Source organism: Nycticebus coucang, chromosome 12, assembly GCF_027406575.1.
Source record: "Nycticebus coucang isolate mNycCou1 chromosome 12, mNycCou1.pri, whole genome shotgun sequence".
Lineage (NCBI taxonomy): Eukaryota > Metazoa > Chordata > Mammalia > Primates > Lorisidae > Nycticebus > Nycticebus coucang.
The window spans coordinates 48539838-48611926 of record NC_069791.1 but is presented as its reverse complement, the minus strand read 5'-3'; the positions used below and the strand labels follow the sequence as shown (position 1 = coordinate 48611926).

Genomic DNA, 72089 nt, shown 5'->3' with positions numbered 1-72089 from the left:
TATAAACTAAAGTAGATTTATGTTTTTTTTAATTTATTAAATCATAGCTGTGTACATTAATGCGATCATGGGGCACCATACACTGGTTTTATTGACCGTTTGACACATTTTCATCACACTGGTTAACATAGCCTTCCTGGCATTTTCTTAGTTATTGTGTTAAGACATTTATATTCTACATTTACCAAGTTTCACATGTACCCTTGTAAGATGCACCACAGGTGTAATCCCAACAATTGCCTTCCCTTCTCCCAGACTCCCCCCTCCCTCCCCTCCATCTCCCCTTTCCCCATATTCTTAGGTTATAACTGGGTTATAGCTTTCATATGAAAGCCATAAATTAGTTTCATAATAGGGTTGAGTACATTGGATACTTTTTCTTCCATTCTTAAGATACTTTACTAAGAATAATATGTTCCAGCTCCATCCAAGAGGTACAATATGTTCCAGCTCATGAAAGAGGTACAAAAACAATACCAGTACCTTTCTTTAAAGCTGCATAATATTCCATGGTGTACATATACCACAATTTATTAATCCACTCGTGGATCGATGGGCACTTAGGCTTTTTCCATGACTTAGCAATTATGAACTGGGCTGCAATAAACATTCTGGTACAAATCTCTTTGTTATAATGTGATTTTTGGTCTTCTAGGTATATACCTAGTAGAGGAATTATAGCATTGAATGGCAGATCTATTTTTAGATCTCTCAGTGTTCTCCAAACATCTTTCCACAAGGAATGTATTAATTTGCATTCCCACCAGCAGTGTAGAAGTGTTCCCTTTTCTCCACATCCAGGCCAACATCTCTGGTCTTGGGATTTTGTGATACGGGCTAATCTTACTGGAGTTAGATGATATCTCAAAGTAGTTTTGATTTGCATTTCTCTGATGATTAAGGATGATGAGCATTTTTTCATCTGTCTGTAGGCCATGCGCCTGTCTTCTTCAGAGAAGTTTCTCTTCAAGTCCCTTGCCCATCTGAGATGGGATCACTTGTTTTTTTCTTGCTAATATGTTTGAGTTCTCTGTGGATTCTGGTTATTAAACCTTTGTCGGACACATAACATGCAAATATCTTCTCCCGTTCTGAGGGCTGTCTGCTTGCTTTACTTACTGTGTTCTTGGCTGTGCAGAAGCTTTTTAGTTTGATCAGGTCCCAGTAGTGTATTTTTGAGGCTGTTTCAATTGTTCGGGGGGTCCTCCTCATAAAATACTCACCCAGACTGATTTCTTCAAGAGTTTTCCCTGCACTCTCTTCTAGTATTTTTATAGTTTCATGTCTTAAGTTTAAATCTTTAATCCAGCAAGAATCTATCTTAGTTAATGGTGAAAGGTGTGGGTCCAGTTTCAGTCTTCTACAGGTTGTCAGCCAGTTCACCAGCACCATTTGTTAAATAGGGAATCTTTTCCTCTGCTGAATGTTTTTAATTGGCTTGTCGAAGATCAAATAAAGGTAAGTAGCTGGGTTCAGCTCTTGGTTCTCTATTCTGTTCCATACATCTACCTCTCTGTTTTTGTGCCAGTACCATGCTGTTTTGATCACTATCGATTTATAGTATAGTCTGAGGTCTGGTAGCATGATTCCTCCTGCTTTGTTTTTATTTCTGAGTAATGTCTTGGCTATTTGAGGTTTTTTTATGATTCCATATAAAATGAAGTATTATTTTTTCAAGATCTTTAAAGTATGACAGTGGAGCTTTAATAGGGATTGCATTAAAATTGTATATTGCTTTTGGTAGTATGGACATTTTAACAATGTTGATTCTTCCCAGCCATGAGCATGGTATGTTTTTCCATTTGTTAATATTTTCAGCTATTCCTTTTCTTAGAGTTTCATAGTTCTTTTTATAGAGATCTTTCACATCCTTTGTTAGGTAAACTCCCAAATATTTCATCTTCTTTAGCACTACTGTGAATGGGATAGAGTCCTTAACTGTTTTTTCAGCTTTACTGTTGTTGGTATATATAAAGGCTACTGATTTATGAATGTTGATTTTGTAACCCGAGACGCTGCTGTATTCCTTGATCACTTCTAAGAGTTTTGTAGTAGAATCCCTGGTGTTTTCCAGATATTCAATCATATCATCTGCAATGAGCAAAAGTTTGATCTCTTCTGACCCTATATGTATACCCTTGATCGCCTTTTCTTCCCTAATTGTGATGGCTAAAACTTCCATTACAATAAAGAGCAGTGGAGACAATGGGCAGCCTTGTCTGGTTCCTGATCTGAGTGAAATGATTTCAATTTAACTCCATTCAATACGATATTGGCTGTGGGTTTGCTGTAGATGGCCTCTATCAGTTTAAGAAATGTCCCTTCTATACCAATTTTCTTAATTGTTCTGATCATGAAGGGATGCTGGATATTGTCAAAAGCTTTTTCTGCATCAATTGAGAGCATCGTATGGTCTTTGTTTTTAATTTGTTTATGTGCTGAATTGTATTTATATATTTACGTACATTGAACCAACCTTGAGACCCTGGGATAAAATGGACTTGATCATGATGTATAATTTGTTTGATGTGTTGCTGGATTCTGTTTGCTAGGATCTTGTTGAATATTTTGCATTTATATTCATTAGTGATATTGGTCTATAATTTTCTTTTCTTTTTGGGTCTTTTCCTAGTTTGGGGATCAGAGTGATGTTTGCTTCATAGAACGTGTTGGGTAGCCTTCTGTCTTTTTCTATATTTTGGAACAGGTTGAGTAATATAGGTACTAGTTCCTCTTTAAAGGTTTGGTAGAAGCCATCTGGTCCTGGGCTTTTCTTTTTAGGGAGATTTTGTATGGTTGATGCTATTTCAGAACTTGATATTGGCCTGTTCAACATTTCCACTTGATTCTGGCTAAGTCTTGGAAGGTGACATGTTTCCAAGTATTGGTCAATTTCCTTCAGATTTTCATGTTTCTGAGAATAAAGTTTCTTGTAATATTCATTGAGGATTTTTTGAATTTCTGAGGAAATTGTTGTTATTTTGTCTTTGTCCTTTATGATTGATGAAACTAGAGATTTTACTCTTTTTTCCTGGTTAGGTTAGCTAAAGGTTTATTTTATTTTATTCACCTTTTCAAAAAACCAACTTTTTGATCTATTGATCTGTTGTTTAATTCTTTTGTTTTCAATTTCATTTAATTCTGCTCTAATTTTGGTTATTTCTTTTCTTCTACTGGGTTTGGGGTTGGAATGCTCTTCCTTTTCCAGTTGCTTGAGATGTCCCATTAGGTTGTTAACTTCCTCTCTTTCCATTCTCTGGAGGAAGGCTTGCAGTGCTATAAATTTCCCTCTTAGGACTGCCTATGCGGTATCCCAGAGGTTCTGATAGGTTGTGTCTTCATTGTTGTTTTGTTCCAAAAGTTTAGCAATTTCCTTCTTAATCTCATCTCTGACCCAGCTATCATTCAGCATAAGGTTATTTAACTTCCATGTTTTTGTATGAGTATGCAGATTCCTCCTGTTACTGAGTTCAACTTTTATTCCATAATGGTCTGAGAAGATGCAAGGAATAATTTCTATTCCTTTAAATTTACTGAGGTTAGACTTGTGACTTAAGATGTGATCGATTTTGGAGTATGTTCCATGGGCTGATGAGAAGTATGTGTATTCAGTTTTGTTGGGATGAAATGTTCTGTAGATGTCTGCTAAATCCAAATGTTGGATAGTTAGGTTTAAATCTAAAATGTCTTTGCTCAGCTTCTTATTGGAGGATCAATCCAACACTGCCAAAGGAGTGTTGAAATCTCTAACTATTACGGAGCTGGAGGAAATCAAGTTGGTCATGTCTGTTAGAGTTTCTCTTATAAACTGAGGCGCATTCTGGTTGGATGAATAAATATTATAATTGAAATCTAATCATATTGAGTATTACCCTTAACAAATATGAAGTGACCATTCTTATCCTTCCTTACTTTTGTTGGTCTAAAGTCTATTGTGTCTGCAAATAGAATTGCAACACCTGCTTTTTTCTTATTACCATTTGCCTGAATTATAGATGACCATCCTTTCATCCTGAGTGTATATTTATCTTTTAAGTAAGATGTGATTCTTGTATGCAGCAAATATCTGGCCTGAGTTTTTGTATCCAGTCATCTAACCTGTGCCTCTTTAGAGGACAGTTTAAGCCATTCACATTAATGGAGAATATTGATCAGTCTAGTAAAATTTTGGGTATCAAGTTTTTCGAAAATCCAGTGGACATTTTTAATCCTTTCACCACTGTGGAAGTTGGAGTTTGATCAAAAGTTTCTGAGTCAGTTTACTTTTCTGGTAGAGGATTGGGCTGGTCATTATGGAGGATAGGTATGAGAATATCCTGAAGAGCTGGTTTGGTTATGGCAAATTTCCTCAACATATGAATGTCATTAAAGTATTTAATTTCTCCATCATAAATGAAACTCAGTTTAGCTGGATACAGGATCCGGGGTTGAAAGTTATTTTGTTTAAGGAGATTAAAAGTCAATGACCACTCTCTTCTGGCTTGAAAAGTTTCAGCAGAGAGATCTGCAGTCATTCTAATATTCTTCCCTTTGCAGGTAACGGCTTTCTTACGTCCGGCTGCTTTCATAATTTTCTCCTTCATATTAATTTTAGCAAAATTAATTATGATATGCCTGAGGGATGTCTTATTTGGGTTGAGTCATGCTGGGGTTCTGAAACTGTCTGCTATCTGAATTTCAGAATCTCTTGGCATTTCTGGGATATTCTCTTTCATAATTTCACGGAGAAGGGCCTCTGTGCCTTGTGAAACCAGTTCATTAGTTTCAGGGATTCCAATGAGTTGGATATTAACCTTCTTCGAATTATCCCAGAGCTCTCTGAGAGAATGATCCATTTTTGCTTTCCATTGTTCTTCCTCTTTGAGAGTTTGGGAGCATTCAAAGGCTTTGTCTTCAATGTCAGAAATCTTTTCTTCTGCTTGTTCCACTCTGTTACTGAGGGATTCTATTGTATTTTTCAGCTCTTTGAGGGCTGCAAATTCTTGCTTCAGTGTGTCAAAGTCTTTGGTAGTTTTGTCTTTAAATTCTTGAGACAAATTTTGAATTTCTCCTTGAATTTCTAATTCCAACTTTTGAATTGTTCCTCGAATTTCTAATTCCAAATTTTCCTCCATTCTATTAATCTTGTTTGCAATATAAATTCTGAATTTGATTTCTGATATCTTGGCCAGCTGTTTATGAATGGGATCTTCAGTTACATCTGCCATATCTTTCCTTGGGGGTTGATCTATTCTGGTTATTCATGTTACCAGAGTTTGTCTGTTGATTCTGCCTCACGATTATTTTACACCATTTGACTTTTTCTTTGGAGCTTTGTTGAGGACCCATACAGTGCTACGGCCTGAGAAACTGGGGACCTGTTTGTGTGGTGGAGCTAAGTGGCTCTGTCTTGTTTTCAGCTTGTCTCTGTCCTACTCTAGTGAAACAGTTACTCTGGTTTGAAGTCTCAGCTGTGGAGAAATACCAGCAATTACGTCACCCCGCCCTGGAACAGGAATATCAAACCTTCGTAGAACCACACACCTAGGGCACCACTTGGATACTCCTCGGTTGATTGACTCAGTTCAAAAGGTCCAAATCAATTGTCTTAATTAGTACCTGTCTCAGGTGGGAGAGTTTAAAAGGTCTCTGGCAACTAGATCGCAGGGGTCTGCTGAAAACTCAAATTTGACTTGCTCCAGTGCTCTGTGCAGTCAGGACAACCCACCCAACAAATAGATTAGTCTGGGAAGGTTGATGCACCTCTGTCACACCCCGCCTTACACCTCTGTCACACCCAATCACTGATAACCCTGCAGAGCTGTGACCCAGTTGCCTCCAAAGAGCAGATACTCCAGGGGTTTGCACCTGCCTGAATCACAAGGAAATCTATGTTTCCTCTGCCAGGCCGCTGTTATCCACCTCTATCCAGCAGCGGGAGGCGAGGCCTGACAACCTCGGGTGCTTGACGGAGGCTGGGGCTGTTCACTCTGTTCCAGCCCCGCCCCGATTGATGTTACTGACAGAACAGAACAACTTTGGGGGAATTTGTTTCTGTCCCTTCTGGATCACAACTCGCCTCAGCGGGATTGATGTGCATTCTTCAACCTCCTCTCTTGGTGCAGCTCTAATCCACCAGGTTACTTGCTAAATTTCTGTCCTTTAACTTCTGGATGGGAGCCTCTGAAAATAGTGTTTTTGGAGTCAAAGCTTGCCTCAGCAGGGAAGATGAGCAATTATCTATCTCATCTCTCAGCTCAGCTCTCCTCCTTCGGCTTTGTTGGGTTCTTTCTGGTCATTATCTCTCCCTTTGGAGTGGAGCTTCTATTGAGAGCTGGCTCTAGTAATTCATCGTCCCCCATTCCCCTTTGTTGTTGTTGAATGTGAAAATTGAAGTTAGGGAAAGTAGCCAACCCAAGGATTTAGCAAAACACCAAACACATTGAGACCAAATGAGAAAATAAACAGATAGAAAGGCTACCAGACACACAAGCCCACAGATGCATGAACATTCAGAAACACATAGACATACAGACAACAGCAACAAAAACTATAATAAAAATAATGATAATCATAAAATAATTGAAGAAAAGGTAAACAACAAACAACAACAAAAAAAAACCTCTAAAAATCTGATGTAATCACTCTTAAAAAACCATAAGAATGGAAGAAGAGGAAGAGAGAAGGGGGGAAAAAAAGGTGTTCATAAAAAATTTTAAAAAGGAGAAAGAAAAAATTAAAAAAAAAAAAGAAAATTAACAATAGCTCCTCCAAGAAAGTGATGAGGAAAAAAGAGAAAAAAAAAGGCACCAACCACAAAAATGTGAATCTTGTATATGTATAGAAATATACATCTAAATGTATGACATAGGGATCAACTTTCGTAGGAATATATTGATAATGCAATATACTTTCTGGACACCAGGTGGTGAGTGGTTCCCAGGCTTATACCTGATTCACAGTTTACATTGTTACCCCAATAACCACCCTACCTGGCCGATCCCCAGTTTGTAATTTCTATAAAAGTTTTTTCTAATTGTCATCCAACCTCGACTGCTCTGTTCCAGACAGCATTCCTATCTGACCTCCCAACTTGGTGCAGGAGTCCACACTTCACAAATCTTTCCACTCTGCTCCCAAGTTCTCCCGCAAACTGGCAACTGCAATTGGCTGTGGGGAAGGGGCTGGCTGCTGCCAGCTCTGGCTGCTGCTGGCTCCAGTTACTGCCGTCTCCCACCGCTGCGGTGCACGAAGACCTTTTCCTCAGTTTTTGTGACTCAGAGTCTCACTTTTGAATCTGGACTTTTGAGTCCAGCCACCTGCCATTTTGCTGGGGCCACACCAATATTCCTTGCCAGGAATGGTCCGGTCTATTTAATCACTCTTATTGTTCTGGGAGAAGACATCCGCCATGTTGAACAGTTCAAAATGTCTGTTTCCTGGGTGGGATCCCTTCCCTTCAATTTTTCATCAGGCTGCTTAGCCCCTTGTGGCTCTGAGCCATGCCCCTTTCTGGTCACCAAACTGGTCTCAGAAATAAATTTTCATCAATTGGGTTTTGCCAGGAATTGTGAATTGATGTCCTCTGAGAGGGAGGGATCGGCAACTGGCCGCTGGCCAGCATGGCCAGGTAGGCAAAATCTCTACAACAGAGTCCTATTTTGTATTACCCCTCATATACAGCAATCTGCCAATTCACTGCACATCTCCAGCTGTCTGTCCATACCAATAATCCTCGTGGGGAAAAGATCCAGACCCCTTTCCACGCACCTGATGACTTGGGAGAGGTGGGCTACATGTCCATCCCATCCGCCATCATGCTCTGCCTCCCCCATCTTCGTAATTTTTTAAGACAGTCACTTATTTATTTAGGTGGCAAGAAAAGAAGCATTGCTTTTAGGCATCAGCATATGGAAATTGATGAACCAGTTCCTTCCTCTGAAGTCAGTTCATATCCAGTTCCCCGCCAGATGATCCTTACATTGCAGATCTCCTCGATTTATGTTTTTATATTTGTTTTCTTCTACCACTGTTTTTGCCAATATTCATGTAGTTATACTGAAACATTTAGAAATTGCTTCAATTTTTACTATAAAATTACACAATTGCATAAATAACACATTTTCATTGAAACTAAAATTAGAAAACATCAAAATGTATGAAAGAAATATTGATTATGCACATTTGCAGTACTCAGCTAATCATTGCTTTTGTTGTTATTGTTGTTTGTTTGTTTTTTGAGACAGAGTCTCACTATGTCGCCCTGGATAGAGTGCCATGGCATCACAGCTCATAGCAACCTCAAACTGTTGGGCTTAAGTGATTCTCTTGCCTCAGCCTCCCAAGTAGCAGGGACTACAGGTGCCCACCACAACACCCAGCTATTTTTTAGTTGTAGTTGTCATTGTTGCTTGGCAGGCCTGGGCTGCATTTGAACCCGCCAGCTCCGGTATATATGGCTGGCCCCCAGCTGCTGAGCTACAGGTGCTGAGCCTCAACTATGTCTCTACATAGATTTTTAAGAAAGATTTCAAGATAAATAAATGAATATTATGTTTGTTGCTTAGAAGTCTGTTTTAATTTGATTTATATATAAACTTGATGAATGGGTTATCTATGGGAAGTGGGAATAAGATAATTTTTATTTCCTTTTAGTCTTCTGTAATTTTCTACACAATAACTTATGTAATCACAGATATAAAATTAAATAAAGACTAGATATGATAGAAAAGGATCTGTCTGGTTAACTTTCCTTGAGAAATAAGAGAAAGAATCTTCCCTAGTGTTTCTGTGAACTAAGCAAGTACCAACTCTGATATCTGCTGTCTTTGCAGGTCTGATCATTTACTTTGGTGTTTGTAGTGATTTTTATTGTGTTGGCACAGTCTGTGTGTATTTTTTGATTCTATATTGGACTCTGTTTCATTAAAATTTTATCTGTGATTGTTCTTTGACATCAGGTTTACAGTGTACTCAGCCAGAAACAATTTGACTTTGTTTGCAAAGGCTGACTGGGGTCACTACCACCCATGAACTTCTTTAAGCTAAAGTTTTCAGTTGGTAATTTCTTGAGTTATAATACAGAGCTTAATTTCTTAAGCTATACAGAGCACAAGTTCTGGTCCCAAATATATATGTTTGAAAAGATATTAGAAATTCTCGGAACGACAGGTCTTTACTTTCCTGTTCCATTCAGTGTTGTGATTGAGAGGTAAGTACTTATACTCATAACCTTTGGCTGGACATGTATTATTTTCTTACCTTCTCATTAATGGATTATCTTTTAGGGGTCTGGGTTTATTGATAGTATCAAATCTTACTTCTCTAACTTTGGAAAGGCCCAAGCCAGATATCTTCTCCTACATATACATGGTCCTTTAAAACTAAACCTCTTGTTTAAAAATGGGTAGAGACATACAAACACTTTTTACACACAAAAATTTAAAAAAATGGAATCCTGTTATTTACAGAAATATTAAAGGAACTGCAGGGCATTATGTTAGGTGAAATGAACTTCAAACATATAGTTAAACACTGCATCCTCTCACTCATACACACAAGTGAAGATTGTTGATCTCATAAAAGTATAAGTAGACCAGAGGATGCTAAAGATCGGAAAGGGTAGAGCAAAGGCAGGAATGGGGAGAAGTTTGTTAAATGATACAAAATTAGATCTAGATAGGAGCAATACTTTCTAATGTTTTACCATTGTAAGATGACTATAGTTAACAATAGTGTATTATGGATATTGAAGGTTCACAACACAGTGAAATGATAAAAGGTTAGAGTGATGTATATGCTAATTGTCCTGTTCTGACAACTAACATTGTATGTATGGAAACATGACTATGTATCCCATAAATACATAAAATTTATATGTACCAATGAGAGAAAATAGCTCATTTCTTGGCAAGAGTCATGCCATCTTGATGTAAAATCATGACTATGATCAATGTTTGCTGCATACCAAGGTGTTCTACAACAAGGTCATAAGACAATGCCTGTAACCTGGACAACCCCTGGAAAAGACACTTACCTACCCTAGCCAGTAGTCATAGATTCACCAAGAGAGTCTGAGGCGTGATCAGCTGCCCAAATTTTATCCTAAAACCTTGCCATACAAAAGATGCTTTTTGAAGGGCATTAGGCCAAAACATTGCTGTTGTTCATATATCTCTATTAAATATTTCTTTCTGACATGGATTTGTCAGCCTCTTTGTTCAGTGTCTCAGGTTCCTCTGCCTTTTGCAATTGTTTGGCATAGACATGCTCCCCATAGAACATCTGATGAGCCCTTTGGAAGCTGGGAGACCAAGAACTGGATAAGGGGAATGAAGTATCTAGTTTAAGAAATCTCAGGATGACCAGAAAAGTCTATATGGGGTGGGGTGGCACGTCCATTAGATACTTTTGAACCTTAACATGAGTTGAGTGCATGAATGCTCTCAAAATGTCTGCTGGCCTAGGACAGTTTTTAACTGATCGAGGGTCACAGATACTACAGCAATGAATTGATCAATTGTGAGAGCCATGTGTTTGGCAATAAAGGCCCAACTAGGAACAGAAGTAAAAACTAAACAGCCAGAGGAGGAAATACAACTAGAAAAAAAGACATGTGCCTTTTTACTTTTCTCCTTGCATCTGACTTCATGGAAACAATTGAAGACAAAAGGACAAACATCGAAATATTAATGCATAGAATTGTCTGCCTAAGGGGAAAGAAATGGAAACAACCAAAATAAGATCTGTCAAACTAAGCTCAATTGGGATGTGAAAACCCAGAATTCCCTTGGATGTTATGGAGAAAAAACTCTTAAACCTAGAAGGCATAGAGAAGAAGGGCAAATGCGATTACTGGCAAGCTCACTCTTCATGCAAAGGAAAGGGAAAGCTTAATAAGTACTACAAATGGGGTTCAAAGAAGTCAGGAGATTCACCATCAGGGAATGCACTGTGCTGACGCTTAGAGATTACAGAGCCTTTAAACAACTACTTAGGGGACTCCTGACAGCTTGGTTAGTACTGTGGGGGAACACAGACGGTGATTTATTTATTTTTTTTTAAGCTCACAATGAGGCAGAAAAATCAGTGACATCACCACCCACACAGCTGTGCAGCAACACCTTCATAACACAAGGCAAACACAGGGAATGATTGTGGGGAATAGGATTACTCTAGCAGTAAGGGAGGCTGGTATAATAAACAAGATTTACCAGGAGTGTAAATCTGACCTGACAGTCAATTGAAGAGGGCCTGTGGCTTCTTCAAGAATTAGGAATGAGGCAAATCATCTTTGGCCCAGTTTTTGCAGGAACTAATAAAGCCATTTTTACTGCTGAGATGAAAAATAAATTGCTACAGGAGACAAAGAGAGAATGGCACAGCCCTTTGCTATCTTTGTTGAGTCCTATAGTGAAAAAGGATGTATATGATGTGGGAGAGGCCGTAGCAGACTTGGGAGCAACCAGTCCCCTCGTAACCTCATAAAAGTTAATAAAAGGGAAAATGAAAACCCACAGAAGAACGGAAACAAGGAAAGGGAGCAGTAAGAGTCATGTTGAAGCAAATGTGGAATTAATTACTGGGAGCAGGAACAGCCCATGAAAAATATAGACAAGCACCATAGGGCAGTATTAGCAGACTTATGTGGGGAACCATAGCCTGAACAGCAGTTCTGTTCCTGCCCTTGTGTTTTCTGGCAAATGAGGAAGACAGCTCACCTCCTTTATCATTCTATTGTCCTGATCTATCAGGACTGGATTCTATTGCAGCCCTGAGATTAGTGGTGGGATCAAGGTCCAACCCATGTTTGAGCAATAGGGGTCAACCAGAGACCCCATATTGAGCTCAACATTTACTATTTCTCCCAAAATAAAAAGAAGACCATGGCCTTAGTAGAAATTGGCATACAATGTACTTCAATCCATTGAAATATGGAAAGACACCTTTGTCAATCATTTGCCATTAATGGTTATAAGGAACAAATGATCCAGATTGTTAGGCCTTGGCTAAAGTAGAAAAACACCAGCTAACTTCTGGCAAATTTCTGGGCCACAAACCCTCAGCAAAATGGAGTAAGTCTGGTTCACTCTCAAGATAGATGGGAAGGTATTAACTGACTTCTTGCTGTCCCTGGACTGATCTTTAAGAAATACCAGGTTGGGTAAGTACTGAAACAAAGATGTATGATTAACCACAAAATTCTGCTTCTGAACAATGCTTGCTAACCTATCCTGATCCACCTGGGCAGCCTGCATGCCAACCAGGATGCAGACCAAGCCTTAAAAACCTGACTTCTTAAGCAGTCAGTGCTGCTTTCTAAACCCCTGTGTTGGGGGTGAGGCAGTTGCCGGTGGCTCTTAAATAAAGGACTCTTCTGTTAATTCAGCTAATGTGGTGGCGTGGTCTTTGGGAATTCCTGGGCATGACAAGATGAATGGACTTTATTACATCTAGATACTGGAAAAGCTCCCCTTTTCTCCATATATGGTGTTTATTTCCTTTGTTCCAGAACACATTTCAGGCATAGATACTCTGTTAAGAATGACTTTGGAAACCAGCAGAGAACTCAGATTGAAGATGCACGTGGTAAAGATTGTTCTCAGGGAAGAGACAAAGTGGGAACCCCTACAACTTCCTATCCCTGGGTGAAATGTCAAAGTTAAACAGTACAAATTGTCTGGGGTAGGGCATGATGAAATAAGTGTGACTATTGAGAAACCAGAAAAGATACATATATTATCCACCCAGAAATATGTCCCTTTAACTATTCTCTCTGGCCTGTACACAAACCAATCAGTACCTGGCAGATGACTGTGGATGACTGGGGATTGAGCAAGGTAAGCCCAGCCATACCTGCTGTAGGTTCTGATACAAGGCCTCACCATGAAGCTCACAAACTCATCCTACAAAGGATGGTACATACCTCATTGATGAATATCATTACCTTCGAAATACTTCTCTTGGTCTTCTGTTGACCCTAATGATATTCAGCCATGAGGTATGTAACACTTTTTTCTAGGATGAGCAGGCAGACTTAATTGTCAGACCCAGTATTAATCAGGTAGTTGACCACATAAAGTCTATGCTTGGAAAACATCATGCTGTCTTAGATTTGGCTAATGCCTTTTTCAGCATTCCTCTCTTCAAACAATTACAAGACCAGGTTGCTTTCACCTGGTGAGCTCGCCAAGGATATTTTGAGTGTTGCCCCAGGGACATCTTCACAGCCCCAGAATTTGTCATGGAATGGTGGATAGAGAAGTGTCTTTGTTCTCATTCTCATCTTTTCTCCCTAGATTTTATTATATGGACAAGGTTATGTTAACCTCTGAAGATTTTTTTTATTTATTTTATTTTTATTAAATCATAACTTGGTACATCAATGCGTGCATTGGGTTCAGTGTACTGATTTGATATACAATGTGAAATGCTTACATTGAACTAAGTAACACATCCATCACTAATTTCTTTTTCTTTTGCATTTTTTTGCATTGTTTGAACCCACCACCTCTGGCATATGGGGCCAGCACCCTACCCCTTTGAGCCACAGGTGCCACCCATCATTTCTTAATAGTTCTGAAATGTACCATTGCATCATGCCCATTAGGTGAGGTCCCCCCAAATACCCTCCCTCCCACATCCTCCTCCCTTCCCCTCTCACTCCTCTTCCCTTCTACTTTCTGGACTATAGTTATGTTTTGCCATTCATATGAATGTGTAGGTGATTATATATTGATTTCATGGTAGTATTGAGTACATTGGATGATTTTTTCCTCCATTCTTGAAATACTTTACTAAGAAGAATATGTTTCAGCTCCATCCGGGTAAAAATAAAAGATGTGAATTCTCCATCGTTTTATGGCTGCATAGTACTCCATGCTGTACATATACCACAATTTGTTAATCCATTCATGGGTTGATGGGCACTTGGGCTGTTTACATGTCTTGGTTATTATGAATTGGGCTGCAATAAACATTCTGATACAAATGTCTTTGTTATACAATAATTTTTGATCATCTGGATATAGACCTACTAGAGGAATTGCAGGATCGAATGGTAGGTCTACTTTTAGTTCCTTGAGTGTTCTCCAAACTTCTTTCCTAAAAGGTCATATTAAAGTGCATTCCCACCAGCAGTGTAGAAGTGTTCCCTTCTCTCTGCATCCACACCAACATTTGTAGTTTTGGGATTTTGTAATGTAGGCTAATCTTAGATGATATCTCAAAGTGGTTTTGATTTGCATTTCTCTGATGATTAAGGATGATGAACGTTTTTTCATGTGTTTGTAGGCCATGCGCGTGTCTTCATCAGAGAAGTTTTTGTTCAAGTCTTTTACCCACATAGAAATGGGGTTATTTGTTCTTTTCTTATTGATTAGCTTGAGTTCTCTGTAGATTCTAGTTATCAGACCTTTGTCAGAAGCATAACCTGCAAAAAGCTTCTCCCATTCTGAAGGTTATCTGTTTGCTTTCCTTACTGTGCTCTTGGCTGTGCAAAAGCTTTTTCATTTCATCAGATCCAAGTAATTTATTTTTGGTGTTGCTTCAATTGTCCAGGGAGGGAGGGGTTCCTCCTCATAAAATATTCTCCAAGGCCAATTTCTTCAAGTGTTTTTCCTGCACTCTCTTCTAGTATTTTTATAGTTTCATGTCTTAAGTTTAAATCTTTTACCCAGTGAGAATCAATTTTTGTTAAAAGTGAAAGGTGGGGGGCGGCGCCTGTGGCTCAGTCGGTAAGGCGCCGGCCCCATATACCGAGGGTGGTGGGTTCAAACCCGGCCCCGGCCAAACTGCAACCAAAAAATAGCCGGGTGTTGTGGCGGGCACCTGTAGTCCCAGCTGCTTGGGAGGCTGAGGCAAGAGAATCGCTTAAGCCCAGGAGTTGGAGGTTGCTGTGAGCTGTGTGAGGCCACGGCACTCTACAGAGGGCCATAAAGTGAGACTCTGTCTCTACAAAAAAAAAAAATAATAAAATAAAAGTGAAAGGTGGGGGTCCAGTTTCAGTCTTCTATAGGTCACCAGCCAGTTCGCCCAGCACCATTTGTTAAATAGGGAGTCTTTCTCCCACTGAATATTTTTGATAGGCTGTTGAAGATCAAATTATGATAAGTAGTTAGATTCATCTCTTGGTTCTCTATTCTGTTCCATAAATCTACCACTCTGTTTTTGTGCCAGTACCATGCTGTTTTGATCACTATAGATTTATAGTATAGTCTGAAGTCTGGTAACATGATACTTTCTGATTTGTTCTTATTTCTGAGTAATGTATTTGCTATTCAAGGTTTTTTGTGATTCTATATAAAATGAAGCACTATTTTTTTCAAGCTCTTTGAAGTATGACAATGGTGCTTTAATAGGGATTGCATTAAATCTGTAGATTGCTTTGGGGAGTATGGACTTTTTTTTTTTTATTGTTGGGGATTCATTGAGGGTACAATAAGCCAGGTGGGGAGTATGGACATTTTAACAATGTTGATTCTTCCCAGCCATGAGCATGGTATGTTTTTCCATTTGTTAACATCTTTAGCTATTTCTTCTTTCAGAGTTTCATAGTTCTCTTTATAGAGATCTTTCACATCCTTTGTTAGGTAAATTCCCAGATATTTCATCTTCTTTAGCACTACTGCAAAAGAAATAGAGTCCTTGACTCTATTTTCAGCTTGACTATTGTTGGCATATATAAAAGCTACTGATTTGTAGGTATTGATTTTGCATCCTGAGATGCTGTTGTATTCCTTGATCACTTCTAAGAGTTTTGAAGTTGAGTCCCTGGGGTTTTCCAGGTAGGAATCATATCATCAGCAATGATGATATGATAAGATCATATCATCAGCAAAGAGTGAGAGTTTGATCTCCTCTGACCCTATTTGGTTACCCTTGATTGCCTTCTCTTGTCTGATTGCTATGGCTAAGACTTCTATTACTATGTTGAATAGCAGTGGAGACAGTGGGCATCCTTGCCTTGTTCCTGATCTGAGAGGAAATGTTTTCAATTTTACTCCATTCAGTATGATGGTGGCTGTGGGTTTGCTGTAAATGGCTTCTAGTAGTTTAAGAAATGTTCCTTCTATGCCTATTTTCTTAAGTGTTCTGATCATAAAAGGATGTTGGATATTATCAAAGGCTTTTTCTGCGTCAATTGAGAAAATCATATGGTCTTTGTTTTTTATTTTATTGATGTGGTGTATTATATTTATAGATTTGCATATGTTGAACCAATCCTGAAACCCTGGAATAAAACCAACTTGATCATGGTGTATAATTTTTTGATGGTTGTTGAACTCTGTTTGCTAAGATCTTATTGAATATTTTTGCACTGATATTCATTAATGATATTGGTCTATAATTTTCTTTTTTTGTTGGATCCTTTCCTGCTTTGGGGATCAGGGTGATATTTGCTTCATAGAATGTGTCGGGAAGTATTCCTTCTTTTTCTATGCTTTGGAAAAAGTTGTATAATATAGGTCCTAGTTCCTCTTGAAAGGTTTGATAGAATTTGGATGTGAAGTCATCTAGTCCTGGACTTTTCTTCTTTGGAGGATTCTGTATTGTTGATGCTATTTCAGTGATTGATATAGGTCTATTAAAGATTTCTAATTCTTTCTGGTTGAGTCTAGGAAGGTGGCAAGCTTCCAGGTATTGGTCCATTTCCTTCAGATTTTCATATTTCTGGAAATAGAGATTTTTGTAGTAATCATTGAGGAATTTTTGATTTTCTGAGGCGTCTGTTGTTATTTCTCCTTTATCATTTCTGATCGATGATATTAGAAATTTTACTTTTCTGTTTCTGGTTTGGTTGGCCAAAGGTTTATCAATTTTATTAATCTTTCCAAAAACCCAACTTTTTGTTTCATTGATCTTCTGAATGATTCTTTTTCAATTTCATTTAATTCTGCCCTAATTTTGGTTATTTCTTTTCTTCTGCTGGGTTTGGGGTTGGAATGTTCTTCCTTTTCCAGTTGCTTGAGATGATCCATTAAGTTGTTGGCTTCCTCTCTTTCTGTTTTCTTGATGAAGGCTTACAAAGCTATAAATTTCCCTCTCAATAGGTTTTGATAATTTGTATCTTCATTATCATTTTGTTCCAAAAATTTGGTAATTTCCTCCTTAATCCCTCCTCTTAATCCCTTCTTTGACCCAGCTATCATTCAGCCTAAGATTATTTAGTTTCCATGACTGTTTGAATATAAAGATTCCTGTTGCTGTTGAGTTCAACTTTTATTCCATGGTGGTCCGAGAAGATACAAGGAATAATTTCTATGCTTTTACATTTACTGGGGTTAGACTTGTGTCCCAGGATATGATCTATTTTGGAGGATGATCTGTGGGCTGATGAGAAGAATTTCTATTCAGATTTATTAGGTCTGTAGAGGTCTGTAAAGTCCATTTGTTCTAGCATCAGGTTTAAGTCTAATATTTCTTTCTTTCCTTCCTTTTTTTTTTTTTTTCTGGCTGGGGCTGGGTTTGAACCTGCCACCTCTGGCATATGGAGCTGGTGCCCTACTCCTTTGAGACACAGGTGCTGCCCTAGTCTAATATTTCTTTGTTTTGTTTCTTCTTAGAGGACCTATTCAAAACTGTCAAATGGGTCAACTATCACAGTGCGGGAAGATATCAAGTTGTTCATATCCATTAGGGCAGGCATCCTCAAACTTTTTAAGCATGGGGCCAATTCACTTTCCCTCAGACCATTGGAGGGCCAGACTATAGTTAAAAAAAAAAAAAAACTATGAACAAATTCCTATGCACACTGCACATTTCTTATTTTGAAGTAAAAAAACAAAATGGGAACAAATACAATCACACTGCCTCATGTGGCCCACGGGCTGCAGTTTGAGGACCCCTGCATTAGGGTTTGTTTTATGAATTGAGGAGCATTCTGGTAGGGTGCATAAATGTTCATTATCAAAATCACTTTATGTTGGGTGTTTCCCTGACAAATATGTAGTGACTACCCTTATCTTTCTTTATCGTTGTTTGTTTAAAGCCAATTGTATCTGCAACTAAAATTGCAACCCCTGCTTTTTTCTGGTTTCCATTTACCTGTATTATACAAGTCCATCCCTTCACCCTGAGTCTATTTTTATCCTTTGAGGTAAAGTGAGATTCTTGTATACAGCAGATATTCGGTCTGAGTTTATATATCCAGTCAGCCAGGCTGTGCCTCTTTAGAGGACAATTTAAGCCATTCACATTAATGGAAAGAACTGATAAGGCTGGTTGTATTTTGGGTGTCATGATTTTCGGATGTCCGGTGGACATTTTTAATCCTTTCACCACTGTGGAAGTTGGGTTTTGTTCAAAAATTTCTGGGTGTGTTTACTTTGGAGGTAGAGCATTGCACTGGTCATTGTGGAGGATGGGTCTGAGATTATCCTAGAGAGCTGGTTTAGTTATGGCAAATTTCTTCAACATGTGTATGTCATTGAAGTATTTGATTTCTCCATCACAAATGAAACTGAGTTTAGCTGGATACAGGATCCTGGGATGGAAGTTATTTTGTTTTAGGAGATTGAAGGTTGATGACCATCCTCTTCTGGTTTGAAACATTTCAGCAGAGAGGTCTGTATTCATTTTGATATTTCTCTCTTTGTAGGTGATGCTTTTCTTACGTCTGCTGCTTGCAGAATTTTCTCCTTCATCTTAACTTTGACAAAGTTAATCACAATGTGTGTAGGAGGTCCTTTATTTGGATTAAGTCTTGCTGGGGTTCTGAAACTGCCTGCTACCTGAAGTTCTGTATCTTTTGCAAAACTTAGGAAATTCTCCCCAAAATCTCTTGGAGTAGAGCATCTGTACTTTTAAGGTCATCCTCTTCTCCTTTGGGAATTCCTATAAGATAAATGTTTGATCTCTTGGAGTGATCCCACAACTCTCTCAGGGAATGATCAGTTTTTGCTCTCCATTTGTCAGCCTCTTTGAGTATTTGGGAATGTTCAAAAGATTTGTCTTCAGTTTCAGAGATCCTTTCTTCTGCCAGGTCAACTCTGTTACTGAGAGATTCTACTGTATTTCAGAGCTCCTCAACTAATTTTTTTGTTTCCTTGAGCTCTGCTATCTCTTTTCTCATTATGTCCATATCTTTGGTGACTTGGACTTTGAATTCATTAATTTCTTGAGACAACTTTAGAACTACTCTTTGGAATTCAATTTCTATCTTTTCCTCCATTCTACTTATCTTATTTGCAATCTATATTCTGAATTCGATTTATGACATTGCTGCCACTTGTCTATATGGCATCTTCAGTTGTATCTCCTTTGTCATTTCTTAGAGGAGGTGATCTACTCTAGTTATTCAATTTTCCAGAGTTCTTCTGTTGGGTCTGCACCATGTTTATTTTCCACTGTTTGGTTATTAGAACTGGTAGACTGAGATTGAAATGGAGTTCCCTTATAGTAGAGATAGTGCCTTACCAAAGCACTAGGCTTTGTAATTGTGGATTATTTCCTATGACCTTTCAGAGTTTTGGCTGGAGACTCTGAGGACCTACTTTGTGAGATAGTGCAGACTAGCTCTGTTTTTGATATCAGCCAACCTCTACTGTATCCTAAGAAGCCACAGTATAAGGTTTAAATCTCAACTGTGAAGTGATGCAAACAGCTGTGGCACCCAGCCCTTGCCCTTCAGTTTTTTTCCACTATAGAACTTCAAAGGTCAACCTCAGAATTTCCCCAAGTGGACAGCCCCAGACATGAGTTCCAATTAAATTGTCTCAGGCATTGCAGACCCTGCTCAACAGAGGGATTCAAGGGTCTCCAACAGCACAATTGGAGCCAGGGATCCATACCTCCACCTGCCAGACTCAATCCACATTGTTTTCCTCTTCTCTGCTCATAGGCCCAGTTGGAGCCAGGGGCCACACTGCTGCCCATCAGCCTGAGTCCACACTCCGATAACCTCTGCTTGCCAGACCAGTTGGAGTCAGAGGACCATGCCCCCACCTGCCAGTCTCAGTCCACTGCCTGGCAAGCCTCTGTTTGCAGGTTCTGTTGGAATCAGGGCACCACACCCCACCCACAGGTCTCAGTCATCACCCAGTAAGCCTCTGTTCACCACCCACTGGAGACAGGTAACCACATCCTTGTCCTAAGGTCTTGGTTAACATCCAGCAAGCCACTGCTCAAGGGTTCTGTTGGAGTCAGGGGACCATGCTCTTGCCCTCAGCTCTCAGTCCATGCCTGGAAAGTCTCTGCTTGCAGGCCCAACAGGGGCTAGGAACTAGCCCTGTCTGCTGAATTCAGTCCACTCTTCCACTGTGGGTGCCATCGGAGTGGAGGGTTCTGCACCCTGTCATGCCAGACAGCCTGAACCCAGGGTCAACACCACCACTGGCCAGGTATAGTCATAACCAGAGCCTTATCTTCCTCCCTCCAAGTGTCCCTTTCTTGCCACACCCTCTTTCTTCCCCATTAGTCTACACTATGTCCAGATCTCTCAGAAAAAGACCAAACACTCTGGGCTCTGCCCAGGGCAGAACTTCGGATCACCATGTGATGGGGGAAGGGTGGACTGGGAGTTTGGACTTGTGGGGGGAAATATCTGTTCAATTTTATGCCTGATGAGGTGGTGTCTAGGTTCATAAGTGGGACCTCCCTGGAGAAAGAGACCTGGTATTTAGTGGCTCTCTCCAGTGAGGTAAAATGAGAGCTCTTTTGTTCCCTGTGTACTTGCAGAGAGCCTGCGGTGGGCCTCCTCCTTGGGGGAGGGTTGTCCCATCCTCTAGTTGATAGGCTTTGTATTGTAATTTGTTTTCTTGAATGCTCTTCCTTAGAGTTACAGCTTGCTGAACTTCTTTCTTGACTCAGCTCCCCACCTTTGGCTTTGTAGAGTCCAATTCCATCCAGTTTTTCTCCCTCTGATCAGAAGCCTCTGCCAAGGGTTACTACCAGTTGGCCATCTTCCCAGAATTCCTCTTTGAAGATTTTAACGTGTTACAGGAAAGTCTTATAGTATTGTGTGCTCATCAGTGGGAACGGGGATGAGCAATCAACTCTCAGAAGATTTAAGATGTAGGGCCTGTAGTGGAGTTCTTAGCATCAGGTAAGACTACTTTGATACCAGGTACAGTAATTGACAAAGTTCAACATTCTCCAACTCTGAAAACAGTAAAAGAAATCCAAAGTTTTGTTAGTCTTTTCAGTTATTAGAGTTATTTTTCCCATATTTAGCCCAGTGATTAAGACCACGCTATAGACTTATTAGAAAGGGGGCACATTAGGACTGGGACACATTGCAGCAATAAGTTTCTGAATGAGCAAAAGTGCTAGTGCATCAGACCTAGGAACCCCTTTAGAGAGCATTGCTATGCCTTTGACATTATTGCCACTCCTAAGGGTATAAGTGTCACTTAAGGCAAACGAGTATGGTGAATCACTTTCTTTAGGATTTTGGTCATAATTATGAGGAGGAGACAAAGCCAGATACTCTACCATGTATCAGACTGTGCCAGTAATATACTACATATTTTGTTGTATGGCAAGTGGAATTGTTCACAAAGACCCTTCCAGTGACTGTGAGACTGTGTCTATCAATCAAAGGATAGATAGAAGGAAAATTCAAATTACCCAGTTCCGCTGCAGCTCAGACACCTACAATGAATAAATGGCATACCTATTTACAACATTGAAGTGTTCTGGTAAGTCCAGAATTACATGCTGTAATAGACTTGTTAAATCCAAAGAACACCTCTCTACCCCATTTTGCTCCAGTGTCTGACCCAGTAAGAGAATGAATGTTACCCATCCAAGATGAAGGTTGATGTACAGATGGCTCCAGCAGGGAAACCCCTCTACTTGGACCACTGGTACAGACAGATGTACATCAGAGTAGTCAGTGAGGTGAATTGTGAGCTGCTTGGTTAATAACCACATGTGAACCCTGGCACCTGGCATTTGCAGTGATAACTGGGCTATATTCAAAAGCCTAATTATGTGGCTAGTTCAATGGGAACAAAAAAAGTAAATGATTATTCACTAACTAGTATGGGGTATGAATATGTGGTAAGATATGTGGGAGACTCTTTCATGTATTCATACACAAAAAGATTCCAAAATGTCTGTCAATACTATGGAGTTGTGGAGTGTAGAATAATAGGCAATTGCATGACAAGAATGATGTCACCTTGAAACAAAACTGCCTGGTTCATTGACCTTGCATACCAAGGTATTCTCTATCAAGGTCTTAAGGTAATGCCCACAGTAAAAGTGCCCTCCATAAAATGCTTCTGTAATCTCTCCAGTGGTCACAAGTTTCAGCAGAAAGTCTGGGTGTGACAAGCTGCATATGAGCTTGTTATATAAAAAAATATTTTCTGTAGGGTGGGTGTAGGAATTTACTGTCTGATTTTTTTCTCTTAGTGCTCAAAATGTTTTCTAGATTATTTGTTGCTTAAAATTTAGAACTGTTATAACCTCTTGCTAAATTGAGCATTTTTATCATCATAAAACATGGTTCTCATTTGTCATCTAGTGCTGATTTTTAACTAAAAGTCTACTTTTCATGAAATCAATAGAACCATACCAGATTTATTTTGAGTAATGTTTGCATTGTCTATTATTCTATCATTATAATTTCAAGCTCTCTGAAGTTTTATGTTTAAATTCTATTTCTTGTAAGCAGTATATTGTTGGAGTTTTAAAATCTTTGTTGTTAAAAAAAAAATAAAAAATAAAAAAAATCTTTGTTGTTGATGCTAGTTCTTTTTTTTTTTTTTTTTTGAGACAGAGCCTCAAGCTGTCACCCTGGGTAGAGTGCTGAGGCATCACAGCTCACAGCAACCTCCAGCTCCTGGGCTCAAGTGATTCTCCTGTCTCCACCTCCCAAGTAGCTAGGACTACAGGCACCTGCCACAATGCCCGGCTATTTTTTGATTGCAGCAGTTATTGTTGTTTGGCGAGCACGGGCTGGATTTGAACTCACCAGCTCAGGTGTATGTAGCTGGTGCTTTAGCCACTTGAGCCACAGGTGCCAAGCCAATACTTGTTTTTTTACTTGAAGTATTTAGTCCATTTAGATTTAATGCAATCTTATTCTTCATTCCTACAAATATTGTCCCCAAATGTTCCCATTTTTTTCTGATAGTCTTTTATTGCTGCTCTTTTCTGAAATTGCATCCTGTTTTTTAAACAGCATGTACACAGTAAATACATCTATACATATTCTCATCTGGTCATTCCAATATGTGCAGTCCCTGTGAATTCTCTGTTTGCTGCTTGCTTTTCATTGGCTTCTCTGTTTTATTTTGCTAACTATAATTCACAGGCTGTTCTTATGCTCAATGATATTTTATTGTGAACTCATGGTATGATTTCATTTACGAGAGTTGTGCCAGCATAACTGGGAGTTAGCTGTTCTATGACATTATTAATTTTTTACATAAAGATAAATATAGTACCTATTTTAAAGGTTTGAAGTGTTATTACAAAGCTAAAACGAGAAAACTATTATAAAGCACCTAATATAGTATTGGGTACATAATAAAGAATCACTAAAGGTTGGATTTCACTTTTAATTTGGAATCAATATAATGTTTTAGCCTTTATCTGATGGTTTTCTGCCTCCTCCATTAGAACACAAATTCCAAAAATTACAAAAGATATAATATCCTGTCTACTATTATATTTATTTTCTGAAGGAGCTAAAGAGAAATTGGTATATTTAGACATTTAGTAAATACTTTTTGAATAATAAATAAAGAGGTACCATCAAAGTAAAATATGTTAATGGAAAAGATTACTCCTAAGAGCCTTTCATGTGAATAGTGGTCAATATAATCTTTTGCATTTGTGAATACAATAACTCTGAGTATAAAATCCCTGGCAACAATTTTGTGAGATAATATTTATGAAACTTAGCATATCCAGAGTTGAACTAAAATTGTAATTAAAAATAAAATTCTGCATTTAAAGTAATTGTCTACAACGGCTAAGTTCATTTCTTCTATATAGCACTTTGTATTTATATATCTAAACTTTGATTACAAGCAATATAAGTGAGGATGATTTGATACTGAAAAAGATCAAGTCAAGTTTTTATTCCTGTTGTGTTTTGTATCCTGTAGTTATTTGTTTGACTTTCATTCTCCAATTCAATGCAATGAATGCAAAATAGTCTCAGGAGAGCATGTAAAATATATGAAACAGAAACTTTCATTTGCATTTTAACAAATTGTAGGTAAGCTTTGAGGCTGGACACACATTTCTTAAATGAGTTAAGTTTCATAGATGTAATTGGAAGAGTGTCCATGAAGTTATTTCTAAATTTATCACAGGGATTACTGGGGCACTTTTATGTTTATATAATGAAGGAGAAGAAAATCACTCTTCCATCGAGCAGCCAATATATGCCCAGTCTGTGACAGGTAATCTAAAATAGAGGTAACAGAAGCTAAATTAAGGATTGAACAATATGCTAAGTGTAGTGGAAAGCATCTTTTTTGTTGTTGCAGCTATTGTGTCCATCCTGGGATTTTTAGGGAATGGGTTTATTGTGCTTATGTACTGTACTGACTGTGTCAAGAGGAAGTGCTCTATGCTTGGCTTTATTCTTACTGGCTTAGCAATTTCTAGAGCTTGTCTGATATGGATAATAATAATAGATGGATTTATATGGGTATTCCCTCCATATAGGCATTACTCTCATAATCTACTTGAATATATTAACTATATGTGGGTAATTATCAATCAATCAACTATCTGGTTTGCCACCAGCCTCAACATCTTCTATTTCCTGAAGATAGCAAACTTTTCCCACTACGTATTCCTCTGGTTGAAAATGAGAATCAATAGAATTCTTTCTCTTCTGATGGGATCTTTGCTTATTTCATGGTTAATTATGATTCCACAAGTCAAGAAGGCTTTTAATGATAATAAAATGAAGAACAGAAACACAACCTGGCAATTCAGCATGCGTAAAAAGGAATACTTAATTCAACAGGTTTTGCAAAATATAGGAGTCTTTTTCGTCTTTACACTATCCTTAATTACATGTTTCTTGTTAATCATCTCCCTTTGGAGACACAAAAGGAAGATGCAAATCAATGCCACAGGATTCAGAGACCCCAACACTGAAGCTCATGTGAAGGCAATGAAAATGTTGGTATCTTTCATCATTTTCTTTATCTTGTATTTTATAGGCTATGCTATAGAAATATCATATTTTACTTTGTCAAAAAACAAACTCACGTACATTTTTGGAATGATAAACATGTGCATCTCTTGCTGGGGTCACTCGTTTACCCTAATTCTAGGAAACAGCAAACTAAAGCAAGCTTCTTTGAGGATATTACAGCAATTAAAATGTGGTGAGAAAGGGAGAAACCTCAGAGCCACATAGACAAATTGGGAGAATAATCCATTGAAGAAATTCTTGAAAATCTGTTTCCCTTGCACAGCATTCTTCCACTGGTTTTTAACTGTGTTATTGAACATCACTGAAATCCTAAGTATATGTTAAGGAATTTTACTCTTTGATGAGATTTTAATCTTACATGCAAATTTAGCAGTTTAGTAGATTTCTTGCCCTGCAACATCTTCCCATTTGCCTTCCAGAGAAAACATCTTGAAGAGAGTATGCACAATAAAGACTGTGACAGTGAGAATAAGAAGTTTTCATTGTGTTACTCAACTTCCATGAAGGATTGTCATCCATTTCCTAACAAGGCCCAACAAAAAGTAGCCAAGAGAAAGGAAGTCATAATCGATCTTGAAATTTAGGACTTGGAAGTGAGGGACAGGCAAGTTTGTGATATATCGGGAAATAGGCTTGTAATGTGTATAAACTCATATATATTTATGTTTTTACATTTGTTTTCTTCTGCTACAATTGTTGCTAATATTAGATTAGTTTTATCGATTAGTTTTATTTGCACATTTATTTATCAATATAAAATAATGCAATTTCATTGCCCCTAAAGATAGAAAACACAGAAATGTATGTAGGAGAAATTTATTATCCGTATTTGGAATACTCAACTAATCATTGTTAACATGTGTGTACATAGATTTTAAGAAGGATTTCAAGATAGATAAATAGATAATAGTTAATAGATATGTTGCTAGAAGTCTGATTTGATTTTTATATAAGTTGGATAAAAGGCTCATCTGTGGAGAGTGGGTTTAGAGATAATTTTTATTTCCTCTCATTCGTCTGTAAATTATTAATAATTTATGTCAACAGAGTTATAAAATTAAATAAAAGTTAAAGTATGTGAAAAGTACCAGTTGTGTAACTTTCCTCGAGAAACAAGCATTTGCACGATCTATGTGAGTATTAATTCTGCTGCCTTTGCAAGTTATATTATTTATTTTGTTGTTTGTACTGATTTGGATTGTGTTGGCTCAGTCGACATGTATATTGTGATGCTATTGTGAACTCCATCTCATTAGAATTTTATCTGAAAGAATTCTTTGAGGTCAGGATTATGGGTTTCTTTTCCAGAAAATATTTGACTTTACATGCAAAGGCTGACTGTAGTCACTACAAGCTTAAGCTATACAACATACAAGGTATCATTCCTAATATATATGCATGCAAGGTTATTGTCAGAAATTCTCAGAATGATTGATCTTTATATTTCTCTTTTAATTCTGTGTTGTGAGTGAGAGTTAAAGATTTCTAGTTGTAACCTTTTGCTGGACATGTATTATTTCCTTATCTTCCATTAAGGTATTGCCTTTTAGGGGTCTGGGTTTAATGATGGTATCAAATCTCACTCTAAGCTTTGGAGAAGCCCAAGACAAGTGTTTTCTGCTATGTGTGCATGATCCTTTATACTTAAACACTGATTTACAAATGGATTAAGCAACACACTAAATACTATTCAACTGTATCAATAAAATAACGCCAAAAAACAGAAAAAGAAATACTGTTCTTTGCATCAATGTGGATGGAACTGGAGGACATTATGTTAAGTGAAACAAGCCATGAACAGAAAATCAAACGCTGCATATTCTCACTAATATAAAGAAGCTTAAAACAGTTTATCTTACAGAAGTAAAAAGGTAGAACAGAGGATACCACAGGCTGGAAAGGTTAGAGTGAAGGTAGAGAGAGGGAGAAATTTGTTAAAGAATAAAAAATTAACCTGGAGGGATGTGGAACACATTATTTTTAGTAAAGCATCACAAGAATGGAGAAACAAAAATCCTATGTACTCAATTCTGATATGAGGACAATTAAGGTCCTAGTACATGGTAGGGGGTGGGGATAGAGAGAGCTAAGAAAGGGAAGGAGGGAGGGGGTGGGGAGACAAGGGCTGTGGTACACCTTTTGGGGGTGCGACACAATTATAAGAGGGTCCTTATCTAACAAAAGCAATCAATGTAACCTGATTCTGTGTGCCCTCAATGAATCCTTAACAACAATAAAAAAAAGTATAAAAAATTACTACTGGCTAGGAGGGATAATTTCTAGTGTTTTATGCCAGTGTAGGGTGACTATAGTTAACAGTAATATATTATATAGTTTCAAATGGCTAGAAAGAAGGTATCGATGTTCCCAACACAAATGATAAAAGTTAAGATGATGAATATGCCAATGACCCTGATATGAATACTAAACATTGTATGTATGGAAACATCACTGTGTACCTGATAAATATGTATAATTATTATGTGTGTAGGAGAAGAACTCATTGCTTGGCAAGAGTAATGCTCTCTTGAAACAAAATTGCCATGATGACAAATGTTTGACTCCTGCATACCAGGGTGTTCTGCAGACAATGCCTGTAACCTGGACAAGCCCTCAAAAACATGTTGTCATGAGTTTTAGTAAAAAAAGTCTGAGACATGGAGCAGTGCATGTGGCTCAGGGATTAGGGGGCCAGCCCCATATACCAGGGGTGGTGGGTTCTAGCCCGGCCCTGGTCAAAACTGCCAAAATAATAATAATAATAATGAATAAAGAAAGAAAGTCTGAGACATGAGCAGCTTCACTCATCTTTATCCTGAAAGCTTGCTATATAAAGGATACTTTTGAAGGGCACCTGCTGGGGACATTGCTTCTTTTCACAAGTACCTATTAAATATTTCTTTCTGAGAAATTGGATTTGTCAGCCTCTTTCTTTTGTCTTTCAGCTCCTTCAACTTTGGTGGTAGCTTTGCATACATCTATTCACCATAGAACATCTGATGAGCCCTCTGGCAGCTGAGAGAGCAAGCTGGGGGAAATTCCAGGATGCTAAGATACCCTTGTGGGATGAAGTGGTGCACCGGTTAGATACTTGTGGATTTTGCATGAGTGCAGGGATGCCTTGAAAATGCAGTTTTTAATTGACTGCTGTATAGCCCACTGAAATAAGGGCTATGGGATCAACCACTTCTGTGTGCCACTCTTTTGGCAACAAAGGCCCAACTTAAAAGACATGCACACTTAAGAGCCAGGAGAGGGATTGTGACTAGATAAGGAGATGTGCCTTTCACTTTTCTCTTTGCCTCTAACTTCTAAAACAAAATTGAAGACCAAGAGTCAAAAATTGAAAAGTTTGATGTAGATATCTCTGCATCAAGGGAAAGAAATGGAAATAACCAAAACTCAGAGCTATCACTAGTGAGCCCAATTGAGATGTGAAAACCTGGTACCTTGGGGATGTTAAGAGAGAAAGACTCTGATGACCTAGAAGGCAGAGGAGGAGGGCAATTGGGATCACCAGTGAGCTCACCCCTCATGCAAAGGACAGGGAAGACTTAACATCTGCAGCAAATGGGGTCAAGGAAATGAGGAGAGTCACTATCAGGGAATACACTGTGCAGACTCTTAGAGATTGCAGAGACCTTTATCAAATACTTAGAGGACCCCTGCCAGCTTAGGTAGTCCTATGGGGGACATGGAGGGTAATGGTTTTTTTTTTTTTTAGCCTGAAATGAACCAGAAAAATCAGTGGCAGCACTACCCATGCAGCCCTACAGCAACACCTTCCTAACACAAGGCAAACACAAGGAATGATCCTTGGGGACAGGATAATTCTAGCTATTCATAATAGGAAGGCTTGGCCTAATGAGGGAAATTATCAGGACAGATGACCTGCTGAAAGTCAATTGAAGAGGCCCAGGGCTTCTCTAAGGTTTAGAAATGAGGCAAACCATCTAATGGTTGAGTTTTCACAGGACCTGGTGAAGGAATTTTCACTGCTGGGTACTGGTATGGAAAATAAATTGCTACAGGAAGAAAAGAGAGAAAGGCATAGCTCTTTGCTATCTTTGTTGAGTCCTATAGTAAAAACGGGTGTATATGATGTGGCAGAGGCCATAGCAGAATTAGGAGTAACCAAGAAAGCCAGGAGCACGGTCCATTTGTTAATATAACAAAAGCCAACAAAGGGGATAAAGAAAACCCCACAGAAGAAGCGAAATAAGGAAAGGGAGCAGTAAGAGTCATGTTGAAGCAAATGTGGCATGAATTATTGGGAGCAGGAATACCCCAAGAAAAAAAAAACAAGACAAATAACCTAATGCTGTATTAGTAGCCTAAGGGAAGGAGCCACAGCCTGATAGAGGGAGCCACAGTGTAATGAAGGGAGCCACAGCCTGAGCAGCAGTTTTGTCCCGCCATGTGCTTTCAGGCAGAAAAGGAAGGCTTAGAAGTCAGACAAAGAGACTTAACCCTTACTTGTTCTACTGACTTGGTCAATCATGTGTTGATCCCATCCCAGTCCTGAGATTAGGAGTGGGGCCTATGTCCAACCCATGTTCCAGCAAAACGGGGCAACCAGAGACCTATATTGAACTAACTCACCATTTACTATTCCTCCAAAAGTATAAAGAAGACTATTATCTTTGTAGATCCTGAGGGGCAGTGTACTTTAATTCATGGAAATATGGAAAGACACCTTTGTTAGTGGGTCGTCATTGATGGTCATAAGGAACAAATGTTCAGATGAAAGGACTTTATATATCTGAATGCTGGAACAGTTCCCTTTTCTCGACAAATGGTGTTTATTTCCCGTGTTCTAGAAAACATGTTAGGCATAGATACTCTATTAGGAAAGACTCTGCAAATTTCAATGGGAGAATTCAGGTTGAAGATGCACACAGAAAAGGTTCTTCTCAGGGAAGAGACAAAATGGGAACCCCTAGAACTCCCTATCCCTGGGGGACTATCAAAGTTAAATAATACAAATTGGCTGGGGTAGAGCATGCTGAAATAAATGCAACTATTGAGGGAATGGCAAAGGTACATATATTATCTACCCAGCAAAATGTCCCTTTAACTGTTCTCTCTGTCCTGAATACAAACAAGGCAGTATCTGGCAGATGACTGGGGATGACTAAGGATACAGCAAGGTAACCCCAGCCGTATATACTGTAGTTCCCAATTAAGTCTGACAATTAAGTTCACAAACTCATCCTAGCAAAAAGTGCTACATATCTCATTGCTGGAAATCACTAGAGTCATATTCAAAGTGCTCCCCCAGCCATCAGGTAGCCCTAGTGATATTCAGCAATGAGATATGGACCACTTTTTCTAGGATGAGCAGGCAGACTTAATAGTCAGACCAGGTATTACTCAGATAGTTGACCACATAGTGTCTGAGCTCGTGACACGTCCTGCTGTCTTAGATTTGGCTAATGCCTTTCAGCATTCCTCTCTTCAAACAATCACAAGACTAGGTTGCTTTCACCTGGCGAGGTCACCAAGGATATTTCAAGTGTTGCCCCAGGGACTTTTGCTCAGTCCCAGGATTTGTCATGGAATGGTGGATAGAGAAGTGTCTTTGTTTTCATTCTCATCTTCTCAACTCAGATTTCATTACATGGATGGCATTATGTTAATCTCTGAAGATTTTTTTGTGTTAGGAAAGTCTTATAGTACTGTGCTCATCTGGGAATGGAGATGGGCAATCAACTCACGGAAGATTCAGGACCTAGGCCTATAGTGGAGTTTTTAGGGTCAGGGAAGACTCCTTTGCTACCAGGTACAGTAATCAACAAATGCCAAAAAAACTCCAACTCTGAAAACTATAAAAGAAATCCAAAACTTTTGTCAGTCTTTTGAGTTATTGGAGAGTATTTACCACCATATTTCACCCAATGATTGAGAACGCTCCTAGACTTTATTAGAGAAAAGGTACTCTGGGATAGGGACACATCTCAGCAAGAAGATTTTGAAGAGACTAAAATGAAAGTGCAGCAGGCAGCAGCCTTAGTCATCCTTTTAAAGTGCATCTCTATTCCTTTGACGTTACTGCTTTCCTGAAGTATGAGTTGTGTCTTGTGGCAAGCAGAATATGGTAAATCACTTCCTTGAGGATTTTATTGTAATAATGCAGAGTAGAGAAAGAAAGATTCTCTACCATTGATTAACAAAGGCTAACAGTATATTGTGCTCACAGCAGTTGGAACCATTAACCAAGACCCTTGTTGTAGATATGAGAATGGGTATACCAAAAAAGGGATGAATAGAAGGAAATTCAAATGACCCACTTCCACTGTAGCCCATGAATAAATGGCATGCCTGTTTACAACATCAAAGTATTCTGGCAATGAATCCCTATAGCCCAGAATTGCATGCTGTATTATGTCCTGGTGCCTATGAGCAACCAGAGAACAATTCTCTATCCCCTCTCCTCCATTGCCTGACCCAGTAAGAGAAGGAATGTTATCCATCATAGATGATGCCTGGTATATGGATGGCTCCAGTAGGCAAACCCCTGATAGGCAAACCACTGATAGAAATAGACATACCTCAAAGTAGTCAGTGGGCTGAATTGTGAGTTGCTTGGTTAGTAATCACACATGAGCCCTGGCACCTGGTATTTGCACCTATAACTGCTTTGTATTTAAAAGCCTACTTATGAGGCTAGCCCAATGGGAACAAGAAAAGTGAATGAGTATGCTTGAGCTCATATGGGGCATGAACATGTGGCAAGACATGTGGGAGAAACTTCAACATCCTGCCACTGATTTAACTGTATTCCATGTGGTCATACACAAATCAGTCAGCTGTGTGGTAAGACTGACACCATCTTGAAGCAAAATTGCCCTGTTGACTGATTGCATACCAAGCTGTTCTGCAGCAAGGTCTTAAGACAATGCTCATAGCATAACTAGCACCCTATGAAGATGTTTATTTAAACTCCCCATGGTCATGGAGTTTCACAAAGAAGTCTGAGATGTGGCCTGTACATGCTTCCCCTAAAAGCTTGCTACATAAAAGATATTTGCTATAGGGGTAATAAGGGATCCACTGCCTCACAGCCGAACCAAGGATGACTTCTGTTCATAAGTTCCTATTAAATATTTCCTTCTGAGAAACTGGATTTGTCACCCTCTTTCATTGGCCTTTCATCTCCCTCAAGCCTTTGATGTAAGTTTACTTATACCTGCTCACTACAAAACCATCTTTAAAAAAAAATTACAATACTTAAGCACTGGTGTAAAAGAGATTGACAATCCCCCAGGGCCAAGCTTCAGCACTGTTTTATTTTCCAGGATTTGCATTTTAGTATTTTTTGTTTTTTTTTGAGACAGAGTGTAACTGTTGCCCTTGGTAGTGTGCTGTGGTATCATAGCTCACAGCAATCTTGAACTCTTGGGCTTGAGGGATCATCTTGCCTCAGCCTCCCAAGTAGCTGGGACTATAGACACCTGTCACAATAGCCAGCTAGTTTTTCTATTTTTAGTAGAGACATCTCGCTCTTGCTCAGGATGGTCCTGAACACCTGAGCTCAAGCAACTCACCTGCCTCTGCCTCCCAGAGTGCTAGAATTATAGGCATGAGCCACCATGTGCAGCCCCTTTAGCATTTTTTATACTCATTTACCTACCGCCTTCTCTCCCAAGGAAGTATTTGCCTCTATTTAATTTTTAAAGGGCCTCTATTTAATTTTTAAAGGATAGTTTTCCTGGATAAAGTATTCTCGGTTAACAGTTTTTTTCTTTTACTTTCAAAACTTGGACTAAACATGTATCATCCTATTCCCTCTGTCCTGCAAGGTTTTATCAACTTTTTTCTTTATTGCTAATGCATTTTGGTCCTGTTTAAGAACTTATTTTTCTATCCAAAAGAACAATATTAATATTTTCTTATTTCTAATTTGTAAGGAATAAGATTATATCAAGACTTATACATTCTAATGATTTTTCTCTTTGTTACACACAGACATGGCCACACCATTTGTTACTATATTTCTTCTAGGAGAAGAAAAGGTCTTATGCCTTGATTAAATCCTTAGACTCGATGAATACCATTTACCAAACTTCCATAAAAAAGGGAACACCAAATAAAGGGATTTGATCAAGTATTTTTACTGGGGTCAGATTCTTTAGCAATGCAGCAAGTAAAAGAAAAACAATTTAGAAAACTTTAAAGAAGCAAGAAATCTTTAGATATTTTAGATTTATCCAGAAAAATGGAAAATTCACTAACTTTTCTAGAAGTAGTTTATTTAATGGACTAGATCTTTTTCTTTCTCCTACCACTATCTCTCTCCCTCTCTCTTCCCTTTCTCTTTCTCTCTCTTTTTGTCTTTCTCTCCCTAATAATAATCATAGCTGACCATTCTGTAATGTTATAATCAGTATAAAATTTCTTTTCTTTCTTTCTTTTTTTTTTTTTTTTTTTTTGCTGTTTTTGGCTGGGGCAGTGTTTGAACCTGCCACCTCCAGTATATGGGGCTGGCACCCTATCATCTGAGCCACAAGAGACACCTAGTATAAAATTTCTAAAGGGAAAACTATATATGAATGTGTTAGCCTTTAAGAAGAAAAAATTGTGACTATATCTATATTTTATATAGATATTTATATAGATATTATATATTTTAAATTAGAATTCTAGGTGAACTTGGTAAACCTTCCCTTTGAGATCCAAGTATCTTTTTTTTTTGTTTGTTGCTAATGCTCAATGACTCTGACTTTTAAATTACTACATTTTCCACAAAGCTATATAATTATAAAGTAAGATTTGATTATGGATGTTTTACAATAATGTTTGCTGACCACAATAACATCAATGAATTGATGTTTCATTTTAATATTTTTATCATGCTAATAAAATAGAGAAAAGTTAGTGAGGACTCAAAAGTAGAAAGCAAATTTTGCAAGGGAAAACATACCTCTCCTTGCACATTCAGTGTTAGTAAGAATAATGACCAATTATTGTTAGTCTTTTGAGAAACATTCAAGAAAAGAGGGAATATAACGTAAATAAAAATGAAGAAAAATGGGCTTGGTGCCTGTGGTTCAGCGGCTAGGGCGCCAGCCACATACACTGGAGCTGACAGGTTCAAACTCAGCCCGAGCCTGCCAAACAACAATGACAATTATAACCAAAAAATCGTGGACGATGTGGTGGGCGCCTGTAGTCCCAGCTACTCGGGAGGCCGAGGCAAGAGAATTGCTTAAGCCCAAGAGTTTGAGGTTGCTGTGAGCTGTGATGCCATGGCACTCTACTGAGAGAGACATAGTGAGACCCTGTCTCAAAAAAACAAACAAACAAAAAAGGAGTAAAAATGAAATAAGGAATGAATAAAATCATGAACATTGTTATCATGTAGTGGTTAAAAGCATCAGTTCTATTTGGGTCAAATGGTCTTCATGTTAAAATCTAATCTCCAAAACTTATTAGACAAATATAATGTACATCTTTATTTACTTATCATATTGCTATGATAATAGCACATACTTTTCAAGGTTGTCAGGATTATATGAAATAATTGAATGGCTAAAAGGACTTTTACAATACCTTGGGCGTATAACCAAGGCTTAGTAAAATTTATTTATCATTAAATAGTGATTATGGGTCTCAAAGTTGAGCATAGGAACACTGAAACCACAGTCATGATTCTTAATACTTCTGAAGAGCAATGAGTTAAAGAAAAATTACATTTGGAAGGAAGGCCTGGATTTAAGGAATAAAGTGAAGGTCAATTATCAGGTGAAAAAGATAAATGTCATAGACTCATAGAGCCAGATGGAGTGAAGAGCTGGTACAATTTAATTATTGGGTGGTGGAAAGAAATGTGCCAAGTATTGACTGGAGCAAAAACTGTACTCGAGGTCATGGTTAAAAGGCCAAGATCTAAACCTGGTGGGAGGAAGCAGGAAGTTGAAGTGTGAGGCAAATTGTGGAGTAGTTCTTTTTGATTTTGTTAGATTGCAGCTTGCCAGAAATGATCTTCATTTTTATTAGTAGTTTTGAAATATATAAGCAATTATTATAAAAAGTTTAAATAATATAGAAAGATAAAAAGAAAAAGTTTCTGATGTCTTCCATAATTTCATTTCTAGAAAAGAAATCATTAATAAAATTTTTGTCCATGATTTCAGCTATCTTCTGAACATAAATCTCTCTTTCAAAGACAAATATATATATCTCAATGAAAATGAATGCATTATACTACACTCATAATGCTAAGTGACAGAAGCATTATCTATATGTATAAGTGTACACATATATTCCTTTTATATAGAGATGGAGTCATACTAATCTTTGTTTTCATTTAACAACATAGTTTGAATATATTTTCGTATAAATCCCAAACATTTATATCCTTGAATTCTTTTTAATGACTGAATTATATTCTGTTATATTAGTGGCCCATAAATTAATTAACCAATTTGATGAATAGTTGTATTGTTTATAATATTTTGTTATTATAAGAGTGCTGTGGTAAAATTTCTTATTCATTCATTGACTCAATTAATGCACTAATACTTGCTGGATAAATTTGGAGACAGATTTCTGGATAAAGCACCAGGTGCACTTTAAATTTTGATAATTTACACAACTCATCTTCCAAAAATTACATAAATTTGAATTTCCCAAAAGTATCAGAGAATGGCTGTTTCCTATATTCTTCTCAAAGCAGCTTAGACAACTTAATATGGTGTACACAAAGGTATATCTACTTAATAATTTTTTTTGAGACAGTTGCCCTAGGCTAGAGTAACATGGCATCAGCTGACTCGATAACAACCTCAAAATCCTGGGGCCAAGCAATCCTCTTGCCTCAGCCTCTCAAATAACTGGGACTACAGACATATGTCACCATGTCCAGGTAATTTTTCTTGCTCTTTAAGTTCCCGTGCCTGTGAAATAAGGTTTCAATGAGTCCTTTTGGTACAGGACCAGAAGGATAAGAAGGCTGAAGAGCAAGAAGGGATAGAAGAAAGAAAAGGAAAGAAAGAAAGAATGAAAAGAAAATAGAGAAAGGAGAGGGGGTGGGTAAAAGGGAATATTGACAAAAAGAAGAGACACACAGAAAGAGGGAGACAGAGCAATATAGGTGTACAGTAGGGTACTTTGACACAATCTTAAAAAAACCCCAACCTCTGGGGGTGCTGGGTTGGGTGGTTCCCTTGAGGTCAGCAGCTCTTTGCTAACCTGATCGGACACAGTACCCCACCTCTACCAAGTAGAGAGGAAAGTAAACAATGCTATAAATCAAACCAAAACAAGCAAACAGAAAACTTTACAGGAAAAAATTGGGTGAAAAACCAAATAATAGGCCTAGAAACACTAGCAAAAATGAAGTTCTAATTATTGAAAAAGGCAGCAATGGGAAATTGTATTTAAACTAGAAAAATGGAGAAAGAAAAGAAAGAAAGAAAAATCTGTATGGAAAAGGTTGAAATTAAAAAACAAAACAACAACAAAATAAACAAAAAACAAACAACAACAATAACAAAAAAAAAAAACAACGACCAAAAACAAAGCAGTGTATATATCTTGTTGAATATTGTCTGGGCATCAGGTGGCCTTCTGTGGTATGAGATGTTAATCACAATGCTGATACGACTGGAGGCCTCCACTGATTTCTCAAACCCCACAGGTTGGACACCCTAACTCTCTCTTCAGCCCTCTTAAAAGCCACTTTAAACTTCTAAACTTGGCTAAGCAGAAGCTTTCCCAGGAAAGTGCTTGTCACTGGGATCACTGCTGAAGTGGCTATCCACTTACACAGTGTGCCAAAACCTGTCTCTCTCTGCCCCTGAGGGTTAAGGCTGTAAGGCTGCTCAGTCCCCGCTTTTAGCCTGCTCAGTCACTAGGTTACTAGCTCCCGCCCAATCCTTTCTCTATAACCCTGAGGGCGGAGCTTGCCTGGGCAGTTCTCTCACAATGGCTCCCTGCGGCCCACAGCCAAACACTATTAGCTCTGTCTGGCTCAGCGGCTCAGTCTTGGGCCCTAGACAATGCCCAAAGTTCTCTGCACTCCTGCTCAAGCTCTCCCCAAGGCAGTTCAACTGAGTGCCAAGTCCAAAAACACCAAAACAGTTCACAGGTAAGGCCTTTCCAGTTTGCGGTCTTGCTGCTGCTGTACTTACAGCTGCTGGTGGGATTAGATCAATCAAACACACGCAACCACTTGCCAGTTTTCCACTGTTTTTGTCCTCTTCTTAGGGTCCAGAGTCTCTCATTGACTCTCTGTATTCTCAAAGGAATGATTATAGGCAGATCCCACCAGTCAGAGATGCCTGTAGTCTTATCTCCCCAGACTCACAGTGCCCAGTTCCAGGGAAGGTGTTACTCAGCCGCCATCCTGCTCTCACCCTCATATAGTTTTAAATTTTTAATGAGATGCAATTAGTTTGGAGTTTTATTTATACTGAGTTGTTCTCTCATTTTACACGAGAAATTTTCAGCTGAGAAAATGATTTTCTATTAATATATCTTTGATTTTTTCTTTTGTGACAAATTATCTATATGTTGGTTGGTGATTTTCTGTCCTTTTCTGCTGTTGCATCACAATTTTCATACCCTCTATTTCTCACAGTCATCATCATAATAACGAGCATTAGTTGAGCATTTACTAAATACTGGTCATGCTTCTATAAACTTTACATGACTCAATCTTCATGTTAACCTCCAAAAGTTGTATCTTTTTAGTCATTTTTAGGATCATTTTTAATTTACACCAGGGGAAACGGAGGCCAATTAGACTGAATAGTTTTCCCAGGGTTATGTGACCAGGAAGTGACAGATCCAGGATATTAACCCAAGCAGCCTGGCTTTGAATTCTTTACTTTTAAGCAACATTCTGCTATCCTGGACATTCTCATAGTCCACACAGGCTGCTATTTGATTTTCCCATGAATTTCTTTTTCTGCTTTCTGCCTGTACTGCAGATTATACTTGTCCAATTCTAGCCTTACTTATCACGAAAACCTTTATTGTTTGGTCCACTTCCACTTTTATCTCACCTCATCCTGTTCTCTTCTGAAGACTTTGTCCTATTCATTCACAATAGCTCCTATTCATTCCTAACCTTAGTTGACATTTTGACATTTTCTTCTTCTTCTGTTGATGTAACCAAGTACTTTGTGATGACTTCTCATTCTTCCCCACCCCACAGATTCTTGATTTCTCTTATATCTTAACTCTTGGTTTTCTAAGGAGAGTCTTTAGCTGTATTCCTTCCTTTCTTGTCTGACATACATGTTGGGGTTTATGTGATTCACTGCCATGGTTTTGAGCACATTTGAATCCAAAATATATATTTCATGTCATGACTAATCCTGAGCTATACCAGCATATTAATATCTGTAATGTTTATTCAGCATCTATTTTCCAGGTATATTTGAGATAGTAGACATTTCTGCCTACCTCTTATCCAGGTACTTTAAGCCTTCCTCCAAATCTACTTTTTCAATTCCTTGATTTACCTCTTGGTAAATTATAATGTTACCAGGTATACAAACAAAAGTAGTAAAATTAATCTCAGAAATGTCCTTTTACTTCTTTTTTTTTATTCTATCATTTTTATTCTAATTATAAAACATATTTTAGCATTTCTCTTTTCTCACTACAATTATCGGTGTCATAATTCACTATAAATTTCTTGTGGAATTGCAATAGAATACTCTCATCTCAACACAGTTAACAATGCCATATTTATAATGAGCATTTAATGATCTTATTTTATTATGTGGTATTTATTAATTGTCTCCCATTCCATAAATTATAATTGACATAAAACGTCCTTTTCATGGCATATATAACTTTGTCATCTGGTTTTATCATTCAGTCTCTACCTACCTACTCAGTCTTTTCTTCTATCAATTTAAATCTTTTCTCTCTTAAGACATTGCAACATGGAAATATTGGACTATGTTGAAGGTCTCAAATGTGGTATGCTGTCTCATTCTTTTCTGTCTTTGTATACTTTCTTTTTCCTCAAAGATTTGTATCATCCAAATGTCCACCTAATGTTTAACTGTTGATTTATCACTTCTTTTAAAATACCGCGTTGTTTGCAAAATCTTTCCTGATTTCCACAGTGCTTCATTTTCCATTTTTGTATGAACTTGTGTAAAAAAGGATGTGTATTATATAATTGCTCTTGAGTTGATGTTTTTAAGTGAGAGTATAATCTTCTTTTGGCAAGAAATTTCTCCTTTGGAATACAATGCTTACCATAAGCCTAGAAATAAGGCACTCAATGTTACTTAAGCCATAAGAGTTATAAGAAAAAGGTTCCTCCATGTGTTTAGGCCACTATAAAAAAATATTAGAGGCTTGATGGCTCTTAAACAACAAAACTTATTTCTTGGAGGGGCCAAGATGGTGAACTAGAAGCAGCCTGCACAAGGTAGCTCTTATGGAGAGCATAAAAATGGTGAATAGACATCTACCTGTGGGTCACTTGTCTGAGTGAGAGCACTGGTAGTCCATAGAGAGGAGCCAGGAGTGAAGTGAAAAGAGAAATGGCATGAGCTGCTTGGCAGGACTGGGGGTAATCAGTAATCACCCACATGTGGGAAATGGGGAGAGGAGAGAATTCTGGGCTCCATGCCTCCACTGAGGATGCTACAAGAGTGGTGGAGGACCCCTCCACTGCAGCAGGTCTCTGGACTAATACCGGGACATGACTGGAGACTGTACAGCTGCATTGCTCCAGAGAGAAGTGTAAGTTGGCTTGTGATCCCTGAGTCTGTGGCTGGTGCCATAGTGAAATCCCAACCCCAGAACACCACATTTGCCCGGGGGTCAGATCTATGACTTCTGCCTCCCCTTTTCCCCTGCCCAGTGGGGAGCAAGCAGAGAATTCTGGCACTCATATGTGCCCAGTGGGCAGGTGATATGCACCCCCACTGTCACTGCTTCTAGAGTCCCTGGGAAGAGCAGGAGATCATGAGCTTGGTGCTGGCTGGTGTGGCCTGGCCATCTAGTTCAAATACAATTCCCATAGGAACTGGCAGAGCACATACCAACGGCATTCTGTGCCCACTGCCCATTTTCAGGGTAGCTACACTGCTGCTGCCATTGCCATCTGAGAGGTCCTGAGTGGGACAAAAACTGGTCACCTCATTTGGATCTGCCACAGACCCACCCACCTTACTGCACAGGTGCTCTGAGCACCATGTCCTGCCCCACCTGCATGCTTTGCTCAGTGGCTACCCTGGCCCATGCATATGAGCTCTGTGCCCTGCGGATCTGCTCCATCCCATGTAAGTGCTCTGCCCTGTGAGTCCACTCTGTCCCAGAATCCTGCTGTAACCTGTTGGCCTGCTGCACACTGGGTACCCACTCCACTCAGTGCTCTGTGGGTCTACTCCTTCCTGCAGGTCTGCTATTCTCCATATCCCACTATAGGAAACTTTGCCCCATCCACACAATTGGCACCTCAGCACCCAGGATTTCACACATGCGTGCCCCACCCAGAAGACATCCTCCATCCATGCAGAGACCCTGTACTGCCAGTCAGCCCCACCTCACACGCACTCCTGACACCAGAGGCCCTGTGGCCCTACCACAGTGGCCCAGTGACAACCCAGAGGGGAAGAAGGGAGATGTGGAAAAGCACAAGTATTAAAGGCTCGCATGCATCTCCCTTCTTCTACCTGGTCTAGCTTCTGGAGTGGGGTCCAAGCACGCCATCTATCAACCTATCTATATCTTCACCAAGCAACAGAGGTTCTAGCAGCAGAGAATAGGTGTATTATATCTGTTATCTGTTTTGAGTTGATAAAAGAAGCCCCAGATGAGAAGGAATCAGCACGAAAACTTTAGCAACACGAAAAAAAAACATGCTGTTTTAACACACCCAATGGATCATATTAACTCTCCATCAATGAACTCCAACCAAAAGGAAATTATTGAAATGACAGGTATGGAATCCATATTATGGATGGAAAGTATGAGAAATGGAATTAAAGAGATGGTAGAAAACCAACTTAAAGAAACAAAGAAGTCAAGACATGAATGAAAAATTTACTAAGAGATAGATAACATTAGAAAGGAGTAGGGCGCCAGTCCCATGTGCTGGAGGTGGCGGGTTCAAACCCAGCCCCGGCCAAAAACCACAAAAAAAAAAAAAAAGAAATAACGAAGCCTGGTGTGGTGGCTCACGCCTGTAAACCTAGCACTCTGGGAAGTGGAGGAGGGTGGAATGATTGAGCTCAGGAGTTTGACACCAGCCTTAGCAAGAGTGAGACCACATCTCTACTAAAAATAGAAAAATTAGATGGTCATAGTAGCCCATGCCTGTAGTCCCACCTGCTCAGGAGGCTAAGGCAAGAGTATCACTTGAGCCCAGGAGTTTGAGATTGGTATGAGTTATGATGTCCTGGCATTCTAGCCTGGGGCAACAGAATGAGACTCTGTCAAAAAGGAAAGCAAAGGGAAGGAAAGGAAAGGAAAGAAATAATAGAATTAAAGAAACAGCCATTGTGGGAATTTCAAAATACAATACAAAGCTTTAACAATAGGCTATACTAAGCAGAAGAAAGAATTCTTGAGCTTGAAGACAAGGATTTCAGAGTCACCCAGTCAGTAAAATATGTAGGAAAAAGAAAAAGAACGAAGAAGAACAAAGAATCACTGAGAGAACTGTAAGATTATGAAAAAATCAACAGATATAAGAATTATAGGTATCCCCAAGGGAGAAGAAGAAAATACAATAGCATGGAAAACCTATTTGAGAGAATAATAAAGGAAAACTTTCCTGGTATCACTAGAGTTCAGATATCAGATAAAACATGGTCATCAAACACCTGAAAGATTCATAGGAAATAGGTATCTCGACCAAAGAAAAAGTCAAGGAGAAAATCTTACAAACTGCAAGATGAAAGCAACAAATTATTTTACAAAGGTAAACCCATAGGCCTAACAGCAGAACTCTCAGCAGAAGACTTTGAAGCCAGAAGGGATTGGGATCTCATTTTTAGATTTCTTAAAATGAATAACTTCCAGGCAGGAATTTTCTATCCTGGAAAATTCCATACATGGAAGAGAAATAAAGTATTTCTCAGAAGCACTAAGAAAATTTGTCACTACTTAATCTACCCTATAGGAAATGCTTACATAAAAGTACTCTATACATGGAACACAGCAATCAATACCCACCAATGTAAAAACACTTGAAAGTTGAAGTTTATAGGTCATATAAAACAGTAAAACAAGGGAGAAAACAAAGCCACCAGGTATCATTCAACATGATGAACAGAACAGTATCTCATCCATAAATGTTAATATTTCATGTAAACAGTCTTAATGCAGCATTTATAAGGCATAGACTGGCTCAGTGAATGAAAGACACACCTCAAGTAAATGCTGTCTTCACAAAACCCATCGATCTCATAAGGATTCTCATAATCTCAAGATAAAGGGATGGAAAAAATATTCCATGTGAATGGAAAACAAAAGCAAGCAAAAATGGCTATTTCTCATATCAGATAAAATACATTTAAATCAACAATGGTAAAAACAAAAGACAAAGATGGTCATCATAAGATGATGAAGGGAGAAATTCAGCAAAATGATACAAAAAACCTAAATACATACGTGCCCAAATGCAAGAACTCCCATTAGATATAGATAAATCAAATACTACCAGATCTAAGCAAAGAAATAAATAGTAAAATCACACTTAGTGGGAAGTTCAACACTCCACAGACAGAACTAGACAGATTATTGAAGCAGAATCTGAAAAAAAAAACACTGGACTTAATCAGACTGTAAAACAAATGGACCCAACAGACATCTACAAACATTTTATACCAAAACTTCAATGCACGTTCTTCTCATAAGCACATGTGTCATTTTCTAACATATATCATATGTTTGCCTATCAAACAAATCTCATACAATTAAAACAAACAAACTATTTCACATATTTTTCATATCATAGTGGAATACAACTAGAAATAAACTCCAAGAGGAACTCTCAAAACTATACAAATTCATGGATATTAAACAACGACCTCCAGAATGATCCTTGGGTCAAGATTAAATTACGGTAGAAATCAAAAGGTTTTTCAAACTGAATGACGATCATGACACAAGCACCAAAAATCTATAGGACACACAAAAAGAGAAAGGTTATAGTCTTACATGCATACTTTAAAAGACAGAAAGAACAGAAGCTAACAACTTAATGTCATAACTCAGAAAAACTGGAAAAAGTACAAACTAAACCCAAAGCTAGCAGAAGAAAATAAATATCATAGCTCATACCAGAACTAAATAAAATGCAAACAAAAAAGAGAAAGGATCAACTAAACAAAAAGTTAGTTCTTTGAAAGATAAATAAAATTAATAGATATCTAGCTAGATTAATGGGAGGTAGAAAAGACAGAACCCAAATAAGCTCAATAAGACATTAATTACAACAGATATATACACAGAAATATAAAATATCTTCTATGAATACTACAGAAACCTCCATACATACTAACCAGGAAATCCAGGGGAAACATAAATTTTTGGAAACACATGACCTCTTAAGATTGAAACAGAAAGAAATAGAAATCCTGCAGAGACAAATAATGAGTAGCAATATTGAAACTGTAATAAAAACTCTTCCAACAACAACAACAACAACAACAACAACAAAGCCACAGACTAGAAGGACTCACAGCTGAGTTCTACTAGACCTACAAAGAGAAATTGGTACTTATGCCATTGAAACTTTTCTTAACATCTAGAAGGAGAGAATCCTCTCTAACTCATTTTATGAAGCCAGTATCACTCTCATACCAAACCCAGGAAAGGACACAACAGAAAAAGAAAACTACAGACCAATATCACTTATGAACATGGTCGCAAAAATCCTCAACAAAATATTAGCAAACCAAATTCAACAGCATATCAAAAAGATAATTCATCATGATAAAGTGTATTTTATCCCAGGTATGCAAGGATTGTTTAACATATGCAAATCAATAAATGTGATTCACCTCATAAACAGGAACAAAAACAAAGGCCAAAAGGTCATCATAATAGATGCAGAAAATGCATTTGATAAAATCCAGCATCATTTCCTTATAAAAATCTTCGACAAACTAGGCATAGATGGAACATGCCTGAAAATCATAAGAGTCATATATGACAAAGCCACAGGTGGCATCATACTGAATGGGAAAAAGTTGAAAGCATAGTCCCTAAGGAGTAGAACAAGACAATAGTTCTCATTGTAACCACTTCTATTCAGTATAGTATTGGAAGTCCTAACCAGAGCAATCAGGCAAGAGAAGGAAATAAAGGGCACCCAAACTGAGAAAAAGGAAGTCAGGCTTTTTGTTGAAGATATGATCCTGTAGCTTGAAACCCATAAGACTCCACCAAAGCTCCTAGAATTGATAAATAAATTCAGCAAAGTCTCAGGTTACAAAAGCAATATATATATAAATCAGTAGCATTTCTATATACTAGTAACAGTCAAGCAGACAGTCAAATCAAGAACTCAATAGCATTCACAATAGTTATCAAGAAAATAAAACACCCAGGAATAATAACAAAGAATGTTAAAGACCTCTACTATGGGAACTATTAAATACTGATAAAAGAAATTACAGATGACACAAACAAATGGAAGAACATCCCTTGCACAGGATTGATGGAATCAGTTGTTTAATATCCATACCACCCAGAGTGATTTACAGGTTCAATGTAATCGCTATCAAAATACTAGTGTCATATCTCACAGATCCAGAAAAAATAATCTTAAGCTTTCTTTTAAACCAAAAAAGAGCCCTAACAGCCAAAGTAAGCTTAAGTAAAAAGAAAAAATCTGGAGACATCACATTATCTCACTTCAGATTATACTATTAGGCTATAGTAATCAAAACAGCCTGCTACTGGTATAAAAGTAGAGACATAGACCAAAGGAACAAAATAGACAACCAAGAAATAAAACCATCTACCTACAACCAACTGATCTTTGACAAAGCGGATAACCACATACACTGGGGAAAGGATGTTCTATTCAATAAATGATACTGGGAAAACTAGATAACCACATGCAGAAGAATGAAACAGGATCCCTATCTCTTGCTAAATAAAAAAAATAATAATTCAAGATGGACTAAAGACCTAAATATAAGGTATAAAAACATAAAATTTTAGAAAAGGAAGGAAAATTGTTATTTATTTATTTACTAACTGGAGATAGGGTTTCATTCTATTGCCCCAGAGGAGTGCTATAGCTCACAGCAAACTCAAACACCAGGGCTCAAGTGATCCTCCTGCCTCAGCCTCCCAATTAGCTAAGACTATAGGCACCCACCATGATACTCTGCTAGCTTTTTTTTTTTTTTAATTTTTAGTAGAGACTAGGTCTCCCTCTTGCTCAGGCTGGTCTCAAACTCCTGAGCTCAAGCAATCCACCCTCCTTGGCCTCCCAAAGTACTAGGATTACACGTGTGAGCCACTGCGCCCATAAAGACTAGGAAAAGTATTTATGACTAAGACCTCAAAAGCAAATATAACAACAACCAAAATAAATAAATGGGACTTAATTAAATTCAAAAGCTTCTGCTCAGCAAAGTCAATATTTAACAGAGTGAATGAACAACCTATGGAAGTGGAGAAAATATTCGCAAGCTACATACCTGACAAAGGACTGATAACCAGAATCTACAAAGAACTCAGACAAATCAGCAAAAAGAAAATAAGCAACTCCATCAAAGAGTGGGCAAATTACATGAACAGAAGCTTTTTTTTTTTAGACAGAGCCACAAGCTGTCAACCTGGGTCGAGTGCCATGGCATCACAGTTCACAGCAACCTCCAACTCCTGGGCTCAAGTGAGTCTCCTGCCTCCACCTCCCAAGTAGGTGGGACTATAGGCACCCACCACAACACCTGGCTATTTTTTGACTGCAGCCATCATTGTTGTTTGGCGAGGCCTGGGCTGGATTCGAATCTACCAGCTCAGGTGTATGTGGCTGGGGCCTCAGCTGCTTGAGCCACAGGCGCTGAGCCGAAGATAAGTTTTTTTTAAAGGAAAATAGACAAGTAGAGAACAATGAACAAATGCTCAACATCACTAATCATTAGGGAAATGCAAATTAAAATTACATCGGAATACCACCTTACCCCTATCAGGGCTAAAAAGTCAAGAAACAATAGATGCTGGTGTGGATGCAGAAAGAAGGAACACTTATACACTGTTGGTGGGACTGCAAATTAGTACTACTTCTACGGAAAATAGTATGAACATTCTCAAAGAAATAAATGTATATCTGCCAACAATCCTATTGCTGGGTATCTACCCAATGGAAAAGAAATCATTTTATCAAAAAGACAGCTGCACTCCCATGTTAATTGCAACACAATTTGCGGTTGCAAAAATGTGGAATCAACCTAAATTCCCTTCAATTCATGAATGGATAAAGGAAATGTGGCATATGTTACACATACAACGGAGTTCTATTCAGCCATAAACAGAAACACAATAATGTCATTTGCAGCAACATAGACTCAATTGCAGACCATTATCCTAAGTGAAGTATCACAGGAATGGAAAACCAAACACCAGATGTCCTCACTAATAAATGGAAACTAATAGATGGGTACACGTGATCTATATAATAAACATGAGAAATCAAGAAGGGGGGATAATAAGAGGCTGAGCATGGGATTAGGCACAATGAACACTGTTTGGGTGATGGGCACACTGAAAGCCCTGAGTGAAACATATAAAATATCAATGTAACAAAAACACTTGTATTTCTTTAATTAATATTTTGAAATTAAAAATTAAGTAAATTTAAAAAGAATAAACATATTCTTAGGTTATAACTGGGTTATAGCTTTCATATGAAAGCCAGAAATTAGTTTCATAGTAGGGCTGAGTATATTGGATACTTTTTCTTCCATTCTTGAGATACTTTACTGAGAAGAATATGTTCCAGCTCCATCCATGTAAACATGAAAGAGGTAAAGTCTCCATCTTTCTTTAAGGCTGCAGAATATTCCATGGTATACATATACCACAATTTATTAATCCACTCGCGAATCAGTGGGCAGGGCTTTTTCCATGACTTAGCAATTATGAATTGGGCTCCAATAAACATTATGGTACAAATATTTTTGTTATAATGTGGTATTTGGTCTTCTGGGTATATACCTAGTAGAGGAATTATAGGATTGAATGGCAGATCTATTGAGGGAGGGTGATTGGTGGAATTACACCTATGGTGCATCTTACAAGGGTACATGTGAAAGTTAATAAATGTAGAATATAAATGTCTTAACACAATAACTAAGAAAATGCCAGGAAGGCTATGTTAACCAGTGTGATGAAAATATGTCAAATGGTCTATAAAACCAGTGTATGGTGCCCCATGATCGCATTAACGTACACAGCTATGATTTAGTAATAAAATAAAAATTAAAAAAAAGAATAAACAAAAAATCTTATGTTTATCTTATGCTAAACTACTTCAAATTTAAAATTCAAAATTATACAATATAATTTAAATAATTCTAAGAAATTATTTTATGTTATCAACAATTTTTTTCTAACAGTATCTTTCTGTAACTTTCAGAATCACAGAAATAAGATTGCTTTTTATTCTATGTAACTAAGTACAACTATCATGCTTACTCTCGTTGGAAGCTGAACACCATTTAATTCACTGATGACTCTCACAGAATATTGCTTTGTAACCTACTCATTATTTTAGTTATTTCTAGTTTTAAGATTTCACAGTTCATTCAAATCATGAACTCAAGCACATTCTGAATTGACTATAGTCTTCTGAGTGTAAAGTTGATTTTAGTCTTTTTTTTTTTTTGGCAACTGCTTTCACTTTTTCAATCCATGTCAGACTTCTGTTAATCTTTCTTGATGCTTTGTTGTTCTTTCATCTTGGGATTATGTTTCTGTTGTTTTAGCCTTTCATTTTCTGATGATTCTGTTGGCTCATTCTGGACAAAAGGGATCTGGAATAATTGACATTCATACAGCTTGAACAATGTCAGATATGATCATAGAACAGAGAACCATAGTTTGGGGTAGAATACTAATAAATGGAAGATAATTATTGATGATTATAACCAATAGTGAAGAAGATGGACAATTGTCTTAAAGAACGTGACAAAATTTATGGTTTTCTCTTGAAGAACTTGACCAGCTCCTCATTTAAAACCCAACTCAGCAAGTCTGGCTAATACCCAAATGGAAAAATCAGGTACAAGTGAGAAGTATCCAATCAATGGACTTCAAAGGTAAATTGTTCTCCTTGGTCTTTTAGTATAAAGGAGTGGGTCTGATGTTCCTCCATCGTTAAGGGAGAAGGACGACATGGCATCCACCAAGATGCTGCTGGTCCTGCTTTTAATGGTCTTGCTCACCCTGAGCTCAGCTCAGCACATAGATGATGGTAAGAAGAGGAAGTGGGAACCAGACAGTGGATAATGGTGTTAAAATTTGTGAAAAAGAGCAGAGTTGGATAGACCCCTTTCAAAAATTAAATGCTTTACTTTCAGAGAATATGTCAATAAAAGAGAAGGCAACATTAATTCTATTTTTCACTGATTGCAAATATCTCTCTGAATACCTGGGCCTGTATTCTAAGTCAGCATCTTTATAATGTACCTTTTGATATTCTAACAAACTGATTTTCAGTTAATTCACTCTATGTGAAACAGAGCATCTAAATTGAATGAAAATTCTATAATTTATAGATAATTCATGTAGAAATATTGCAAATTTAGGTTAATTTTTATGTATTTAATAAAAATCTTTATGTTAAGCAAGCACTTTTAATTTCTTTGCCTTGCATTACTATTCCTTTAAAACTTTTACAGACGACCCTTGACTTATCTATGATCAGGATGAAGGTTTTACTTTGAGAAATGTTGATTCTTTGCATCTAAATCTTATATAATTTTTTTCCTTGAATTCTCTCATGCATTTTCTTAAATTCTTATATTGAAACCTAAGTGTCTTTTTATAAAGGTGTAGCTGGAGTCTTATCAAATAATGTTTTAAATTTGTCTTCCTTTTCTTCTTCTTATTTTTTTTTCTTTTAAAATCCTGAGTACAGATTCTGAAGAGCCCCTTGAAGAGCCAGGTAAATCCTTGTTTAAGGATGTGTTCATTTCTCTTTTCTTCAGGACCTATCATACATCTCTTCTCATCTTAATATTTTATATCTCGAACATTCTCAGCACTGAGTTTAGGGAATCCTAAAGGTCAAAAGAAAATGACAAATTTCATAAGTTTTAATGGTCTTCAGTAATGATCTTAGATATGGGTCATCTCCATTTTCACATTGGAATTTATTATGTTAGAGTTTTAAATAACATCTGAACATCAGCTGAACTTGGACATATAACTAACTTGAAGCAAAGAGATACAATGTACCTTACCTGAAGTACTATAGTTAGTCAATCAGTGACTTTGCCCTTATGCTTTATTTTCCTTTTCCACTCTGAATTTACAGCACTAATATTTCACTCCTTAGTTATGAAGCCCTGATATCTGCTTGCATGCTAATTTGTCTCAAAATAAGTGAAATTTAAAGCCATATACACTTCTAGGGAAATAGTTGAAATCAATTTTAATGGACTGTGTGTGTAGGAGGAAGGATGTAAGAAAGAAGAAGAGTACATGAGAGTTGGGTTACAACTTACGCTACCCCAAAAGAGGCAAAATTGAGTAAATGAACCAACCAAACATTTTGCTGCTTAAAGAAAACCAGCAGGCTTTATGATTTTTTTCCCCTTTTTCCTGACTTGCTGATGACTCTTGCATTCAGTTTATGATGCCATTTCAAACTTCATTCTTCTTTTTATTCTTTCTTTGCAGGAGTGCCTCAAGCAGTGGAAGAAGAGCCCCATCTTTCATGTGAGCTATTTTCTTAAGTTTTTAGGAATTAAATGTAAGTGAATTCTAGGAAACTCTAGTCTAATTCAAAATTTCTACAACTTTAATAATGTAGAGTTTCAAATAACTAGAAGAAAGATACTGAATGGAGTATACTGAATGTCCCCCAACATAAAGGGATGATAAATGTTTGAGATGACAGATTTACTAACAGTCAGGGTCTAATCACCGTGCATTATAGTATGGCAATACCACTACATACCACATAATTATATAAGATTATTATGTCAACCAAAATAAGTTCCCCAAAAAGAAAAATAAAGTTTACCCATTAAAACATATTTTCTTAATCATTCTACCATATAGTTTTTAGTTCCACGTTGTAGAAGAACAAAGACCAAAAATAGGAAATGTTTTACTTAGATTTAAGAGCTCTCTTGGGTCCAGTGTGAGGTCACTTTGTGACCTTGTGATTTTTTTCTTGCCTAAGCTACCTGGACTTGGCTGCCATTGTGAGGGTATATCTATTTGGAGATTCCTGAGAGAAATGTTTTGGTTATCTATACTTTGCCCCCAGCCCCACATTAATTTAATAAAATTTAATACTTAACCATTACTCTGGCAGGATCCTATTCTCCACACTGAAGATAAAAAGGAAATGAAATATTGTCACTGTCTAAGGAACTGAGAATCTAATGGAAGAATTAGCCTTGACATAACAAATAATAATGGTCACTGTCATAAAAGAGGCAAAAGAAGGTGTTAGGGAAGCTCAGAGCAGGGGAGGAAAGGGAATGTCTTATGGCTGGAGGTGCCACATGATCTGGACTTGGAGAGAGAAAGGGTGGGGGACAGGAGACTGATACACATGGCTAAATCTATGCAGAGATCATGGTATTGTCAGTGGTTTAGAAACTCTGAACCATTCTGGAAGGTTGAAGTGATAGTAAGGAAGATAAAATTGGAAATATGAGTTAGTTCCATGTTATGAGGTTGTTGTGAGTGATACAATAATTTATTTGTTATCTGACAGCAATGAAGAATAAGCAGCTTTAGGGTACAGATTGCCTCTAATCCTATTGTCTGACATGTCTGGGGCACACAATTAAATCTATGTTGAATCCACAAGAGAATAATTGTAAGTAAGAGTGATGGGCATGAAATCATAAAGAAATAACTGAAAGATGATTCAAGAGAAGGCAAGGGCTAGGATTTAATAATAGATGCTAGAAATTTACAAAAGGAGATAGTATGAGGTGAGTTTTTAATTTATGCTTTCTATTTAAGGGGCTATAGCTTTAACAGTTTGTGGAAGATGCTAGAAGGGGAAGACTGGGTCTTGTATGATTGCCCTGCTATTGAGAAGGACAGGGTGGACGATAATTTTCCCCTGTTCAATACACTTGTGTCAAGATATCATGTGTATCCATAGGTGGACACAGTGCCTCTGATGCTTTTTCACAGACAGCACAAGAAGTCTAGTGGTTTATGGAGGATTTCATGTAGTATATGGTTTCCCCTCAGTATCTGTGGGGGATTGCTTCTGCCCCTCCTGTCCAGTCCCTATACCAAAATTTGTGGATGCTCCAGTTCCTCATGCAAAATGTTGTAGTATTTGCAAAAATAGCAAAAAAAAAAAAAGTGATAGGGCAAGTGAGGGGTGCCTGACTAAATATGTGTACTCTGGAAAATCAGGAATTTTCTGCTCCTCTCTTCTAGGCTCTGGACTCTGGTCACCACTTGATATCATTAAAATAAGTAAAATATCACTTCTTACTAAATGTAGGCTATGCCAGAGACCATATTTGCCTTAGTTAAGTTTAAGGCTCATCTTTTTTTTTTTTACTGTCCTTTTTCTGGTTTTGTGTTCTCTCACCTAAGCAGATGATGAATTAGTTGAAGAAACCCCAGAAGAATTACACCTCAAACCTCAAGGGAAATTCAGAGGTCAGTGTGGCAAGAAGGGCAACACTAGGAAGAAAGTCCATGGCCTGCAGCATGGTATTGGCAGGCAGACTGTCCAGGGGAGCCAGGAGAACTTATGTGGAAAACCATATGGGGGTCAAAGAGGCCAACATCTCCAGGGTGTCCTGGGTGGCAGAGTGGCAGGGGTGGCCAGGGTAGTCAGGATGATGGCTCTTCTATTGACCAATGACCAGTGATTCCCAAGGTACAAATTGTATTTGTATTCAATAATCCAGTGAATTTAAGTGTAAATTTCCAAGTTCTTTCTTCTTGTTTCTTTTCATTTCTCATTCCTCTTCAACTCCTTGCCAAGGTATGTCCTTGCCACAGCTTTCCTCATTTCAGCCTTACACGTGGAAAAGTCTTCTTCATTTTTGTAACAGCAATTCTTATTTCTAGCTTGAGTCTTCCTCATTCTCTGTTCTTACATTAGCCTGCAGCCTCCTCAGGTTCTTCCTCCCTTCTTCCCTTTCTCCTCATCTAACCTCTTCCTTCTCCTTTTTTTCTTCCCTATCTCTTCCTTCTCCTCCTCTCTCTCACTCAGTGTGATATCTTACAGTAAGACTACTTATTACTTCTGCCTAACATCCTTCCCTTTGTTTCAGAAATTGACGAGTATCCACCGGAGACCATAGACCTGTCAGCATTGTAAACTTTTAGACCTTTTCTTTTTCCAACTTCAAAATACCAATAAAGTCTTCAGCACTAAAGCCTTGGCTCTTGTTTTCCTTCTAGGGTCATGGTGTTTAACCAAGAGGCAAGGAAGATAGGTAGGGAGATACAGGAACTCAACTGACTTCAAGTGGTCTGTATTGTGGAACTTTATTGGGTGCTCACATTATAATAATTGCATGAGGACTTAACAACCACCAGTGTTTAAAAGCAAATGATTTCATTCTTAAAACTAGCAACCAAATTACCAATACACATACACTTTTCTCAGTTTCAGCACAGAAAAACCCAGTTTGTAAACTTCCTTAGACTCTGGCAGTCTTTCAATATGTATGTGCCATTATGTTATTTATCTATATCTGGGATTCAAGAAGACCTCCAGGAGCTCAGCACTCATTGTTAGAGGCTGACTCACCATTCGGCTGTCAATAAGATGGGACTTTCCCTTAGTTCATCGATAGACAACTCATACACCATATTTAGCACATAAAGTTAGCTTACCTAATTCTTATGGATATAGGTATGTGTGAAAAGGATGGGGGTAAAATCTGGAGATGACTCCAGAATTAGGCAAAAAGGAAAGGCGAGTACAATGGGATGAATGGTATCTCCCTGAAATTTATACATCCTAACCCCAGTATCATCAGAATGTGATCTTATCTGGGAATGGGATTATTACAGATATAATCAGTTAAGATGATTTAACTAATTTAATTAGAAGCCCACAGCCACAATTCAATATGACTGGTATCTTCATAAAAAGTAGAAATTTGGACACAGACATGCACACAGGGAGACGACCATGTGAAGATGAAAACAGATTTTAGGATAATGTAGCAAAAGCCAAGGAATGTTAAAGATTGCCAGCAAATCACTGGAGGTAAGGAGAGAAGCATGGAACAGATTCCTCCCCGTAGTCCTCAGAAGGAAACAATTCTACCTATATCTCAATTTTTGACTTCTTTTTTATTATTATTATTACTATTTATTTATTTACTTTTATTATTGGGATTCATGGAGGATACAAAGAACCAGGTTACACTGATTGCATTTGTTAGATGAAGTCCCTCTTATAATTGTGCCCCATTCCCAAGAAGTTTCTGTTGTTTCAGCTTCCCTGGGTGTGGTACTTTGTTACAGAAACACTACCTAGAAAACTAATACTGTGAGAAAATTCATAAATTCATTTACCTTTTTTTTTTTTTTTAAAGAAGGAGCATTGATGAGTTACATCACATTTATTCTACTCCACCTCCAGAGCTCAGTGGAGACCAACAGAGAGAAGTGTTGCAGGCAAGCATCTCTCAGTTGGTGAGCCCAATATGACCAAGCTAGGAATTGTGTGTAATTGAGCCATTGTCTGTTTTTCTGGGTGTCACAGTATGGATAGCCTTCTGGGGACTCACATGCTTGAATGCAGGTGGCCCAAGAACAAGATTGGCTCTGAAATTAGATGAGGATAAAAACAAAGGCTCTATTGGCCATTTCCATCAAGGTTATAACTGATTTACTTTAAGTGTTAGTATTAATGAAAGATTTAGAGTTTAAGGTAACATAAAGGGAAATTAAACATCTTTAATTCTGTTAATTTCTGCATTCACTGTCACATTTGATTCTAGAGTCAGCTTTGGAACTGGCCTTTTTCTTGGAACCAGAATTAAGCTCTAGCGATTCTGTTTTTCTCTGCACCTTGACTAACCATCCATGTAGCTTCTAAAGCAATATGATCACTCTGTAGATGGACTTGGACACACTTCACAATGAAAAATGTGTAAAAACACATGAACCTGGGAGTAGATACATTTCATAATGACTTAAGTGAAGATTAAAAAAGAAATGTTTTCTCTTCATATTGGCAAGAAGGCTAGGAGCACAATTCATGAACTTTACCAAGCACTTATGGAAGGCATTAAAAAAAGTAAAAAATTAAAAATTAACAAACCTCATAATAATATTATTGATAATAATTTACTTGGGAATTCATTGCTATTATTTCAAGCAAAATATTTAACAGCAAAGATTATGTCTCATATCAAAAACAAGAGTTTTGTGCAATGTAAGCTTAGTGACTACTCAAGGACATTCATACATAAGCTAGTTAAGGTCAGGTCTTTGTTTTAGGAAAGAGATGCCATTACTAATCTTTCCTGGTTAAAGACTATATGCCTAGCAATACTTTTTTCAGCTCATGACTCTATCTTTTGCTTTTCTTCTGGTATTATCTAAAAGAGATTGTTCCCAGTCCCTCCTAGAGAAACTTTCAGTTTGCTCACGTTAAACTGAATCTCTTAGTAAAGAAGTACTCCTCCTCTTTAGGAAAAATTTCATAATACTGAACAATTTATATCCTAGTTCAAAGTATTTTCAAAGGAATGATCATCCTACTTCTTCCCCAAAACTCTCTTTGTGACCTATAGAATAAATAACAGATTCAATTTGCCATTAATAACATCTTTCACAATCTGGAACTCACCTGCATTTACAACTTTATCTTATTTATCTTTCCTTTATTAACCTTCCTGAATTGTTCATTGTTCCTGAACCACTGACGATACCATAATCTCTGCATGGATTTAGCCATGTGTATCAGTGTATTTTTCTCCACTCTTTTTTTTTTCCTCTAAGGTCCAGATCATATGCCACCTCCTGTAGGAAGTCTTCCCTTTTCTCTCTTCTGCCCCGAGCTTTCATAACACCTTTTTTTTTTTTTCCAGCAGTTTTTGTCTGGGGCTGGGTTTGAACCCACCACCTCCGGCATATGGGGCCAGCACCCTACTCCTTTGAGTCACAGGCGCTGCCCTCATAACACCTTCTTTTGCCACTTTTCCGAGAGTGATCGTCATTATGTGTTATGTCTAACCGAAATATTCCACTAGAGTTTTTTAATGCTATTGACTGATGATGTTTCATTTCCTTTATATTCCCAGTGCTGAGAATAGGGCCCAGCCAGAATGACTATTTTAAGACAAGGAAGAGGATAATGAAGTCATTGGTTTGCATATATTTGGCCATGTGAGCTTAATGATAGAATTCTAACTGGAACAGAAAAATTCTCCCCCAAATACATTTCTTCTGCCATACTTAAAAGTTGCAGGCAGAGCATTTCTCACAGCTTTAAATTTTTTTTCAACTCGACTCATGGAAAGCATTCTATTACCCAATTGAGATTGAGGATAAATGTTGGAATTCTATGTAAATTTTAAATAAATATTTTAATTTTAAATAAATAATTTTAATTTAATTTAATTTATTTTAATTTAAATAATTTTAGATAAATATTTTAAATTCTACCATACAGAATTTAAATACTAGATTATATTTATAAAATATATATAAAAATATATTATATTATATTTTTTCTCAAATCTTATTAGGACCTCTATGAGAAATCTGGGTCTTGTGAAGTTTATCTATTCTGTCATACTATCACCCTGAACTTCCTAATCCCTTCTTAATATTATGTATGTCAAGGAAGTTGCAATAACTCCAACTTATATGCCAGATCATCATTGTGTCCAGGCTTCATGGAGCCATCTGAACAGAATATTAGGTCTGAATTTATGTGTCCTTGCCAGAATATTGAGTCTCAAGTCATAATTGAGGGTCCCCAAGTCAATGAATTCTCCATGAACAAGCTAAAGAAAGAGGAGCACTTGGGGAAAGGTCTTTAGGGTGATCCATTTCCAGCATGTTCCTTTATTTTTGCTAAGATGTTAACACTATGTGACAGTTTGGTGTGAAGCTAATTCTTTCAGAACAGAAACTACTTAACTGGCCAGTGCTGAAACCTTGGCCTGAAATAATGAGGAGTGGTAGGGCAGGTTTCAAAAACAAAAAAAGTTAACTTGTCTTGAGTTGAGTTAGTTGAACAGTATCCAGGAGTAGAGGGTTGTTCTCTTCTTGCAAGAGAAAGGAACCTGCTTCTGGTGGCTCTAAAGCTTCAGGAAATTGAGGGCTTTGATACTTTCAGACTTATCGGCATAAACACCTTTATCTCAAGTCTGGCGATTCACCTTTTTAGGTCAAGACCATGATTTTAATATAATTGCTCCAGCAATTATTGGCCCTTTCCTATATTATTAATATTGCCCTCTCAAATCATTTCAATTTGTTTCCATTCACTATATCATACAATATAAAAACAAAACAAATGAAAATATTGAAAGTTTGACTTATTTCCATACTCTATTCTTTATTCTCCTTAATAACAAAACTTAATAAAAATATTACAGGTCTACTACCCTGTTTCCCCGAAAATAAGACATCCTCCGAAAATAAGACCTACTTACAGGAAAGATAAGACGTCCCCTGAAAATAAGACCTAGCACATCTTTGGGAGCAAACCTTTATATAAGACACTGTCTTATTTTCAGGGAAACAGAGTATGTTTCTTTTTCATTTCATTCCTTTTTTATCTTCCCCATTGAACCTAGATTCTGCTCCTCCACATCACTAACATTGCACTTGCTCATGTTACCAATTATATGAGGTTGGACAATTAAGTTCACAAACTTATCCAAGAAAAAGTGCTACATACTTCACTGCTGAATATCACTGAATATCACTGTCACCTTTGAGGTATTCACCTTGAGAAGCTATGTATTGACACTAGTGACCAGTCCATGCTTCAAAGCAATTTTGGAACTGTTTTTCTGGAAAGGCCATTACAGCTGTTGTCCTAAGAGGTATGACAATTAAGTTCACGAACTCATCCCAGAAATAGTGCTTTGAAGGGTGGACTAGGCCCTGGTGTCAGTGTATAGCTTCTCCAGGGGAGTACCCTGAAGGTGACCATAGTTATATTTAGCAGTGAGGTATGTAGCACATTTTCTAGGATCAGTTATTGAAGTTAATTGTCTAATCTCATATCTCTGTTGCCAAATCCAATGGTTACTTTGCTATGTTAATTTTAGTTTTTCTCAGCAGCATTTGAAAAGTTCACCTCTCCCTCTCTATAACAGTAACATTTGTGTTAAATTTTCTGAATTATATTTCCATCTCTCCACATATTTCTTCCTTGTTTTCTTATCTTCCTAGGAGTTCGTTTTCATTTTCTTTTGCTGGTTCATTCTCCTCAATGTAACCCCTAAAGATTCAAACATCTCAGGGCTCAGATCTTCTGTCACTTCATTATCCACACTGCTTTTATTTGTAATCTTGTATATATGTTGAGGACTCCCAAAGTTATGTCTCTGGTGTCTATCCTTAGTTACAGATTCATATGTTCACTTACCTGACATCTTCACTCAGTTATTTTATAGATCTGTCACACATAACATGCAAAAAATGGAATTTTTCATTTCTATTCTCTCTTCCCTCAATTAACACTTCCTCCCTCAATCCTAAGTAGCAGTGTACTCCCAGTTGTTAAACTGAATCCTCTTTTCCTTTAATTTCTTCCCTTAACCTATCAGCTTTACCTACATAATATATAGAATTATTCCATACAAAACCTCCCTGACTCTATTGCCACCACCCAAAACTGAACCACCACAATACCTCATATGGTGGCATACTATAATAACTTACCCTAATAACTTAATAGCTGGTCCTCTTAATTGTATTCTCCAGCACATACATTATCCATTCTTCCTGTAGCCTAAGTGAACTTAAATCTATATAGAAATAGAAGCATTATAAATAATTCCTTAAAAAATAATTCCTTTCATGTCTTTCCATGACACTTAAATTAAATCTAAATTTACTCTCCTGACCTATAAAGCCTTTTATGGTTTTGCCCATCATCTCCTGTCAGTCACTTGCTCACATGCTTTGTCATTCAGACCTTCACTGCTCTTTCTTAAGTATTTCCTCCTAAAAAGTCATTGCGTTTGGCCTGTCATATTTTTTTTGTAATGTTATTTCTCTTGAATAGTGTACTGGCTATATTTTTCAATCAAGTCTCAGTTCAGATTTCACTTTCCCAGGTATATATATCCTGATTATGGTAATTTAAATCTGTCCCTCACCTTCAGTTCTTCTCGATAGCATTAATCATGACTTATTATTTGTTTACTTGATCATTATTTATTTTCCAGAATGTTTTCTGTGACTATATGTTCCATGAGAGCATGGGCTTTTTCACACCTTATCTGTATTTCCAGCACCCAAGATAGTGCCCAAAAGTAAGACATTCAATATGTGCTTCCATTCAATAAGCAAGGAATAAAAATAGAAAGAAAGGAATCTTCTGCATTGACTGTAGCCCCTTCTCCACACTCCCCTAAAGAGAATCTGAAAACTCCATCTTAAATGAAGGGGGTGAAAGAAACAGTGCAAATACTCCTTTCAACCCTGAGTTACCACTTTGGCATAATTTCTTAAAATTAAAATACTCTCAGATGATAAATACAGCTACCTTGATTATATCACCTTCTCCGACCAGTAAGGAGAATTATGTACAGTAAGAGGTCATTAATACTGCTACTGTTTCTACCTCAGCATCATTTGCCCGGCTGCTGTCCACAGAGAAATGCAATGTTAAGGTGCTATATTTGCAATGTAAGTGGCTGATCCAGTTTCTAGGATCCACAATGTAGAGACATTATGCATGTAATGTCCAAGATTCCCATTAACCTCAGGGTTCTTTTGTTCCCATGCCTAATGAGTGCACATACACTGGGTATCTGCTTAGGTGGATATGGGGTAGGAGGGAGGTGTTCTTTCAGACAATATTAGAAGAAATGTAAGCTTTAGCCCATGCATCTAACTTTACATTGCTTCTTTAACTCACAGGGCACTCTATAAATCTTTCTTAATTTATTAATTTAATCAAGATATATCTTTTCCACTGGCAGATTCAAAGAAGAAAAATTAAAATACAAAACTAATTGGGATTTTTATCAAATTTATTGATAAATTTGTAGCTATTTTATACTTGTTAGTACAGCACTGATAACCCCCAAATATCTTTGTGACAACACAAACGACCGTTCTTTTAATGGAATGTCCCAAATAGATGTATTATAGATGTTTTATATACAATCTGAGCAACATTTCCCTAGGATGGAGAGATGATACGCATTGAACTAATATTTTCCTTGGAAGTTTTGAAATGTTAACATCTCAATATATAAGCTTTTGATTGAAGGTCCCATCTCATCACAGCATCTTGACAGTCAGTGTCTTATGCAGTCAAAATTCATTAAAAGCAAACTTACACATATCTTTTGTGGAGAAATTTTCTTTGCTAAATAATCAATAATTCTATTTAAGCTCTTTATTTCACCGAAACTCTATCATACATTTCCCTCCCTTCAGATGGAAAAGCTCATTCACTGATCTTTGAACTTACTGTGACAATATTATTTAAATCACAACATATACCTTAGTATGAATTCAGCTACATTCATCAATTCCACAGAATTTATTAAGAACTGTTACCTTATTGAAATTTCTCCAAAGGTGGAGTTTTAGCTGGATGATTTGAGAAGAAAAAAAATCTAACTAGGACCACAAGGCTGAAGTAGCTGCTTTTCATAGGGATGCAAATAACAGCAAGACACCATTACAGTTGTTCCGAATTAGTTGTAGACCTTGCATTTGGAGAAATGATTTAGAACTAAATATGAAAATGTTCTCTACTCTCATAGTTAATATTAGAATATTAATTTGTATCTGTTCTGAAACACGTTTAACAAACAGCTCTGAAGAATGAGAGAAGAGATAGAAAGAGACAGAAAATCAGATAGGCAAGAGACAAAGGTAAAGATATACAAAGTCAGCTCTAAATAAGTCTTGACATTACAACGGTAGTTATACTAAATCGGTTTTAAGAGTAATTCACCACATAAAATCAATATTAATGTAAGAACTAAGGATAATTAAGAAACAGCTCATCTTCATATATCCTAGAAAATAATAGTTTCTTTTCAGGTCTGTTTACGTTGTTAGAATTTTCTTCTGTTTAGAATATACTTTGCTTTCCAAAGCACCCTGAGAGATGCTTGTCTTAATTTATTGTTCCCCAGTATTAGGATAAAGGTATGGCTTGAGGGATAGATTAGGGCTATCAACTCACAGAGAATCAGAGCTAAGTCACTCCCTGGCATAAAGTAGCTGGAGGTGGCTATGAGAAAGGATAAATAGTAGGCAACAAAGAGGAGGAGGAAGGAGATGACTGCTTTCAGGGCTCCTGTGTGGGCCTCTGTGCTGGGGTCTCTGCACCCTGTGGCATTGAGCCGCATTTGTCTCATGTGTCTTAGCAGAGAGAGGATCAGGAGGAGAAAAGAGATCAGGGACACAGAAATGGGGAACAGCGTTAACAAGTTGAGAACTATCTTGGTGGAAGCATAATCATCTTTATTTACTCTGCATTTCCAGGTTAAGTTTGCTTTCCACCTTGCCTTGGTCTTGACACAAGACCTGAAGTCATCATTCAAGTTCTCAGTGACTGGAAGGCTAATAAACACAGAGAAGGCAAAGCACCCAAGTAGAATCCTGACAATCACTCTGTCAATTCTCCACTTCATCCAGAGGAAGAGGGGGTGGAAAAAATTAGCTATCTTGAGGAAATAGAAAATGCTGAGGCAAGTTGCAAACCAGACGTTCAAGTGGTTGCTTAGTGTCCAGAAGAAGTCAATGATTCTCATTTGTTTACCGGAGATATAGACATCTGGATACAGCACAAATATAAAACAATCTAACAGTACTATGCACAGTAGACAAATTCTGGATATGGCCAGGCTTGTGAGGATTAAATCAATGGAGGCAATCTTCCTATTTTTGAGCCAGTCCAGGAAGTTTACTAATCCAATAAATGCGTTTCCTAAGATCCCCACTGAAAACTCTCCTGTTGCTATGACCATTAATGTACTCTCCACTTTTCCTGGCATATTTAAATAGAGAAACATGCAATGTTTCTAGTTGACCTGATTTTGCTGTAATTTTCTTTACCTCTTCATTGTAGTCTGTCTTGTGATGGAGACTGGAAGGGTAAATGAAGACGGCAGCTATCTTCATTAAATCCTGATTAGTCTTGACAAACAATGGGGTTGGAGATCCTTGGTCTGGACAACATATGGACATTTACATTCTCAGCAGGTTGTACTTTTCCACGCCTGGTTAATTTAGGCTGAGCTACTTACTGTTTACAAAGATGCAAATTGGGCCAATTCCTTTTCACAGTCCTATACTGTTTTACTGAAGCTAACTTGTGCAAATTTTGGATTCATTAATCTGAGATTCATACTACTAGGCTTAACACATTATTGACTGGTCACAAGTTACCCAGGAACCTAGATAGTTTCTGTGTGATAATGCTAATCCACAACGGGATTGCCAGATGTGTCAAATAAAAATGCAAGACAACAGTTAAACTTGAGTTTCAGGTAAATAACAAACATTTTATTTTTCAATGAATATATCAAATGCACAAGATCAATGCTTCCAGGAAGTACTAAGGATTAAATTGAATTATTATATGAGACAATGTATCTTAATATAGTGCTTTGCAGGCCTTATAAGACACTGTGTCTTCTGCATTGCTGTTCCCTCTTCCTAGATTCCATCTTTTATGCTGACCACCACCACCAACTCCACTCACTGCCCTTTTCTAACTTGTTAACTCCTTCAAGTCCTTTTGGACTCAGATTTAATAAAGCCTTTCCTGGAGACCTTCCTCATTTCTGTTTCTTATTTTTATGCCTTTCCTTTTGTTATCCCTTGCCACTTCCTTCTTTCCCAGAATACTTATCAGAGGATATTATCATTACAGATTAATTTATTTGTCTCCTTCCCCCAAACAAGAACTCTTTGAGAGCCATAGCTGAGTCACGTCATGTTCTTGTTATATTTCAATTCCTATTGCGGCATTGTGTGCACTCAATAATTACAAGTTGAATGGATGAATGAATCAACAAAATAATTCACTGTCTTAATTGACATTTAATGGCTACTTATTTTGTGATGCTATATATAAAAAAGACTACTGATTACCTTTAGATGTTTTCCTTTTCATTTAAAACATTCCCAAGGAAGCTTTGGGAAGTGTCAGAAATGTCTTTTACCTTGATTGTGGTGATGGTATCATGGGTATTTGACTAGGTCCAAATTCATCAAATTATACACATTAAATACATGCAGTTCTTTGTATATTCAATGTACCTCAGTAAAGCTGTTTTAAATTAAAAATAAACTATTCTAGCAGGCAGTTGTATACATGAGAGTAGAGAGTGAAATGCTTTATTTCATTTTCTCCACTCTTCTCACACCAAATAGCATTTGAGTACATGGGTCACTACAAAAGTTTTGAGACAGGCTATGTTATTATCTATTATTTCTCTTCCAAGAAACATAGTTGACAGTATCCTTTCTGATTCACCCATTCAAATGTCAACTTGCTTGGCTTATTGGTGTTGCTGGAAGGGCATCATTTGTTTCTATCTATGCAGATTTTACATTTCTTGATTTTTGTGTATCTCAAAACTTTTGTAATGACCCATGAAAGTAGATCCTTAGCCCTCCCACCAGGAAACTGAAGGTTAAATATGCTATATCTCTATAGGCTAATGCTTATTTGAAATAGCCTCTTTAGTATAGAATTATTGCAAAACAATTTACTGCATGACATTTTCATGTGATAATTCTTGGACACAGGTATCTTCCTAGAAATATATATTTTCTTTCATTCTTCCTTCACAGGCAATCTTTTTCTGAGTTGGAGCCCTGAGTTTCGAACAAACTTCATGATTGTGTAGCAATGTTCAGAGGCGATTGCTTTCCTCTGATCTTAAAAATGAACCCTGACCCTTATCACTTCTACCGGTATCCTGGTATTGAAGTGCTAGTAGTAACTATGGCAACCTCGTCACCCAAACATTTTTTAGATTAATTTTTCCTTTTATGTTTTAAAAAATAAGTATAGAATTTATGTTTGTCAGTATTGTATAGCAGGGAAATTATGGGAATACCATAGTTAAGAAAAAAAATATTCTACATGGTAGCATTTTGTCACAAGCCTACTACTTTGAACCCCAGGCATTGTGCTCATTGGAGATACTTAAAACATTGGAGATACTTAAAACATTGGAGATTAAGAAAACAAAACATAGAAGAAAAGCATTCAGACTAATAGAGTGATACTTTCTCAGATGTACTAAAGCATTTATTTCATCTAAATCTACAGAAAAATAGAAAGTTTATTCTGGCATAGAATTTACAGGTAAAATATATTAACATGTTCCTGACTTGAACAACAAATAGGAACATAAATAGTTAGCATGTTAGAAATATAGTTGATAAAGTTTATAGACTTAGGGCAATATATGTCTATATTTTACAGAGTGGATCTTACTTAATAGTAAGAAAAATAATTGATAATTTCAACTAATTAGCATTTTAGTTCTAACAAAAGGAAATGAGTGCATTGAAATATACCAGAATTAGATGTAGAACATGGTGGGAGTAAAAGCAAAAAAATGGCCAGATCAGAACACACACAACCTGAGACATTCCAGACCAAATTTTTTAATAATATTACTGATAGGAGAAATTGGATGCACATCATAGAATGAAAGTTTATTAATGATTCATTTTCCTTCTTTTGTTTTTTTCTTTTTTGTAACTTACTTTGTATTTGTTATAGACATGCATTGCTGCTTTTAGTGATAGTATGTGGTTATTTCATAATATACTAATTTCTTCCCAATTAATTTCTATTGTTAAGTACTGAGTAAAAATCCCTGCAGAGTCTTGTTAAAGAATAGAACCCAACATCAGTTATTCCCATCCTTTTATCCAGATTATGAAGTATGTTTAAGAACACCCCTTGTTTAGGAACTTCCCCTTGGGGAACACCCCAAGCAACACCAAGGATGCTTGATGAGTTTCTTTCCTACTCAGGTGCTGCCTGAAAAGCAAGTTATTTGAGAAGAAATTTAATTCAGGAAAATGAATAGAAAGTGCCAGAATAAGAACAACCAGAATATATTACTGGAGACCTCCCAAAAGCATCAATCATGAAATTGAAGCAACAGACAGGCCAGGGAAGATCTCAGTTTTCTAGTTAATAAGTCAGTGAGAGTGATTCAGCAAAGCCATGAAAAGAGAACAGTTAAGGGTCAGTAATAAAAATGTACGATAGGAAAGAAAAGAAGCCAGTAAGTGTAGCTCAGGTACACTTTACCTCGGACCAAAGTGAAATCTAAAAAGGATTTAACTAGGCAATATGTGCCTAATATTTGCATTGAGAAGAGAGGAAGAGACCCATGAGCTCAGGAATTCTTGGAGGGAAGGGCGTATAAACATGAGAATGACTGGGTTGTGAAGAGGCATAAAGGATGGATTCTTTAGCTTCCTAATAAGTCCCAATAATAGTTAAAGATATGAATCCCAAACAAATAAAACACCTGGGAAAGAAACGAGAATGGACCTATAAGAGAGTTGTATTTTTAAAATTAGGTAATAAGATTTGCTTTCCAAGTCCATTTGTAAAACTAAGATCTCCCCTCTCGCGGGCTATTTTTCTCCACATGGGCATTCTGAAAGATGCCTGCCTCAACTTGTCACTTACAATAATTAAAATAAGCGAATGACCCAGGTGGGTAGAGAGTTGTTAAAATCTCACTAAACATCATGACTAACTTGTATTCTGTCATAAAATAACTAAAGGTCAGCAAAAGAGAAAACACATAATATATAAAAAGGAAGAAGAGAAACAGTCATGACTTTTACGGCTCTCACATGGGCCTCTGTGCTGGTGTCGCGATAGCCTGTGGCATGGAGTTTCATTTGCTTAGTATGTCTCCACAGGGATCTTACTAAAAGCAACAGTGAGATCAGTGACACAGTAAATGGAACACTTGCAAGCAGGCGAAAGAGAGTTACTGGCTCCAAGTATGAGGAGTTTCTCACATGGAACATTTCAGTGTTGTTTCTTTGATGTTGTGCAACTTTACAAAACCTATCATCAAAATTCAGTACCAATGCTATTATAAAGCTGACCAGCAAGGAAATGGCAAGGCACCCCATCAGGATCCAGTGATCCACCTGTCAATTTTCCACTTCAGCCAGAGAAAAAGTGGGAGAAATTTGCTATCTTAAGAAAAATAGAAGATATGAGGCAAGTGGTAAACCACAAACTTAAGTAGTTGGCGCATGTCCAGAAGGCATAAATTACAATCATGAGTTTGTTACTTTCATAAACATCTGTGTGAAGTACTATTAATATGCCACGCAGAACCATTGCATCCATCAAGCAAATTTGGGAAATAGCTAGATGGGTGAGGATTAAGTCAATTGAGGAGAGCTTTTTCTTCTTAATCCAGCCAATCCAGTTAACTAGTGCAATGTATCCATTCCCCAACATTCCTATTATGAATTCTCTAGGAATTAGGATAATAAAATAATTCTTGTTTTCTTCAGCAAGAAACATTGTAGAAATAACAATCTGAGCTCAAATATCACTGTAGATGAACTCATGTACAGGTGACGTGTTGCAGTGTGATAAATAAATTCTTCAAATCATGCAATAATGTTTTCATCTGTCATTATTTTGACTTTGATATCACTCCAGAAGTGTCCAGCTCTCCTCTGAAATAAAATTGTTTCTACATTTTTGAAGACTAACCCAATAGACTAACCCAACAGTTACAAGCTGTGTTACAAGCTGTGTATCTGTGTAACTAGATACACAGCTTGACTAGTTACTTATAGCCTGGAAAATTTTTAATTATTACCCTTAGTGAGTGATAACTGAAATGACTGGCTGAAATTTCTCATGCAAATTCAAAGAGATTTTATTTCATGAATTTGCAATTGCCTGCTTGTTTGGACACAACACATTTGAGTTTGGAAGAGGGAGTCACAAAAACCAAACAAAAACATAAATATTTGATAAAAATCAAAATTTGTCAATAAAACTTTAATTTTCATCACTATAAATTATAAATTACTCACAAACCAGGTCTCCTAGGTGGAAATGAATTTTCATTTTGAAAATGATTTATACAATTAGATCGTAGAAAGTTAACATTCAGTCAGAGGATAACAATTTTTTGTCTTTATTTAAACAATTAGTTAAGGCAGGATGTGATACAGATATAATTAGAAGTTTCAGTGTTAATAGGCAAGCACATGGCAATACTTACCAAGAGTTTATTCTCTCTGCAGTTGTTTTTTAGAAATAAAAGTTTCCAGATAAAGATTTATGATCTTTAGTTTTATTTAATATGAGAAATACTCTCCAAGATAATTCACTTCCTAAAACAAGATCTCATGGATAACAGCATTTTCATTTAAAATTAAGGAAATTCCCACTTTATTTTAGTTGTGATCAACTTCTTATGACCTCACAGTATATATTAGTTATATCTGTATATGGGGCAATCACATTAAAAAATGTTTTTACTAAACAATAATTTTGGAAAATAGGACTCATTCCTATTATACACATATGTATGTGTATAATGTATACTAGAAAAGCCTTAATAACTTAAATAAGCCTAGTTATCCATAAAATATTACTGGAAACAAGCAGGAAAGAAAACGATGCAAGAGAAATACATGTTAGAGATTCCTGAGTTGGAAAGAAAGGTAGAGAAAACATTCTAAGACTCTTCAGGAATTGATGCCTAAAATTGCTACTGGCAGCTAGGGGCACTTATGAAACAACCTGACCACTGAGACTCTCGAACTTTTCTCAAGGTGGTCCAGGTATACAAATTCCTAACTGTACCAACTCCCTCTTCTGGTCAAATTTTCATTTTTGAGATCATACTTGTTTTCTCCCATCATATATCATCCTATGCAGAATCTCTCCAAAGACTGTTTTTCTCCCCTTTTGGTCAGGACAAACATGAAGGGGATAGGACAGATAAAGATAAGAACTGGTTTTCAGTTCAGAGCAGGGAGTTTTTTACATGGTTTATTTTCTAGGAAAGGCTAATGATTCCTAAGCTCTCTTCCCCATGGCCCATTTGCCTGAAAATTTCCTACTCATTGAATTCAAGACCACTGGCAGTATCTATATGCCAGAAAGAAATGAAGTAGAACCTCTTTGCATTTAGTCAATAACATGAGATGTCAGTGTGGCGTTTAGATTCATTTTTCCTGTGAAGACAAAGAAAACATGTGCTTCAAAGATAACATTAGATTTAAAACTAAACAAGACAGAAATGTGAAGGAAAACAAAACAAAAAAAACTTTTAGAATAACGATATGTGTTACTGATTTCCAATAACATATAGAAAAAAATGAATGAAACCCTCTTGGGAGAAGGGAGAAAGTCTGTTGTTGCTTTCTTTCTCCTTGTACTCAGGATAGTCCCTAGGGCTTCCTTTGTGGAAATTCGTCACAAACCTTAACACCTTCAGTAAAGTTTCTCTCAGCTTATTGTTTCCCATTATCAGGATGAATGAATGACTTGATGGGGAAATGACAGTTACCATGCTACTGATCATCACTAATTTTCCCTGAGAAATCAGAAAGCCAAAGGTTATTATGAGAAAGACCTCATGCTACACAGTAAGGAGGAGAAGAAAGACAATCGCTGCCTTCATGGCCCCATGTGGGCTTCTCTGCTGGGCTCTCTGGGCACTGTAGCATGAAACGTTATCTGGTTAGTGTGCCTAAATAGGAGTAACAAGAAAAGTAACAGGAAAAATGAGATCAGGCAAAGAATAAAGGGAACTATGCCTCTCAGGTTTAAGGTTATCTGTTTGGAAGCATTTGGAATTTTACTCACATTGAATTCCCAAGTATTGTTTTTTTCAAAGCTGGCCTTGAAGATACCACATATCACCATGCATTGAAATTATAATAATTAAGGAGATAAGAAAGGACCCCAGAAGGATTCCAAGGATAACGTTGGTGACCCTCAGCTTCAGCCAGAAGAAAAATTGGTGGGATATATTGGCTATCTTGAATAAGCAGCAGATGCCAAGGCAAAAAGTAAACCAGGTGCTGGGATTATTGGCAAGTGTCCAGACAACATCCAAAATGCTTAGTAGGTCACCATTCTCATACCCATATGTATCCAGAGAGAGCAGCATAATGAAGCCATTAATGATATTACACATAACAGATTCTGGAGATGGCCAAGCGGATTAGGATGATGCCAGTCAAGGAGATAACTCTTCTCTTGAGCCAGCCAAAGCAGTTAACTAGTGCAATGAATCAATTTCCCCAAATCCCTATAGTCAATTTACCAGGAGCCAAAGTCATATATTTTGCTTGTATTATACTTGGCATGTCAGCAGAGAGTTCTGATTTTGAATATCATTGATGATGAAATGACTTTCAGCTGACCAGTGAAGAAAGTGTTTCTGTTTGGCACTTAGGTCTTGCTGCAATTTTCTTTACTCCTTCTCTTTGTCAGCTGCAATCCAGGTCAAGAGATAGCTTGTTCTGCTCTGGGCTAGAACCTCACTGATGGAGGCCAGTAATTTCCTTTTTGTACAGTGACGTTTGAAAAGCTCACAGATGCACATAGGAATGACTCTGTTTTCTTGGATTTGCACAATCTTTTTCCTTTTAAGCTCTGTATATTTTTGATTCATCAATCTGAGCTATTGACTAGTAGTTTCAAGAAGGAATCAATTGTTTGGAAAATATGGATAAAATTTAGTTTGGAGATAGACTATTAATCTTGGTGAATATATTGAAATATTTATCCCTATCATAGATTCTGGGTTTAAATCAGTGGCAGGGTGTTGAAGTTTCTCCCACATGTTTTGCCACATGTTCATGCCCCATATGAGCTCAAGCATACTCATTCACTTTTTTTGCTCCCATTGGGCTAGTCACTGCTCTTTAAATACAGAGCAGTTACAGGCACAATACCAGGTGCCAGGCCTCATGTGTGATTACTAACCAAGCAACTTGCAACTCAGCCCACTGACTACTGTGAGGTATGTCTGTGAGGTCCGTACTTGGACCACTGCTGTATAGCCTAAGAAATTACTGACCGGAATTTTTAGCTGAAAGAAGTTCAAGGCTTGTAGTGACTACAGTCAGCCTTTGCATGTAAAGTCAATTCTTTTCTGGAAGAGAAACCCAGACACCTGGCCTCAAAGAATTCTCGCAGATAAAATTCTAATGACATGGAGTTCACAATAGCATCACAATATACATGTGGACTGAGCCAACACAATCCAAATCAGTACAAACAACAAAATAAATAATACAATCTGCAAAGGCAGCAGACATCAGAGTTAGCTCTCACATGGTTCATGCAAATTCTTGTTTCTCAAGGGAAGTTACCCAACCAGGTACTTTTCACATACTTCAACTTTTATTTAATTTTATATCTCTGATCACATAAATTGTTGCATAGAAAATTACAGAAGAATGAAAGGAAATAAAAATTATCTCTAAACCCACTCTTTACAGAGAAGCCTTTTATCCAACTTATACAAAAATCAAATCAGACTTCTAGCAACATATCTATTAACTATTGTCTATTTATCTATCTTGAAATTGTTCTTAAACTCTATATACACACATGTTAACAATGATTAGTTGAGTATTCCAAATATGGATAATAAATTTCTCCTACATACATTTCTGGTTTTCTAATTTTAAGTGCAATGAAATTGTATTATTTTATTTTGATAAATTAGTATGTAAATAAAACTAATCTAATATTATCAACAATTGTAGCAGAAGAAAACAAATGTAAAAACATAAATATATATGAGTTTATACAAATTACAAGCCTATTTCCAAATATATCACGAACTTGTTTATTAAAGAGAAAATTCAGAAAAAAATCATAATGCACATATGTCATAATGTTAATGCACACAGTGGTCACAAAATTGGTAAGAAAAGCCATCACACATTAAAAGCTAAGAAGAAACCAAATAACAAATTCTCTCAAAGCAGATGCCATGTGTTTAATAATCCTCTAAAAATGCTCAACCTCACTAGTACTCAAATACATGAGAATAAAAGAGATTTTATTTTTGCAATGAAAGTAACATCATAAAAAAAAACCTTGTTTGATTTTATGATTGAAATATGATGGCGATTTTTTTCAACATTAAAGTGTTGGGCTGCTACTCCTGCAGGGAAATTCATCAGTTTTGAAAAAAAAATGATCAAATTCCTTCCCATCGGAACTGCCCTTAAAAGTGTATTTGAATCCTGCTCTCTTTTTGTACTAGTCATATTGGACCTTCAGGTTTTTGAATGTGTGTACTCCTCCTTGCCTCAAGACTCAGTATCTGCTGATTTCCCACTTCACATCCCTCCTGCTCTGCCTACCTTACTCCTATTACTAGTTATTCAGATTTCAAAGTAAGGCACCTTAACTTCAGTGATGCCTTATTCTGAGGACCAAGTCATTTGCTCAGCAACTTTTAGTTTTTCATCTCTAATACCATAAATATAAATCCTTAAGTTTCTATTTTTGCTATTTGTTTTTCTACTACAATATATTATCCATTATATTTGTGCTTTGTTTGGTACTATATCCTTAACATCTAGCAGTGTTAGCATTGAAATATATTTATTGAATGAATGAATAGTATTCATGTTCTACAATACTCCTATGCTTATTTGTATCAGTGGAAAACTGAAGACAACAGAAATACAAGCAATAAGATAAAGATTGAGGAAATTATTAATATCATATATCTTTAAGATTATGCATCCTGGACGGTGCCTGTGGCTCAAGGAGTAGGGCGCCGGTCCCATATGCCAGAGGTGGTGGGTTCAAACCCAGCCCCGGCCAAAAAAAAAAAAAAAAGAAAGAAATAAAGATTATGCATCCTCAGAAATGATGATGACAAATAGTTTTTTTAAAAAATGGACAAATTAACAAATTCTACTGTAATCTATGTAGAGAACACAATTGTTTATATGATATAATTTCAAAAAGTTAACCTTGTAAATTTGGTTGAAACTAGGGTAGATAGTTTCTTAACTATCTGTACATCCCAAACTTATTAGTTTAAAGATATAAAAGCAATGATTTGGAAACCTTATATAGAACATGGATTAATCAATAATATTTAGAAATATTCCAGCCATCAGGTAGTAAGCATAAGGCTTTTTTGGAAGTTGCAAAAAATGTCATTAAGTTTATATCCTGGGTTGGATATAAAAATACATTTTAAAAATCTACATTTGAACTATGTCTCTGAGTATAAGTCTGTGTAAATGAATGTGTGTTCTGTGTGCATGAAATTCAAGAGCAGAACCATACAAAATTTCATACCATACAAAATTTTACCCTGAGTTCAGTTTTGTCCCTTGGCCAGGGGCCATGTTGAGTCCTTTGCATCAGAACTTCTAATAGGTTTTTTACTCAACTCTCATTAGTTCATTACCTTGCTTCATGTCAGATCACTGTATTTGAAGGGTGTAAAGACTCATCTCATCAGTGTTACATCTATGACTATGAATACTGCTACTATATCAACCATAGCGCAGTAAAAAAAGGATGTTATACTTTAAGCAGACAAAATAAAACCAACTTAAAAAAAAATCGAAGTAGCACACTCAGAAGTACTGCTGTCTGTCCCTCATGTCCATG

The 72089-nt window shown here is 37.2% G+C and overlaps 4 protein-coding genes across 4 annotated transcripts; 1 reads left to right on the top strand and 3 right to left on the bottom strand.

Annotated features, from left to right (window-relative positions):
- Nucleotides 1-24388: 24388 nt before the first annotated feature.
- LOC128561077 (taste receptor type 2 member 10-like) lies at nt 24389-25315 on the top strand. Its single transcript, XM_053554837.1, has one exon. It carries the CDS (start codon nt 24389-24391, stop codon nt 25313-25315), a length of 927 nt encoding a protein of 308 aa, XP_053410812.1.
- A 35186-nt stretch (nt 25316-60501) lies between these two features.
- Nucleotides 60502-61446, bottom strand: LOC128562513 (taste receptor type 2 member 7). The gene has a single exon (XM_053557532.1). It carries the CDS (start codon nt 61444-61446, stop codon nt 60502-60504), a length of 945 nt encoding a protein of 314 aa, XP_053413507.1.
- Nucleotides 61447-64982: 3536 nt separating this feature from the next.
- Nucleotides 64983-65984, bottom strand: TAS2R8 (taste 2 receptor member 8). The gene is given in 5 exon segments (XM_053556598.1): nt 64983-65150; nt 65152-65269; nt 65271-65601; nt 65604-65630; nt 65633-65984. Coding segments are annotated over 5 exon segments (996 nt in total).
- Nucleotides 65985-67613: 1629 nt separating this feature from the next.
- TAS2R9 (taste 2 receptor member 9) lies at nt 67614-68800 on the bottom strand. Its single transcript, XM_053556597.1, is given in 5 exon segments — nt 67614-67660; nt 67815-68114; nt 68117-68337; nt 68339-68629; nt 68631-68800. Coding segments are annotated over 5 exon segments (1029 nt in total).
- Nucleotides 68801-72089: the final 3289 nt, after the last annotated feature.

Coding starts and splice junctions, on each gene's coding strand:
- LOC128561077 (XM_053554837.1), top strand. CDS start 24,389: ATGCTAAGTGTAGTGGAAAGCATCTTTTTTGTTGTTGCAGCTATTGTG.
- LOC128562513 (XM_053557532.1), bottom strand. CDS start 61,446: ATGCCAGGAAAAGTGGAGAGTACATTAATGGTCATAGCAACAGGAGAG.